Below are 72089 nucleotides of genomic sequence, written 5' to 3' on the forward strand. Positions count from 1 at the left end.
AGCATTTTTAATGATTTTTTTATTACAATTAAATTAGGCCTTAGATTTGCTACAAACTACAGTGTTGTGAAACTTATTAAAATGATAAAATCAAAAGAACGGCAGAATTATCGAATAACCATAGTTATTGATAACTTTTTAGACTAGAATTAGATCTAGAATCTATAAATAAATGTATTTAACAAAGAATAGGCCTACAACCTACAAGCATTGATCTAAATAATTAGGCCCCTATTTCGCATATGCGTCTGTGATGAGAGTGTGCGAGGTGAGTTATCGTGGCATTGTACTGTCAAACAACTGGTCTACAGTCTAGAGCTGGATCTACAGTTGTGTGTAACGCTGGTGTAACTGTAATGCTCAGTGTTTGTTTTGTTGAGTGTGCAACTGTGTCTAATAAAATAACGTAAACCGTCGTGTTTTAATCAACATTGCCGCCGAATCTCGACTTACCTTGATGTAGAACACTATCCGCACCATATTTCCACATGTCAGCATAAAGAAACCGTATCCCGGCCTGTGTAACAACAACCTCGGCGTGCTGCCGTACCCAGCGTCGCGAGGTGACACCGTGTGGCGCCCATCTTTCCCTGCCGTGCCTGTGTGTTGGGGTATCGATAGCATCCAGGACGCACGCGCTGAGTGAATTGAACACCCGATTCAACCTCACTCGCGCTTTTTTTAAAAATCGACACGGCGGAGGGCGAATTATTCCGATTTTCAGAAAAGTAACTTCTATATTCTCGCTCAATATAATTCTTTAAATATTTCTACATTTAGTGCACAATTAAAACGGGTTGTTCATAAATGACAATACGCTCAATCAAGCAGGTTTCACACCCACTCCCCATCGTCATACGTTCTAACAAATCAAAGCAATACTTTAACTTTAAAAGAGTAACAATCTATTATATTTTGGATTTAGGGGTCATACATAAATAGCGTCTGGCATATACTTGTTTTTTTAAGCCAGATTCTCTACCCCCCCCCCCCCCTTAAAAATAAGAAAAGATCACAAAGTTCTACCTAACCCCCAAAAAAGTGCGAAAATCTACATGTTTGCAAACTAGTTTCACAGTGCATGCTACGTCAAGGTTCTTTAATCCACCCAAACAGGGTTTCTTTCGGGCATTTTTCTTCTCAAATGTCCTGTAAGGTAGTGGACGGATACTGGTTATCAAATTAGTGTATATATTTATATTGAAATTATATGTTTCGTTCGGGGTGGCGTGTGTGTGTGGGGGGGGGGGGGGGAGGCACCCGGAAAAGATGCCTGAAAGAATATCAGGACCTCGGGGTGGGGGTGGGGGAATCCCGCCTGGGCCTACAGGACGGTACTGCAGTAATTGTAATATACCTATCTAGTGCTTTTAATTTTAGAAAAAAAAATAATAATTTCACCAATGAACATTTTTTTATTATTATCCGGTCCGCTCGCTTGTACATAGCTTGTCCACCCCCCCCCCCCCCGGAATCTACCCCCTCCCTCACGTAGCACATCGTCACAACAGTCTGAACCTCTCTTACTCCTGGTGTGGGAGGTTTTTTATTGTTGTCCATATTCGACAGACTGACCAGAGGCGTAGCGATAGGGGGGGGGGGGCGGGGGTGCGGACCGAACCGGGTCACACCATTTAGGGGGATGACACCAAGGCAAAAAAATAGCAAAATATATAGAGAAAAATTTAAGGCGGGGGGGGGGGGGTGTGACACCATAAGTGCCGCACCGAGTGACACCCGACCTCGCTACGCCACTGAGACTGACCATGACATATTTACAGAGTTTCTTTCAGGCATATCTCCGGAAAGGGGTGGGGGGGGGGGGTGAAACACATCCCTCGAGCACATCCACCGTCCACCGCAATCCCCCCCCCCCTTCCCGCCCGAGAAAAATGTTTATAAGAAATCCCGCGTGTAACTTCGTCATATGAAATTATGTTTAAGGGGAGGGGTGGGAGGGTCACATAAACCCATGGGCTCACATAAGTGGACCTACGTCTGATTCAGAAGTCAGATACGTGCCTCCCCGAAATCTCTAACCGCTTTTAGAATTTTTTTTGACAGACAATAGAACGTATCCATACAAAAAGCAGTGATATTAGACATACCACGTTATTGGCACGTCTTAACAAGGGGTCGTCGATAAATGACGACACGATTTTTTGACGATTTTTACCTCCCCGCTTCCCCCCCCCCCCCACGTCACACATTGTCACAAAAAGCCAGACCTCCCCCTAACATGACGTCACACCTCAGCCTACACCCCTCCCCTTAAAATTTCAATTGAATTTTTCTTAAAACATCCATATTTTTCCAAAATATTGTCTGAACTATGTCAACATAGAGTATTTTAATCAATTCCGATTTTACAATTTATTAAAACAATTTTCTAAAACGCGAAGTATAACGGCTAAAACTCGTTTTCTAACATTACTTTTTTAAAACGCAAAAGTGTGACGTCACACCATCTGTACCCCCCTCTCCCCCTCTCATCACACACCGTCACAAAATTGCGGACCCCCCTCCCCCTACGAGTGCGACGTCATTTATGGACGACCCCCCCCCCCCCCCCCAAGACAAGGGAACATATAAAATTAATGATGAACTATAAATCTCGATTTAATGCCCTTATTTAACAACCTCCTTCCCAGCTTCCCAAACCCTCTAAAACAAGAACCGACCCTTCCAGAGATTCTTTCAAGCATGCCGCCACTCCCCATATACATGTGTATAGACCCCCCTTCTCCCCCCCCCCCCCCCCCCCCCCCCCCCCCCCATTCTATTTGAGCTAGGAAATAAATTAATATGTACTTTGGCGAATTTAGTAAAAGGCCATTACTCTCTTATTTTAGAGTTTTAATAATTTATATGAATCTTTTGAAAGGAGTCCGAAAAAAAAATTACATCACAAATCGCCATCTGAGTCGATTTTCAACATTTTTGATAAACTTGATATTGTATTAATTAAAAAAGAAATGGAACGCGTGGCTATTAATATTCAAAAGCTGATGTTACGCAGTAGACCTAACTGCGTATTGTTATATTCTACCCGCCCCTTCTGTTTTCTAACTAATGCAAATTATAAACAGTTTCAATTATCGACAAAATCAGACGATCCTCTCTTCAACAAAGTCAAATCAGTCAAATGTCAACAAAGTCGATGGTTTGCAAATAGAAATGATACAGTAATTTTATTTTATTTATTAGTTTTATTTAGGCCTAGATGCATATATTTAAATGAGATTGTTGATATTATTGTTTTTGTGTTCATATTAAATATTAATTAGGCCTTAGGCCCATTATATAACTTGTCGGTAATCTATCGTTTTGGGTACGTAAAATCGCCCGCGGCTTCTAATGTACGAAAAAGTTACCTCATTGTCAAGGCTTTAATTATTTTAATAGATGTAATATTTGATATATTTGTGTCAAATATTATAGATAAATGAATAATAAACCTAAATCAATAGCTAAATATATCAATATAGGCAAGAAATTAACTTTAACCAGCAGTGTTTGCGAGCAGGATTTCCTGTATAAACAGCAGCCATTTGTAAAATAGAGTTGCCTTCCCCTGAATCTTGCGCTATAAGTTAACAAAGAAAGAACTTAAACAAGATGGCTGCTATAGTAAATGAGAATGGTTGCATCTGTTGGAAACATCGCTAGTCTTCATTTAATATTTATTATTGAAAAGTTTTAATTCAATTGTTTGAAAACAGGTACATAAATGAAACAAGGAAACATTTTTGTATTTTTCAAAACATAAATCCTCCTCAAAATGTGAAATAATTATTAAAATTTAAGGAGTCACCTGTCTTTCACATTACTAGTCGCGGGCGATTTTACGTACCCAAAACGATAGATTACCAACTTGTCTTTACTCAATCAATATGCAACAAGATGATGATAACGATAGGGCGCATTCAGCTAACTAGGGATTCAAAATGGTTGATTCTAACTAAATACTAAATAATGTAAATATTATCCCAAAATTGAAATTATAAATTATAAAGAAACTGCTATTTAAAATAGTAAAAAAGTAATAAACATTTCGTGGGGGGGGGGGGGGGGTCTGACTTGTTTTATGATAAGGGAAAGAAGTAAAAAAAAAGTCATTAGGCTAGCAGCCCCAATGAGACTTTGATGAAAATATTAATATAGGCTTTTCTGCAATGAAATAAGTATCAAAATTTGATATCTCTATAACATACAGTCATTTCTCATCATAAACATTTGATATTATACCTTTCTATGATGTAAAAATATATATAAAAATTTGAGAATTAGTAGAAAAAAAACTTAAAAGTCTTTATTATTTTCCTCAGAAACACTTGAGTACTTTTAGCAGACAAAAGCTGTTGCGGTTACAATGGGCAGTGACTTATGCCACAGAGTCTGGTGATTCAAAAAAGAAGGCTGATGGAACAGTTAATATTGTAAGTAGGACCTATGCAGGAAAAAAAAAACACCTTTTAATCGTAAAATATTTGTGACAAACTGTCCAAATCATTGTCTCTAAATATGTGAATGTATTAAAACATTTTGAAGAATCTTTTTCCTCTGAATTTTATAAAAAAGTTTAGTCTTATTTTAAAATCATTGATAATTCTGCACTGTTAAAACAACTGTTGACTATGTTTTATACATATTTTTCCAGCCTTTTTGGGGTAGACTGCTAATTGTTTCCAGCATAGCTGGTGGTATTTACTACATGTTTTATAGTGCTGACAGGTCCCAAGAGTTAGGTATGTTTTGGTTTTCAAATACACGAGAATAGAAATCAATAAAAACAAAATTTAATGTAAAGTCCTTCTTATTAAATCACTAGAAAAATAATGCAAATTTTATGTTTCTGTTGATTCAGAGGACGAAAAGTTTCGGTACGAGGAATTCAAGAAAATTGAAATGGGTGGAGACTGGACACTTACTGATCATTATGGAAACAAAAGGTCAAGCACTGATTTTCGAGGAGAATGGATCATAATTTATATGGGATTTACTCATTGTCCTGATATCTGTCCAGAAGAAATGGAGAAGCTGGGAAAAATTGTCAAAACATTTGGTTAGATTTGTATATGTTAAATATAAATAAAAGCTAATCCTCATTTTGTAAAGATATATATATTTGATAAATGTAACTATAAATTTAATTAAGCATTGTACAAGTACTTTTCCTTAAAAAATCAGTATAAAGTAAAAGTTAAGAATCCTCTTTAGGCCTAGTGATCCATTGGGCAGATGAAGAAGAGTTCATGTTTCTTGACCTTGGCCTATGAAGGGAAGGTGTGGTCAGCACTTTGCCTAGCCGCCTTTTTCATTCCCTAACATGGGTGCCCTTCAGACCTGGGTGGACTCAGGGGCACTCTACTGACTTTAACCCTGATTTGAGTTTCAGGTTAGCAGCCTAGTGGTCTACCTCTTAGGCCAAACCGTTTGATACAAAATGAGAATACACTATTTATTTTTAATTTACTGCATGTTCATAGAACTGTCAAGTCAAGCATTTTCTACTTGCTTTATTTTTTGGTTTTAATTAATGGTTGCTGTAAGTGTTCATCTAGTTGTGTTAATAAAGATGTTGATTTGACTGATAATGTTTTTGTTTTCAGATGAAAATCCAGATTTGCCTGATCTGCAGCCAATGTTCATCACTCTAGATCCAGAGCGAGATTCACCTTCTGTTATCAAAGATTACTTGAAAGGTAATGATTGGAAAAGACAGAGTGTTTTTCTATTGTTTTGATGATTCTGTTAATGGTAATAGGTTTATATAAGTTTTCATTATTACTTTCTCATATATACAAAGTATAGAGAAAGTCTTGTAATCACTGATACGGAAAAACATAATTTTGCAATCTTGTCCGTATGTCTGTGTGTGTGTGTGTCTGTCTGTGTGTAAACACGATAACTTGAGTACCGTTACAGCTAGGTTGATGAAATTTCATATATAAGTATTTTATCAAAATCGTAGATCCGTATCAACTTTTAAGTGATTTCCGATAACCGGAAGTGGTACCTTTTCTACTTTGAATTTTTCAAAAGCCTATAACTTGAGTACTATTTCAGATAGATAAATGAAATTTCACATGTAAGTAAAAGATCTAATTCTCTACCTTCTGTCAAATTTTGAGTAATTTCCGTTGACCGGAAGTACTAATTTATGCTATTTCCGATTTCTCAAAAAACGCATGTAAATTTATAAAGTACTAATAATATTGCTCACTATTATGCACATTTTGTTTTGGCGTTCGCTTGGTGCACAATTCTTTTTTCTATGAGATTCTATTCTATTTTTAAAAGTTTAAGTAATTAAAAATCATGTCTATATTCCAAGTTATATAAGAACATTCGAGAAAGTTTAGGGGAGATCACTCCCAGTTTATTTTTTTTTAGTGATTAGCCTACTCAGCATTTTATGGAATTTCAGGGAAATTTTTTTTTTCAAAAATTAAAAAATTTGATTGAAGGTATAAAGAATTTAGGAAAACAAGTTAATAAAAAGTCTAGTGACAATTTAAGCGCAATTTCCTTAATTAATTTTTTGTGACCGAACGAAAGGATATTTTTGAAAACTTTCTTCTGCAATATTGTTCTAAATTAGGGCAGGAATCGATTGGTAAATGTTTCAAGTCGCTAAGTGGTCTGGTTGCCGAGATATGGGCTAAAAACTGCATTTTTTCGAGGTTTTTTTGGTTTTTCCGGGAAATCCAGGAAGGAATTCCGGGAATTTTTTGGCCCACAATCATCCTTGGAACTTGCTTAACATATTTGCTTTTGGAACTAGTCCTCGATATTGCTTCGTTGAGGAGGAGATACGACTTAAAGCGACACACATCCATCCATCCATCCAGAAATGACGAGTTAATAATCGCAATTCCTGTAAGGAAATTGCGCAATTCCTGTAAGGAAATTGCGCTAAAAAATGAATTAAAAATAAGTATACAATACTTAATATTTTGTGACTTTCTTTTTTAGATTTTGCATCACCTCGAATAATTGGGTTTACTGGAACTGAAGATGAAATTAGGGAGATTGCTAAGAAATTTCGAGCTTACTTTGGCAAGGGACCCAAAGACTCAGACAATGACTATATAGTAAGGAGACACTTCAATTGCATAAATAGTTCTATTTTAGCAGAACTGAAGTTTACCCTTAGTAAACTATTTTTCCAATTTTGATTAAATAGTTCACCAAGTGCCAAGTAGTATTAAAGGTGCTGTTATTATAAGAATACTAAGCCATCAATCAGAAAATTGTATTGGAAATTGTCTTTTTCAGGTGGATCATACAATAATCACTTACCTGATCAACCCTAAAGGAGAGTTCGTCAACTACTTTGATAGAAGTGTGAAGGCTGAGAATATCATTAAAACTGTGACAGAACATATAAAGAAATATAATGAATTAGAGAAGAGAAATCTACTTTAGTGTCAAACCATATTTCAAATGCTATTTATGAATGAATCAACACCTTTAAATACATTCTTAATCTTGGAGGTTTTTTTTAAATGAGCATCTATTGTGAAATGAATGTGTTAAAATGTTAACTGTATGTAAAAAAATTATTCACTGTATAGCAGAGGCTTTTATTAGTTAAATGTAGTATTTGAAGGAGTGTATTTAAATTGTAATTAAAGACAGATTATTACTTTTTACTAATGGTTTGTTTTTGTCTTTTGTAATAAGCTTTTGTACCTGTTCTAGTCGTCCGAAAATTCTTAAATAATACAGTTAACAAAATAGTGTTGTCAGTAACATAAATGTTTTCTGTTGGAATTTATGGGGTGTTTTTGTCAGGTAGAGTGTACAATTGCAAATCAAAAAGTTTAGAATTCACTCTTGATTTTGTGGATGTTATTGGTATTTGATAAGTTGGGAAATTAAAGATTGGGGGGGGGGGGGCATGGTTCTGATCACACATATCCTTATCTGAAGTCATAGGTCAAAAGAAAACTCTTATAAAAATCTATTCAAAAAACAGATAAGGTCCAGTTACTTTAATAGATACAACTAATAATTTTGAAATATTGGACAGCGGTTATCATTATCATGTATTTTTCAAAATAATTTTTTTTGTCGTTGTTAGAAAAATATTTAAAATGCGAATGTTATTATAGATTAAAAAATTAAACAATACATGACTTCCGGTTTAAACTCGATTAAGTAGGCCTAGCATTTTACTGAAACTGATGTTATTTTTTAACAGTGATTTAGTCTGACTCGTCTTCAACATAAAAATTTTAATTTTTAAAATGCTTAAGTTATCTAGATCGCCACTTACTTTGTGTACAAGGTGCTTTGAAGTTCTTTTAAAAAAGCCTTCTACAAATACGATTAGAAATGAAGCTATAAAATTTACCGGCACAAGGTCATCGTCGTCAAAAAACAGCTGCATCACTCAGTTTTCTCCCATCCAACCTCGGGCTAGGATTAATCCTGTAGCGTATACGGTTAGTTAATGGCTTACTCCTAAGTCTAAGTCTAGTATAATTTTAGGTGAGAATGTTTATACCGGTGTCCGATAATGGAATCTTCTTTAAAAAGGGGTGTTAGGTTACTGGTAGAGTAGTTGGTAAAACTCCATTTTAGCGTATTTTATTCCCCGCTTCACGTTCACCTCCAGTTGAGCTTATTTTATTATAAACACAACCGAAACACACAAAAGCGTCAGGAAAACACTAGATCTACTTATTTTTTTAATGAATGTGATTTTTAATTAGAAAAGGTAAAAAAAAACATAAAAAGCATTAGAACTGTTCCAATTAAATATCGAATCTCGTGTAATCATCAGCGGGAGAAAAATCCTTACATGGTCGCTGGTTCACCGTGAGTTCACATTGACATTGAATTATCAGCATACGTCATAGCACGGGCAATTGCTATTTGAAATTGTGTTGGCCTCAGTTTTGGGGTCATTGTAAGTTCATTAATGTTTATTTATATAGTATCATGCCTGGGAGATACTTGTAACAATACAAACTTAACCGCCTTGCAATTGTGAGTTACGTTTACGTACGTCACCCTTTGCCATGAAAATTCTGACACACGAACATTGCACATTCAATATTCTAAGTTTGGATTTTTCTCAAGTTTTAACAAAACTAAATTAACAAAATCTAAAACAAAGTCAGTCTCTTTGTTTTTTTATTCATTTTTATTAATTTGTTAAAACAAAATACAATACAAATAAATGAATCGTGTTTTCCTAATGTTTTGGTGTGTTTCGGTTGTTATAATAAAATACGCTCAAATGGAGGTAAACAAGCAGCGGAGAAATAAAATACGCTAAAATGGAGTTTTACCCTGGTAGTTAACTAGGTAAAATATTAGGCCTATTCTTAGTTTAGCGTCGTAAATTCGGCCAAAACTAGTAATGTGAGTCACTCGTGAGGGAGATTGAATTAATGAATTAAATGAATATGTCTTTAAATTTAAAAAATATGAGTATATTTATTATTTTCGTATATTTTAATATAGTATTATAGATAAGTGAGTAATAGATCACCATTGAATTGATGGTTAAATCAATTTAAATATAATGAAATTAGTTTTTATCAACCCAGTTCGAGATAGTAATTTTGTTATTAAAAACAGCCGCCATCTTAAGAAAAAGTTATTTAGAGTAGCTTCCCTTCCATTTATATTCGTATGAAAACGTATTTAAATATGATTGTCTTGTTTTATAGTCCGTCCTACAAAGCATTTTTTTTTTTTAAATTCCGCCCTTTAAAAACTGAATTTCCTAACAAATAGGCCTAAGTTTATTAATTCTAGAAGTATTGTGAGATGCAACTTGTATTCATGTATAAAATCACGTTTTTTGTACTTATGTTTATTTGATCATTACTATCACTAGGCCTATATAGAGTCTAGTTTGAGTTTTTTCTTATTGTTTGAATGTTCACTATTTTCATTTCAAGTTTTTCTTTTCATAACTTAGTGATTCTATCTTAACTTTTGACCACTTTTTTTTTTTTACTTCTCTTTACCTTAATTAAACCCCAAACATCCATCATATTTTTGTTGTCAATGTCACAAAAAAAGTCAAAATATAAAAAAATTACATTTCGCTCTGCCTTAACTAAAATATCTAGCCATAATTTTGACAACAATAAATATTTGTCATCATTTATATATACAGAGAGACAAAATGTATTATCCACCAGCTTCCCTCGTAAGACATCGTCTAAAACCATCAGCCACTCCACCCCTTAAGTGCGTGTTGTAATTATGATCGATCCCAAGTCTCCACTTGTCAGACACATTTTGGTTATTCTTTGTTGTCCAAATGTCAATATCAAATATGAGTGATATGGGACTGTCCATAAATGATGTCACATATGCTTTGCTACGGGAGTAAGTGAAGATTTGTGACGTCAACTTAGGCGGCTCCGCAATTTATGACAGGAGGTGAACGGAGGAAAATACCTAGGTCATTGACGGAGAACCTCTATAATGCTATGTTCAATCAAAATAACGATAAATAAGCATTAGTATATGTATACCTTGTTCAAAACGAATCATCATAAATGTTTCAAACCTGCTAGTTTGAAACAGCCTCAACACATTATCCCCGTCGAAAAGGCTTGCCACCAAGTTCACTAAAACAGATAAAATCTAGGCCTTTTTATTTAATTTGAACAACACGTTAAAAAGGATAAGACTAAGTGTTCATTATTATGTTGGTTCTGTAATAATGCACGCCGCTGTCATTACATTTACTATCTCAACCCCGTAAGATTCTGGATTCTTTCAGTGACAGATAAATTAATAGGCTAATTAGGACTGCCTGGGTATTGAAGTAAAATAAGTAACACCCACTTGAACTTCTGTTATTAGGAAAAATTAACTTAATACATATCTGAGAAGCAAATATTTAAGACGGAACACTAGTTAGAATACTTGCATGATTTAGAATTCTTATAAAAAGCTATTCTTTACAAAAAAAAATATCAAACAAGCAAGACTCAAAAAAGTTAAATACATTAACATCTTGTTTTGATGTGCATATCCAATGCCTCTCTGAGTCTAGTAGAACATGACTGGCTTATTTTTTTTTTCCAGCTTATCTGCCAACAACAACAATTTTTGTTGAAACACTATTCAAATTCGTCTGATCCCAGCCTACCACCTAAAAAGAAAGATTATTCAGGGGCGACTGTAAGTGCTTTCTATATTATGACAAATTATTCAACCAAACTTATTATTTAGTCTATATTTTGTCAGGTCATAAATTAGAAATTTGAATTTGTATTCTCTTTAATATATTGTCATTAAGAACACACTGTGTTTACAAAGCATTAATGAATGGAATCTTTATTGACATGTTCATTTTACAGCCTGTGTCATGGAAATTACTGTTGACTGTTGGTTGTATTGGTGCTGGTGTCTTGATGTGGATGCAGTACCTGAAAAAGGAAAAACAATTACGTAAGTAACATAATGTTATTTATTTTGTGATTGTCAATGTATGTGGACTGTTTTTTAAGTAACAGAATGTTATTTATTTTGTGATTGTCAATGTATTGTATGTGGACTGTTTTTTAAGTAACATAATGTTATTTATTTTGTGATTTTCAATGTATGTGGACTGTTTTTTAAGTAACAGAATGTTATTTATTTTGTGATTTTCAATGTATGTGGACTGTTTTTTAAGTAACATAATGTTATTTATTTTGTGATTGTTAATGTATGTGGACTGTTTTTTAAGTAACATAATGTTATTTATTTGGTGATTGTCAATGTATGTGGACTGTTTTTTAAGTAACATAATGTTATTTATTTGGTGATTGTCAATGTATGTGGACTGTTTTTTAAGTAACAGAATGTTATTTATTTTGTGATTGTTAATGTATGTGGACTATTTTTATTGTGTGTGGTGTTTTTGTGCTTAAAATAGTAGTCATTTACACTTATATTAAAAATTTTACAAGCGTTAAAAAAAGAATATGATCTATAATGTAATCTAATGGGGTCGTTGTGCTCAGGTCTGTAAAGCTCATGGTTGCTAAACCAAATAGTCACAAGTTTGAACCCCATGGTATCTGGGGACAGCAACCTATCTAGGAGAGACAACTCCAAAATCAAACAACTGCAGATTGTTCTTGGGTGGACAAAGGCTATGGAAGCAAATCCAAAAAGTAAAGCAGGCTGAAATCAGAGCCACCAGCCTATTTAGCACATAACAGGTTGACACATATAATACTTAATTGTGTTGGCAGAAATTCTGTCCAACATCACAGTTGAGAATGAATTAGAAGAAGAAATGTAGTTTAAAACTATGTATTTTAATATCTCTTCCAGGGATAAAAAATGCAAGCCAAAAGTATTATGGGAAAGCAAAACTAGGAGGGGACTGGGAGTTGACAGATCACCATGGTAACAAAAGGTCAAGTAAGGATTTCAGGGGTCAGTGGATTCTAATTTATTTTGGCTTCACTCATTGCCCTGACGTCTGCCCCGAGGAGATGGAAAAGATTGTTAATGTCATTAAAAAAACAGGTTAGTGATGTTTGAGTTGTCGTAAGTTTCATTATCATCAGTTTATATTGATCATCCTGGTCATCGATGTTTAAAATATTGACCTCCTGTTGATTTAATTCAAATGAAAGAAATATATGTTAAACATTTCTATAATAAAAACTTTTTTTTATGAGTAAAACTATCAAATTATACTAAAGCTTTAGTGAATTATTATATACATTTGTAGTTTTCTAAAAAAGAAATTAGTGATGGATATTTGCATGAATCTGACACAGATGCTGATAAAAATCTCCCAAAGATACAGCCCTTGATTATCACAGTAGATCCTGAGAGGGACACCCCTGAAGCATTGAAAGAATACTGTGGTGGTGAGATTTTAGTTGTATAATTCTGTTACATCATTGATATATTAAAGTAGACATGACTTAATTACAAAAATACATTGGAGTAGACATTGTAAACATTAGTGAATATTTATATTTATTTGTCTACTCATTTAAGTGCCACATGTTTATTGTGATAATAAGATTCTTTAAACATTCTAGCTAAGTTGTACTATAAGAATAAAGCTTTGCAAAAAAAAAAAAAAAAAAAAATCTGATAAATAAAATAGTTTAAGGGCATTAAATTACTGCTAAAAGTGCTAAGCATTTTAGAATTACGAAACGTGAACTCTACTAGGATTACTCGGTCTAAAGAGAAATCTTTACTTTTTATTAAATATTAAATAATAAATCTGGCTAAATCATTTATCATAATATAGAAACAAAGTTCACAGAATACTCCTCTTTTTCAAGCTAATTTTTCTAATCAACATTTAAGTGTTAAGAAACATAAAAGATGATTAAAATACGTGTAATCATAGCAGTTTAAAAACAATAAGGCACTTCCTCATTTTTTTTGGGTTTTATCTCCACCAGAGTTTTCTCCCAGGTTGCTAGGCTTTACTGGAACAGTCGATGAAATTCATGCCGCAACTAAAGCTTTTCGGGTGTACTTTAGTGCTGGACCCAAGGATGAGGACCAAGATTATATAGTAAGTTTACGATAACAGTACTGATTATTATGCTTCCATCCCCTCTACACGTTTGTAGCGTGCTCTTTTTTTTATAATCAACACTTGTAAATATATAGGCCCTATCATTTTGAAAAATAATATCACTTGCTTTTGAGCTCAATAAAAGATCATTTAACCTTAAAACTACTTATTATTTCAACTGTATCTAATATCTTCATTTAACTGAATATTTAGCTTGTTTAATATAAAATCAATTTTCAATTTAAAAATAATTAAAATTTAGAGGGAGTATTTTGTTAAATAGATTTAGAAAGAAAAGATTGGACTGTATGTTAAGTATTATAGCTTATCTGATTAGTTTTATGTTTTTCCTATAGTACATCTGGTACTATTTAAAACTGTTTACTATTGGTCACCCTACAGATGTAATAACTGGACTGTAACTAATTACACTATTCCTTGACCACATAATTTGTTGCTTAAACAGAAGACTTTCTTTTTTTTTTTGATAAAAAAAATCTAATTACAAAAACTTCAAAATGTCTAAAATAAAAAATATTATCGTAACTTGTCGTGGACCTAGTGGGAAAACGTTGTTTAATCCATTTGTATGGGTAAAAAATCATGAACCAAATTTTTAAAATTTTTTTTAGCCAGTTATGTGTTTATTTTTATTTTTGTAGGTCGACCACTCCATAATCGCATATCTGATGAATCCTGAAGGAGAATTTGTTGATTTCTTTGGCCAAGACAAGAAGGCTGAACAAATATATGGCCTGATCCAGCAGCATATTCTAAAATACCAGCAAGAGAAGAAAAAATCCAGTGCATAATTAACAAACTTATCTGGTCAAGCTGTTTTGTTGAAGATTTTTGTTTCTGTTGGGAAATTTATATTTCATTGGCATGTTATGGATGAAAAAGAACATCAGTTGTTTCAAGTATAGATTTGGTCATTGTTAAATCCATGTATCATCTTGTATGAACATGGAAGTAAAAAAAATGCTGTAACACTTAGTTTCTACTCTTCAATTTTTGTCATATTGAAAGTATTCTAAAACATTACACATCCTGCAAGTTGATTCCAAATTAATTCATTACAAATTTCTTTTGTCAAAAGAAGGCCTATGTTTTTGTATTTACCTACAAAAAATATTTAGAACGAGCCGACCCGCGGCATATTATACGCTGCTATTTAGTTGTTGTTTTTTCTACTTTTCAGTTATTCATTATTTGTGAATTCGACACTACCAACGCTGCCACTGAAAATATTTCTTTAAAACACTATAAGTAGCTCGTTAAGGATGATAACCACCCCCCCCCCCCTTCCCCCCCCCTCAGTTAAAGTAAACTCCACTTAGTTACCCCCCCCCCCCCTACGTTTAAAATCATTTCAAACTAAATTATCTGCCCCTAATAGTCGTCACTAAACCCGGCTCTGTTTGTAAACATTTAGAGTGAACCACAGCTCACCAGACCTTGTGGGGGTGGTAGGGAGCGCATTTACAGCTTGTTTTCTAGCGTCTCCCAGAAGAGAATTATATTATACGAGCCGACCCGCGGCATATCATACGCCGCTATTTAGTTGTTGTTTTTTCTACTTTTCAGTTATTCATAATTTGTGAATTCGACACAACCAACCCTGCCACTGAAAATATTTCTTTAAAACACTATAAGTAGCTCGTTAAGGACGATAACCCCCCCCCCCCCCTGTTAAAGTAAACTCCACTTAGTTACCCCCCCTACGTTTAAAATCGTTTCAAACTAAATTTAAAATTATCTGCCCCTAATAGTTGTCACTGAACAGCTCACCAGACCATGTAGGGGTGGGGGTGGTAGGGAGCGCGTTTACAGCTTGTTTTCTAGCGTCTCCCAGAAGAGAATTATATTATACGAGCCGACCCGCGGCGTATCATACGCCGCTATTTAGTTGTTTTATTTTCTACTTTTCAGTAATTCATAATTTGTGAATTCAACAGTACCAATGCTGCCACTGAAAATATTTGCTTTAAAACACTAACCCCCCCCTTTCCCCCAACCCCTACCCTACACCCCCCCCCCCGTGAAAGCAGCCTCCTCTTAGTTACCTCCTGTAAGTTTAAAATCGTTTCAAACTAAATTATCTGCACCTAATAGCCGTCACCAAACCCGTCTCTATGATTGTAAATTGTAAACAGCGTGACCACAGCTCACCAGACAATGTGGGGGTGGGGTGGGGGTGGTAGTGATAGTGATAGAGAGAAAGAGAGGGGACTGCAAGGAGGCGCTTGCAGCTTGTTTTCTAACGGCTCCCAGAAGAGAATTATATATATAGATTATTATTATTATATTTAGAATACTTTTTAAAAAAACATATTTAGATAGTTTGGACAGCAAATATAGCTTGTGGTGTCTGGGGTGTAAAAAAATAGTTAAAATTTTAATTAATGAAATTAAAATGTGTATGTAGGCTCTGTGTAGTTTTTGAAAGCTGTTAATAATTATCAGACATTGAGGTGCAATGAGAGTCTCTAGATATTATACCATGTTAGCAGAAGTAACATCAATTCTACTTGCTTATATTGTATTTTTTTTTTTTTACATTTCCTGGCTATAATTGCCATTCTTATTTCATGTTAAGGCTAGAAGAAATAAGCTTTTCTTTCTCTACTTCAAATTTGTAAATTAATTTTATAAGCACATTGTTTCCCTTCTTGTTTCTTTTATTGTAAATTTTTTGATTTTCACACAAATATTTTAATTAGTTACCACTTTTAATTATTTGCATCAATCATTCATATATTGATTTTATATCCCACTTAATATGCAAATGATATTTTTTACTGTGAAAACTATTTTTGCTATTTGCATTAAATTAAGTTGTGTCAACTAATGGTTATGAAAATAATTTGATTCTACATTGTGTAACTGTGTGTATGATATTGGATAGGGCTTTAGTCTCATGCTACCAAAACTATTTTAATAATGCAAGAACTAAGGATTTATTGGGAGAGCACAAGTCTAACTAATAATGCATGATCATGATCACTTTTTTTTTTGACATACAAAAGTCAAATTAAAATAATTAAAAATGATTGTTCATTAGACATACAAAGATGAGTTATCTTTCTTTGTCCATTGAATATGAATAAGTTTTTTGACTTTCCTTTAAGAAGTCAGAGAGGTTATAGAGATCTAAATTAGGAGCTAACAATCCCCACAATCTATTTTAAGCTGATCACAGTCTCTTTTTTCTGGATTCAACCATAAAAAAATACTTAAAACTTAATTTTACTCATGAATATATATTTATTCACGGTTTCAACTGCACAATATTCAATATAACGATTTCTCAACAATACAATATTTAAGATCTTCAGTGGCACTATACATTAAAATAAATACAATGTACACAGAAAATTTGATTTAAAACATAGCACCATAAAGAAAAGAAACAAAGTGATATAACCAATCTGAAAAGAAACTTTCACAGCATAAAATTATATCAAATTACACAGGGAGCACTGGGTTACAAATGTGTCTCAAATATCACAGAAAAATACACTGATAATATGAATAGCATTTTCCATAAATATACAGTCATCACAAAGGCGATGTTAACTAAATAGTTTCTATAACATCAAATTGCAATCAATATCTGATAAATAACTTTGTGTAAAATGTTTTTAAAAAAAAATTATAAATTCAAGTTCACAACATAATCCCTTGAAGAGATGGGGCTCTTAAAATACTTATAGATAGCATCAATGGTTGGGTTGTGACATATGCTTTTAAAAGCTAATTTCTATTTTGGAATTTCTACATTTATTGAAGAAAATATAATCAAAGATCGATACACTAAAAAGGAAATTAATTTACAGGCATTGTACACATTGAAAGTGGCATACATTTTTAAAAGGTAGAGACTAGCTTAGAGTGATTAGCATATGTAATTTTTACTACTTCGTGTCTAAAATCATTTCAGAATTTAACTAGTTCATTCAAGTGTTTTATAAAATACATCTTATCAATGTAATTTAAAAAAATACAAGAAAAGCAACACTTTTTTCTTAAAGTAATTTTTACTGAATTATCGTAAGGTAAAATACCCTTCTGATGAGCCACAGGACAGATGCAGTAGAGTTCAGCTGTCTTAATTACAACTTATTAAATCATTTGCTGAATTTGTTAAAATATAAATTGAGCAAATATTTACCTTGATTTAATTACATGAAGCCCAAATACTGTTTTACTAGATGTCACTGCTTTATGTACCTAAAAAATCAACAATACTGACCTAGGTGATATGTTATAAGTAAGATTGACTTTATCTCATAAAAAATCAATAATCTAAGAATAAAATAGAAGACAGCATGAAATTGGGTAGCATTTTTCAGTTTGTTTTAAATGATGCTACATTTTAAAACATTTACTTGTTCACATAAACAAAAAATAAACATTGGAAGTACATTTTACAATGGGAGCTGCAATACAAATGATTTTATTATAAAATTTAAATAGAGGTTTTTTTATCCAGATATGCACTACTTGTACTGGAAATATCTTCAAAACAAATCTACAATGTAAGTCGTAAATAATGTATTGAGTTACAGAAGTAATTTTTTTTTTTTTTTGGCCTGACAAATTAAATCAACACAACTTCAAAGGTTGCTAACACTTGATTTGTTAAAAACAAAAATCTAACATAACCTAGTGCATGCATTGCTGTAGAGTACACTAAGAATTTCTGACAAAACAAAGTGTGTTTACTTGAGAAACAAATAAACTATACACAATAGGGGTCTTCCATGAATTACATCGCACTCATAGGGGGGAGGGGAGGTCCGTAATTTTGTGATGATGTGTGATAAAGAGGGAGGGGGTTCACACTTTTGCATTTTTTAAAGTAATGTTAGAAACTGAATTTTAGCTGTTGTTTAGAAAATTGTTTTAATAATTTGTAATAGAAATTGATTAGAATACTTTATGTTGACCAAGCACAGTCAATATTCAAGAAAAAAAATAGATATTTAAAAAAAAATTCAACTACAGTTTTGAGGCTGAGGTGTGATGTCATTTTAGAGGGTGGAGGTCAGGCTTTTTGTAATGATGTGTGACGGAGTAAGGGTGGTACGTAAATATTGTTTAAAAAAATTTGATGTAATTTATGAATGACCCCATAGCAAAAATATATTTTAATTCTCATCATAAAAGCATCAAACTACTACAGTACTTTCAACATCTCAGTCAAAAAAATGTTCCAGACAAAAATGCAGCAATTATGACTCTATGAACTTAAAAATTGTAAATCATTGTAAATTTAATTTAAAAAAATTAAAACAATTCATGTAGATCTACATTATATCAAGAAATGCTACACATGTTAAGTTGTGAAGTGACATTAACACAGGGAGATGAACACACATTTTTTAATAACTTACTATATTTGAAATAAACATTTCTTAAGTTGGTATGTTTGTCAGATGCAAATAAGGTTTCATATTGTTTTCCCTTATTAGTTTTTAGGTATTATGCACATTATATAATATAAAGCACAAAAAATTACACTGTCTTAGCAAAATTTTGGGATCAAAATGTTGATAAACTGACTTTCTAATGATGTAATAAGCATTTTTCTCCGTTTTTTTGTAGAAAAGAATTGTTTGACAACGGGAAAAGAGGGGGTGGTTTCCTAGAAATGTTTTGTGCTGTGGTGGTCTAAGGAAATGTTACAAGCCTATTATGTTGATGGAACTGGGTCATAGATGACATAATTTTTTATAAAATATTCTATACAATATCCCTTACCCCATAATATTTATGAGTAGTAGAATTATTCCCAAAATTATTCTACCTACTTATTTGCCTTTCAGGTATTCCCCTCATTATCTGTTCTTAAGTTATTTTTTTCTAAAGGAATTCACTGGATTTATTTTAAAATCATACAATACAACTTTACCATTTTGACTTATTGGTAATCAGAATGTTAAAAAATACAACCACATTCCAACTCAAAACTTTTAAACAGAATGGACATATTGCTAATTTTAAAGCATAGTTATATTGAAGCTATAACAGACCAATGAACATCTACAGCGTATGATTGATTTTTCCCTAAGCGGTCAATGATTTAAAATGTCAGAAGTATTAAAGAATACTGCATTAGCACAACAATAGTTTCATTAACAAAGAAAATATGTCTTTTTATTTAAGTATGTAGATGCACTGTTGCAGAATATGCTGAATATTTCTAAAAAAAAAGTATGAAATTAACTGAAATACGTCTTACACAAATCATTATCGAACTTTAGCCTTAATTTTTTATTAGATATAAAATCCTTCTCTAAAAAAATTTCTCTTGGAAATAAAACTGTAGCATTTAATTACTCTACTGCCATCAATAGAAGTTCATAATGTGAACTTTAATTATCAGTTTTTGAAAGTTTTTTAATGTAAGAATCAAGTTTTTCCTATTTCTAGAAATAAAATACAGGCTGGCTGAATCATTTTTTAATATTAATACCTGATTTAGGACTAGTTTCAAATACAACTCAAACCAAACGCTACTTTTTTTTTCATCAGCTGCTACTGGTATAATCCCTCATCTTTACGCTGGGGCTGTAATTCCTTCACTTCCTCTGTCATGCCAGATATTGTATTTTCTGGTATAGTTGCATCTCCTGTGTATTCCACCATTGGTCCATACCCTTGAGTTTTCTTATTTTCTCGGCTATAATGAATGCCATATACAAAATACACCAGTAATCCTGAAAAAAAATTAAACAATTTTCAAGCACTTTTCTATAAATTTTTCTATATTTTATTTATATGAAAGGTCCATTCTTATTAACATTGTAGAATCCTTGCCCAGTTGAAAATATTATACTTTTTGTATTTTGTATTTGTTAAATAAAATTTCAAATTTATTAGTTTACGCAGATTTCAATTATTATTATTTACTAATTATTGCCTGGTTTGTTAAAGGAGTAAATGCTACTGTGGGTTAGTCCATTACTTGCCCTCAAAAACAGTGCAAAGCATAACCAAGCTTTTAAAATTGATAAATACAATTATGCCAAAGACTGACCAGAATCAAGCTATTTTTACAAACATACCAACAGTAATCCAAATGACCAATCGTAACCAAGTTAACTTTGTGAGTGACAGCATTAGGGCAATGTTGATCAGCATGCTCAAGGCTGGCAGTAGTGGTACAAAGGGAATCTGAAATTTAGTGCAGCCAATGGAAGAAAGTTTAATATGTGTAAGAAATCATAAAAGAAAATATTCAGCTTTAAAAAACAGTCTGTATTTATAAAAGCTACAAAGTTAGTTCCATAAAACATGTAATGGATAAAGTGTGTGATAATTTATAGCCTTTAAGGGTTTAAAACCAGTGTGTGTGGGGGGGGGGGGAGGGGAGGGGGGAAGGCGACAGATTTTCAGTCTGAATGTGTTTTACGAGGGTGGGGGGGGGGGGGGGGGGGTTTAATCCATCAAAAACATAATGTCATTAACATGGTTAGTAAACATGGCCATTTTTATCCGCTCACTCAATAGTTCTGATTATAACAGAACAACACTAGATAGGTAAGTTTAACCAGCAAGATATGAATAATAGGAGTTTGGACCATGATTATAAGGGGGTTATCAGGACTCACCTGGAAGGTAAGGAATGCATCATTTTTCTCATGGGCGACTATGACGAGATAAAAGATAACGATGAGGAAACTAAAGATGACAACCAAAGATACAGACCACCATGCTGCTTCCTGAAAATAAATTTAATGATGACATTTTTTCGAATTCAGTATAAAGCCTACAAGTTCAGTGTAGAAAAATTGTAAAAAAAAAGTGAAAATAATAAAGTAGACCTAAATAAAAATGTGACTTGGGTTAGTGGGCTAATGAAAGACTTTTCATTTTTGATGTATTGATACATTTTCAAGGTTTTTTTAGTTTTTTCATTTCTCCCTTCCCATTTAATTAAGTTATTTACTTCTATGTCATCATCATCATCATTTCCAGTTCGTACCAAAGACACATGGGGCAGATGAAGTAGAGTTCATCTACTTCAAAGACCTCGGCATGTGAAGGGATAGCGTGGTCAGCACTGTGCCCAGCCGCCTTTGTTTTCCTAACCCGAGTTAGTTACCCATCAGAGCTGGGTGGACTCAGAGACGTTCTACTGACTTGAACCCGGATTTGAGACTCGGATTAGCAGTCTAGCTCTCTACCACTTTACTACTATGTAGAAAACATTGTGAATAGAGTGGTACACAAACAACAGCTCTATACACTATGTTGCACCTTCTAATAAAATTATGAACAATGAACCCCTATGAAGTACACTATTTCACACTTACTTTTAAGTAGCTAGCGCCTTCTATAACAACCAAGCATAGCCCAATCATAAAGACACCCATTAGAACTACAGCACTTTGCACTTACTTTTAAGTAGCTAGCGCCTTCTATAACAACCAAGCATAACCCAATCATGAAGACACCCATTAGAACTACAGCACTTTGCACTTACTTTTAAGTAACTAGCGCCTTCTATAACAACCAAGCACAGCCCAATCATGAAGACACCCATTAGAACTACAGCACTCTTGACACCATCTCCTGGTTCAAACCGCCTCAAAATGGGAACTTGTCGGAGATTCTGGCGCAGCCGGCCAAAGTCATCATGACTTTTAGACTTGGGTAGCATGCTGCGTTTGTCAGATTGCTGAAAATACAGGTTAGAATCTTAGTTTTGTCACATGTGGAATTTACACCACTAAGGTGATAAAAAGTAAAATTACTCACCTACAGAAATATATTTAATTTCTTGCTGGTGTGAAAGTGTTGATTTAAAGGCTTACAATGGTTTTACGGTTTTAAGTTTATTTTTGGCAAAAATTAAAACAAGAAATGTGATATCCAAAAAATTATTTCGAAACCTCCACCCCCTCCCCCTCTAGATTTGGAGCTGGATAAGGATAGTGCAAGTATAATTTATATTCCCCAAAAGAGAGGGGAAGTAATTGATTAGCAAGGTAATTACAGAAGACAACTAATTAGGGGTTTAATGTGTTTTACCAGTGGTTCTTAACCCTTTGTGAAGATATTGAATCCATCTTAATAGGAAAATTATAATATGATTATTGATTTAGGTGTATGTCTTGAGCACCACCGAATCCCTGATACTGACTCACAGAACAACTGGGGTTCGATCGAACCCAGGTTAAGAACCCCTGTCCTTGACCCATACTGCTGAATGGTAATTATTTAATTAATGAGACTTACTTTAACTGGGGTAGTTGGGTCAGATTTAGACAGGGGCGTGGTTTCATTAACTGTGGTCATTGATGGTTCAGAAACAGACGTAGTTGTTGTTCCTGCTGGCTGCTCTTCAGGCTTGAGCTGTTAAAAGTTTAACTTTAGCTGTTAAAAGTTTAACTTTAGCTGTTAAAAGTTTAATTTTAGCTGTTAAAAGTTTAACTTTAGCTGTTAAAAGTTTAACTTTAGCTGTTAAAAGTTTAACTTAAGCTGTTAAAAGTTTAACTTTAGGCATGACTTTGTTACACTAGTCAATTTTATATTCTGCTTGAAGTAAAAATGACATTTTTATTCAAGAAAATTCTAGAAATTTAACTTTAAGATCGATATCATTAAAACCAATTTTTCACTTGACAGTTTTTGTTTTACCTTGAACTGACATTTGCTGACTGGCTGGTATCGGAGAATTATGATGCTGGCAGCCACGATAGTGTAGCCAAACAAAGTTCCGATGCTCATGAACTCGACCAACGTGGAGATTTCAAACAACAGGGCCATCAGTGCTGAGATCAGACCAAAGACAATCACGGCAAATATTGGAGTCTGGTGGAGACAAAAGAGAAGTTTTTAACGTTGTGGGAATAATAAACAGACAGTTGCCTTGGCAATATAAACATTAATATGTTTTTAAAAATTAATGTTTTATTAAAAGCTAATACCTGTGGGAATAAAATTTTTGTAACTTAGAAAAATCAATATGAAATATGACTTTTTTAAAAATTGTATTTTGTATTTAGAACCTACAGCCATTGATTCAATTTGTTAATTAGCAATAATATGAATTTTTAATACATGTCTATGTACCACACTAACAATTTTTGAATTTTTGCTAAGCAACTATTATTGCTTTTATAACTTAGGTAGTGTGCTAAACTACATCACACAATCATGTGGCCAAAAATTTACTTCAACTACCCAATCAAAATGTTAAAGATGGCTACTTTTCTTTCACCTAGCCCACTTCTCAGCTTTCATTATTTAAATAAGCCCTACATTATTTAGTCCAAAAAGAAATCTAATTTTTTTTTCAAAATGTGGACTTGGCATAGTTGGCCTCTATAGTACTCCTCTTTTGCTTTCAGCAAACCTGCTCTCATTCTCACATCCCTATTCTTTCTACTATGCTTTAAAGCTGGATCTGCCCACTAAAATCAGTTACCTGTGTCTTAGGATGGATGTAGGCCAGGAAATGGAACAACAGCCCATCCTCTGCCATAGCGTACACAGATCTGGGTAAGGAGAAAGCCCCGCCCAGGAGGGAGGTACTGATGCCAAGCAGAGTACCACCAGCAACAATATATTTGGCCCAGTGAGCACCAACCTCATCGAAAGCAAATGGGAATGCAGCTAAAAATGTAGAAAATATTAGTAATGTTACTATTAATTTTTAATAGTAATAAAATCATTTTTAGAACCAATTATATTTTGCTCACTAAAAATTTATTACACATACTAAAATGTAGATGATGTGCAGACTTTAAAATTCAATTTTGCACAAGGGCTTTGCTATTTTTAAGTGTTAACAAGTGTTGTTTTTAACTTAAAACAAAATTATTTTAATTAGGAAGATTGTAGCAATGGTCTCAATTTATGGTATATTCTTAATTGCTCAGACCACTAATTTCTTAATTATTTTCTAAAACTTAATGATGGCCAGAATTAATTCAACTTTGGAAAGCGATTTTATTAAAATAATGTGAATGACGTCGATTACCAGGAATATAGGAAGAACAAACTTAATAATATGCTACATTATAACAGGATCATGTAAACCTATGTGAGAGAGCTTTTTCTTCAATAAAACTATTAACTGTATAACCTACTCTATTCAGATTTTATAGTTATTAGAGTGCGGATATTATTACCTACACAGGCGATTGTAATCAAATTTTAGAAAAAGCAATTTTCTAAAGGCATCTAATGATGTTGACGAACCTGAAGTATTGGTGTCATAAAATGGAATCATGAGGGTCAAACTGGCGGTGGCCAAGAGATAAAGGCAGGTAACTGTGAGCAGGGATAAGACTGTGGCCCTTGGAATGCTCTTCTCTGGATCTCTGGCCTCCTCACTGGCAATGGCGATGCCCTCAAAGCCGATGTAAGCAAAAAAACAAGTGGCGGCGCCGGAGATTGTTCCTTCAAAGCCAAACGGCATGAAGCCGTAACTGGATAAAAAAATAAATTGGAGCAATTCGATATATTAAATTACAAGTAATTATTCAAATTACAATTTAAATTTTTGAAAAAAAAATAGTTTTAGAATCTGTTTTTTATGTAAATGAAAATTTGTGTAGTACATTTATCAAAATAAAACATTATATAAATTAGAGGAGTGTATTGACAGAGGTCAGTGGGCATAGATTTTTTTTCTTTTGTTCCATTTAACATACACACAATAAAGAGAAATAGGGCAGGTGGAGTACTGAAAGGACAGTTATATTATAGACTATCTGCATACACATGCCTTGCCAAGGTTAATCTATTTTAAATCTACCAACATGGGAACAGAACAAAACCAAACAAAAACACAAAAGAAAACACAAACCCAAACACAACACAATCGCGACACACAAACATAAACACAAACATAAAGCAAAATGCAAACACATACACAACGCTGTATCCATGACCCTGTCATTTGAAGGGATAGTGTTCTCAGTTCTATGCCCAGCTGTATTAACTTTTTTTAAGTTACACAGAGTACCATCAAGGTGATCTGAACTCGAGATATTCATCTTCGTTTCCTTTATTTTTTCCAATTTTTCCCCCTAGCTATTCATTAATATCAGCATTTTCTCCACTAAACCTCCCAGTTAAATGTCATACTAAATTGTAGCAAATGGGATGCTAGTGGTAAATGTCATGAAGGTCAAGAAAAGACAACTACAAGTCAAGAAAAGATAACTAAATGTTGACCTTTCTAATAAAGTTTAATACCAACATTGAATAAGGCAATATTGATAAGCTCTAAAATGACTGGTAACTAATGAAATAAGGGGTCATCCATAAATGACGTCACGCTTTTTTGGACGATTTTTACCTCCCCCCTCCCCTCCGTCACACGTCGTCACAAAAAGCCAGACCCCCCCCCCCTAAAATGACGTCACACCGCCACCTACAACCCCCCCTCAAAATTGCAGTTGAATTTTTTTAAACATCGATATTTTTCTAAAATCTTGTCTAAATTATTACAATTTATTAAAACAATTATCTAAAATGCGAAATAACGTCTAAAATTCGTTTTCTAACATTGCTTTTTTATAAAGCAAAAATGTGACGTCGCAACATCTGAACCCCCCCCCCTCCCCCTCATCACACATCGTCACAAAATTACGGACCCCCCCTCCCCCCTACGAGTGTGACGTCATTTATGGATGACCCCTAATGGGAAATAGCTTTCATATAGAAAAATGTGATTTCCATTTGGAAGTCAATTGATTTTTTTAAAATATCTGATAAGCACCCTAACATTTTACATTTATGATCTCTTTAATATTTAAAAAACATCAATGTTCTACGTATAATATAATATTTGAAAAATATAAAGGGAAGTTTTGTAATAGAAAATGCTCACTGTTAGAAATAGCCATTTTAAGAAATATAAACTGAAAAAATATTTCAATAATAAGAAATTAAAGAAAATTAAAACATTTTATTTTAGCCTAATTGACACTAATTGTTAAAAAAAACTATCTTCAATATTAATAAATAACTCAATAATAAAAAAAAAATTAAGTTAGTCACCCTCAGACAAACTAATTAAAAATAAGCATTAATTATATTCAAAATGTTAGGCCTACATCAAATTAATTTAACTATAAGCTTGATATTGTGTGCAGAAGAAAGCAAACCTATATTTCTAACACAGCTGGGGGGAGATAACTGTTAAACGTTTTTTTAAAGAAGCCTTGATAAGATAACAAGAAAAGAAAAAAGTATTAGAGTTGTTTACCCTGAACTGGAAGACCACAGGCTGGTATCAGCAAAAGAAAATCCAGCAATGATGATAAACAAAAGGACGAGGGTGTTGAGAATGGTGAACACGCTGTTGAAATTGATGGAGATCTTAGCACCAAAGCCAATGATGGTGAAAGCAACGATGGTGATGCCGGTGGCAACTAGGTCGGGGTACTCGGAAACCCATTCGTTCTCGTGTGACAGACGACCTGAATGTGATCAAACAAACGTCAGTTTGGCGTCAAGGGAGATAATTGTTACATGACAAATTTTGTAGTTACATCCCATTAGCACCTGTTGTTGGAGGTGAAACTAAACTTTATCTCCCTTTAAACCAGGTTGCACTACATACAATTTTTAAAATGAGAATGACACACGCATGTAGGTAGGCTTATTACAATATTTAAAAAAAATATTAATCTAATAATTCTATGTAACACTGTAATTGTTCGTTTGATATTTGATGAGTCAGAATAATTGTATTAGAATAATTAATTATGCAGTCATCAATATTTACATAGACTTATATTTTTAATCAAAAATATATAAATTAAATTAAGTCTTATTGCCTTTGCTTATTATATATACATATATATATATATATATACATATATATATATATATATATATATATATATATATATATATATATATATATATATATATATATATATAGCCTATATATATAATAAGCAAAGGCAATAAGACTTAATTTTATTTATATATTTTTGATTAAAAATGTATGTATATATATATATATATATATATATATATATATATATGTATATATATATATATATATATATATATATATATATATATATATATATATATGTATGTACATCTATATATATATATATATGTATGTACATCTATATATATATATATATATATATATATATATATATATATATATATATATATATATATATATATATATATATATATATATATATATATATATATATCTTAAATATTTATAATTTTCATAGACACTGTAAATGCATAAGTATTCAAGAGTGTATTTTAATAGATCTATATACCTTACATTGAAAGTTGAATAGTACATTAATTTTACATTAATTTTACCAATAGATTCAATGGTTCCGTTCCGGATGGCTTGGTTGAAGATGGCGTCCATGGCCCCACTCCACGCCCTGGCCACGGATGCTGCCCCTATCATGTGCTCCAGGATGATGTTCCAGCCGATGATGAACCCCCAGAGTTCCCCAATCGTGACGTAGGTGTACGAGTACGCCGAGCCAGCTGAACAGACGAGCGTAGAGAACGTTAGTGGCAAGCTGTGGCGTCACAAGGCGGGGGTGCTTACATCCTACCTAATGACGCCACTGATAACAAGGAGTAGCGTCACAAGGCGGGCGCGGGGGTGCTTATATTACTGGGTGACACCCGATCTGGTGACGCCATTGATAACAAGCAGTGGCGTCACAAAGTTTGGGCGGGGGTGCTTATATCACTGGGTAACACCCGACTTAGCGATGCCACTGATTACACGCAGCGGCGTCACAATTCGGGGGTACGGACCCCTCCGTGTGACACCCGACCTAGTGACGCCATTGATAACAAGCAGTAGCGTCACAAGGCGGGGGTACGGACCGCACATTGTGACACCCGACCTAGTGACGCCATTGATAACAAGCAGTGGCGTCACAAGGCGGGGGTACGGACCGCACCTTGTGACACCCGACCTAGTGACGCCACAAGCACATAAGGTTCAGTCTTGAGTCTCTAGGTTCGGATCCCAGGTTAGAGTCAGTGAGACATCCCTGAGTCCACTCAGCCCTTATGAGTATCTAGCTCGGGTGTAGTTTTATAAAAGCTGCTCGGGACTTAACTGAAAACTTTTTTTTAAATGTCGTCGTCACGGAAACAGATGAACTCTACTTCATCTACCATATTGACAGTCAGGTTCGAAAGGGTGAAAATCACTCACAATTATGATACTCACATAGCCGGTGATAGGAACAATCGAGGTACGGGGTCGACCATTCGGATTAAAAATAAACCAGTATGTCGATTGGTTGATAATGTACACACATCTACATACAGCTAGGCTTAATCAGTTTCGTTAACCAGCAGGTACATTTAGTGTTCGAAATGAGTAATAGACTTTTTTCGTTCGTTGATAAACAATAGTATTATTTTGCTTTCTTTAAAAAAGAATTTGGCTTTATAAACTGTTATAATTCAATTTCGGTTATTCCGAGAAGACACGGATTAAACAACACAAAAAAAGTTTAATTAAATGTTTTCACTGGATGTAATTTTTGTCAACACTTTTTTTTCAAGAAGAGGTGGGACGCCTTCATAAATGGGTGGCGGGGGGGGGGGGGGGGGGATAGCAAACAGGGCGCCATGTGGTCCCGTCAGTTGACATACTTTAATTAAACCAGGGAAAGTTTTGCCATCTTCACCCCCCCCCCCCCCCCATCAAGGAGAACCTTTTTGTATCCTTCCTAGACTCAGGCGTCTAATCGATTCTATAGTAAACAACATCATCTTAATGGTGTTATTGTTTTTTTTTTCTAGACAGCACCCACCGATAATGTAGACTGTGTCGATTGCTTTGACGGCTTTAATAAGGCTGACCAAACAAAAGATAAGTAGTTCTTTTGTTTTCATGTTGTCTACAGATTTATGTGACGCAGTCAGCTCTTTCTGATGTCATCGCTTGTGTTATCTATCCCACATTTCTCATGTCATCATCGACTTTGGCATTCTTGTTCAACCCCCTTCATGTACTACGTTTTCCATCATAGCCCATACATCATCCAATGCCATTACAACCCCAACCCCACTTTCGCCATGAAAGCCTCCACCCCTTCACTACTCCGCCCCTCATAACCCATACATCACCCAAGTTCATTGCACCCAAAACCTCGCAATACAATGCACCCCCCTCCACTACCCTGCCCTTCATCTTTCATAGCGCGCAACATCCTTCAAGTTCATTATACCCTCAGTCTCACCTCCGCAATGCGACCCCCCCCACACACACACTACCCCGCAATTCATATGCCATACTTCATCCAAGTTCACACCCCCCCCCAGCCACATCTCCGCCATACAATGCACCACCCCCCCCCCCCTACAACCATGCCCTTCATTTTTTCATAGCTCACTACATCATCCAAGTTGAATACGCCGCACCCCTTTATGCCTACTTCCCCTACCATTGTCCATTACACATGCGTCCACAACCACCCTACATCATCCTCCTGAGCCCCCCCCCCCCCCCCCCCCCCCCACGTCAAACTACCAATCAGCACCATACAGCCCCCCCCACGTCAAACCACCAATCAGCACCATACAGCCCCCCCCCCCACGTCAAACCACCAATCAGCACCATACAGCCCCCCCCCCACGTCAAACCACCAATCAGCACCCTACAGCCCATCACCTCCAACCACCAATCAACACCCTACAGCCCCCCCTCCAACCATCAATCAACACCCTACAGCCCCCCCTACCCCCAACCATCAATCAACACCCTACAGCTCCCCCACCTCCAACCACCAATCAGCACCCTACAGCCCCCCCCTCCAACATCAATCAACACCCTACACCCCTACAGCCCCCTACCCCCAACTATCAATCAACACCCTACAGCCCCCCCCCCTACCCCCAACCATCAATCAACACCCTACATCCCCCCTACCCCCAACTATCAATCAACACCCTACAGTCCCCCCTACCCCCAACCATCAATCAGCACCCTACCAAATCATGCAAAAAAAACAGACTCACCTTTGGGTATCCTGGCACCAAACTCCGCATAACACAGAGCACTGAGCAGCGCGGCGAATCCGGCAAACAAGAAACTCAACACGGCAGAAGGTCCGGCTTTCTCCCGCACCACAGTACCTGTCGATCGATTCAACAGTGAATGGTCATTTGAGGGGTAGAACTTTTGCCATAGGGGAGGTCATTTACATAGTTGAGGGGTAGAACTTCAACATTGAATGGTCATTTATTTACTTGAAGGGTAGAAACTTTGGCATAGGGGAGGTAATTTACATAGTTGTGGGGTAGAACTTCAACATTGAATGGTCATGTACATAGTTGTGGGGTAGAACTTCAACATTGAATGGTCATGTACATAGTTGTGGGGTAGAAACTTTGGCATAGGGGAGGTAATTTACATAGTTGTGGGGTAGAACTTCAACATTGAATGGTCATGTACATAGTTGTGGGGTAGAACTTCAACATTGAAGGGTCATGTACATAGTTGTGGGGTAGAACTTCAACATTGAATGGTCATTTACATAGTTGTGGGGTAGAACTTCAACATTGAATGGTCATTTACATAGTTGAGGGGTAGAACTTCAACATTGAATGGTCATGTACATAGTTGTGGGGTAGAACTTCAACACTGAATGGTCATTTACATAGTTGAGGGGTAGAACTTCAACATTGAATGGTCATTTACATAGTTGAGGGGTAAAACTCCAACATTGAATGGTCATTTACATAGTTGAGGGGTAAAACTCCAACATTGAATGGTCATGTACATAGTTGTGGGGTAGAGACTTTGGCATAGGGGAGATCATTTATTTACATACTTGAGGAGCAAGAACTTTAGTATAGAGGTAATTTATTTGCATACTCAAGGGGTAAGAACTAGCATAGGGGAGGGCAGTCCGGGCTTGACATACAATAGAAAGGTAGTTATTAAAACGACGGAGGGGGTGTTGTCGGTGCAGTTGACAGCAGATTAAGAAGGAGGCTGAACTGGCAGCCTAAACTGTTATTACAGCATTAAGAGCAGAATAGGGATCGGCATGGTAGAGACGGCAAAGCTCATTGTTACTCTACCTAAAAGTGTTTTTTTTTAGACTTTTTTCTCCGGGGTATGGGGGGGGGGGGGCTTGACATTTTCGGGGGGGACGACGGGGGGGGGACACTATTAAATTAAATTAAAAGTATATATTTTATACATAAATTCCATTTCGTTCGGGTAGGGGGGGGGGGAGATGAACCTCCCGAAGAGATGCATGGAACAAACTCTTGGGCAACATCTGGCTCTTCTTAACTTACTGCCCAAACCTTACGCCTTAACTGCCAACTGGCAGTTACCCAACCATTCATCAGAGTATGGAATCAATTAGAAGCCGTGTAGTAATTAGGAAGTGTAATACAAGACGTGTGCCTGCAAAACACCTGTTACACTGTTAACTCAATGATGCAGCTATCACATGCATATCAAAGGTGTTAGAATCTACTTACATTGAAATATTAGCCGCCATAGCGCATTGTTCTAAAGCCGGTTGAACACAAAGGACACGATGTATGGAATTTATTAGATCTTGCAATATAGATAAGTTTTATGAAGTGCTTCACCACTTGTGAGGTTGTCGTAATTAAATTCTAGTACGACCTCCGCGGATTTGATTACAAAGCTTCATTATTATTGGTTATCAGGCACGTTCTCAGTAGCGTAGCGGGGGGGGGGGGGGGGGAAGAGAAGGCGGGGTGGGGGGGACATATGTCCCCGGCGCCGACCTTAGGGGGGCGCCAGAATGGGTTGGAAAAATGAATTGAAAGGTTGAGGGGGGTGCAAATTGAAAGTTTGAGGGGGGTGGGGTGCAAATCGAAATCTTGAGGGGGGGGGTGCTAATCGAAATCTTGAGGGGGGGGGGTTGCAAATCGAAAAGTTTGTCCCCGGGCGCCGGGAAGGGTCGCTACGCCTCTGCACGTTCTTATATTAAGAAGGGTGTAGTATTCTCCACAACACTCAGTGAAAATCTACATTTGTTATACAATGAAATTTTTGCAGTGTCCCCATACGAAAAATATTGCGTAGCTATCGAGTGCCAAGCTCTTGTTCAGTATGAGGGTGTTGGTCTGTTGGACGTTCTTGTCCACTCAGTTTTTTATAAGCTGATCTTTCTTAAGTCGACACGCACGCCCACATCTTATATTTGCTGTAAATTGGTATGGGATGGCGTGGTCGGGTGGTAGAGCGTACAGCCAGTGTTTCTTTTAGACTTTTTTCTCCGTGGGGAGGTGGGGGGGGGGGGGGGGGGCGGAGGAGGGCACTTGATATTTTCGGCTGCCCTATGGACCCTTTTCTTTGGAATGGATTCTTCGATCATATTTTTTTTAATTACATTTTTTTTATAAACGGATTTTCAGGACTTTAAAAATACAAGTGTCATGCCCTACATGATTGATGTGATATTGTAAGATGTCATTGATTGTGTCCTACATGACTGATTCGGCATGAGTGTTTTTGATTGGGTCCAATGATAATGAAATATTACCTAAAAATATTGTAGTTTTTAATTAAAGATTCACACGACTTCCAAGAGCGGAAAGAATGTGGTTGTCCATTCTCTGAAATAATATTATGTAGTTGTGATTACAATTTGCAGATTAACTACTAAATACTAGAAACTTTAAGAGGAGAAGGGGCGGACACTGGTTTAAGTATATATTTTCTGTATAGTTTAATTTTTCAATTTCCTCCGGGGAAAGAGAGACGCCTAAAATAAACACTGTCCGTGACAGACCATCTTCTTTAACCCTACCCCCACCCCCACACACTTGCTACATTGTACTCATGTAAGATCAATAAACGAATTCTGTCCTTCAGATTTTTACTATCACTTCAGGCTGTTTATAAAGCCGCTGTTAAAACTGGACGTTTTGCACGTGTGAATATTTCCAGTTGGGCTCGATGCCTCAAGGGCATACGGCTTACATGTTGATGTCTTGTTAGCTAATGCGACCAGACAAGCGCTTGCTGCATCGTCCGCAATCCGATCAATATTTTCCCCACAGCCGCCGCCATCACGCATTCACCAACTCTACTCCAGCGTGTGTAAGTAAAATTGCTAAATAATATATTCAAAACAGTTAGTTATAAAGACATGTTTATTTTTTAAAACTATCTTTTTAAAAAATTCAACGAAAATTTTAAAACATGACGACAATGCCCACGCGCGTCGATGACCTAATTAAACTCCACAAGCCAAACTTGGCTGTCTCGCTCAGCCTCGTTCGGCGCGACATGAGAAACTACCGGAAGTTGTTGCTATAGTGCCGCAATCATGGGCCTCCCGCGGGGTGTTTAAGTATTCCCACAACGTTTCAAGCCGTTGCCATTAATTAGTTTCAGGGACGTTGTTGGGCAAGCCGCGTCAGAAAAAAAAATCTATACGTTTGTTTGTTTGTTTAAAACATTGTGATTATTATCCGAATGGACTATATTTAGACGTGAAACTCACTTTAAGCCTCGTAAACAGGAAATAATGATTAACCAATTGTTAGTTACTACCCCATCCAACATTTGTGCTGTAGATTCTAATATATAACCCTGGAGGGACATGACTGTGGAGTTCCATATCGGGCGTAGGGAGTTAGAGGGACATCCGGTTTGTTGATCTGGATTTAATGTATTCGTCTGGTCCCTCGTCAACTTCCTTCCCCGATACTTGAATTTGCCCCTTGTGTGACTTCTCCTTTTACCAGTATTCAGCGGTCCTGCCCCAACCCCCCCTCCCCGCCCCCACCAGAAACACATCTACTCACCGAACGAAATAGAATTAATTTATAAAATATAAACTTGAACCATTGTCCTACCTCATTCCCCGGAAATCTAATTCGCCCCCCCCCCCCCCCCGAAAGTTTCAAGTGCCCCTGGAGAAAAAAAAAGCGGGGGGGGGGGGGTCGGATACAATAAGCGGAAAGTAAGTGGTGTGCAGTGGCGTAGGCAAGGGGGGGGGGATATGGAAAAATATTTGAACCCCTCCCATGACCAATCCCTGGCTACGCCACTGGTGGTGTGTGTTCTTGAATGATTTTTTTAGGATTTACTGAATTTCAAAATGAAACTATGCTAAACTTTTCGTACGGTGCAAGCCGAATTATTATATAGCTGCAAAAATACACGATAAATCTTAACATGATTATTATTATTCTGGGTGAATAAAAATTGTTAGAAGTCCATTCAGTTGGCCTATCTTGATTGCATTATATAAACCACAAGAACAGTCAGAATAACAAACAGTGACAACTAACAATGGCCGTCACTTGTAAAAATAAAATGCAAAACACAGGTGAAAGCAAAGAAATATAACACGCGAGGTCCGTGATGGTACAAGCAAAATCTCCAGCATTCACATAAAAAAAAAACCTATGCCAACCCAGCTTTAATGGATATCTGGCATTAACCAGTGGTGGGGGAGTGGGTGGGTGAATGGTAGGTAGAATAGCCAGCACAGCCGTCCCATATAAAGCAATCTCTCAGATACGTTTATTTAAGATACTGGGATCATAGCTCACAATGATCATACAAATAGCTCATATTTGCTGCTCTATCGAGCGGCGCCTTTCAAATGTTTTTTTTTAACTTTACATTAGTTTAATGGAAAGTAAGGTGCCCAACCTCCTTTGTGTGTGTGTGTACGTGAGTGCGTGTGTGTTCGTGTGAGTGTGTGTGCGTGGGGGGGGGGGGGTTGAATCAAATACGTAAATGCAGAAATATGTCAAACTAAAAGCGAAAGAGAAAAAAAATGACAACGCCTACCCTACTGATATTCTGAAGAAATAAAATCTTTCACAGCTTTTTTTTAAACATTCCTGTCAGATTTAATGCCACGCTAGAGTTATCTACAATGGGGTGGAGGTTTTTTTTTTTATCCGTGTGATACGATAGCACACTCATTTTACTTGTTTGCATGCTAGTTGTTTTGTTTTTTTTAAAGTCGTCGAGTAAAATATTTGGAACATGTGTTTTCTCTCAGCGTTATATTATGCCATAGGCTTTTTGTATTTTACTTGTGTGCATGCAATTTTTAAAAAATCGCCCAGTAAAATATAAGGAACAGAGGCGTTATTTTGGTAGTGGTTTCATCACCAGCAACATACTAACGCAATCATTGGACGCTTATTTGTTTTTTTAATTATTTGAAAAACAGTTTTCTCAGTTTTATTGGGTTTTTTTTTTCAGAGGGGATGGTGTAGGCGGATGGTAGAGCTCACGACTGCTAACCAGAAGGTTTTAGCGTTTGGATCCCCAGCTCGAGTTCATAGGGCGACCTCTAAGTGCGCCCAGCTCTGATGGGTGCCTGGCTCACAATAGGGAAACACACGGCCGGCGCTACCTATAAGGCGAACTTGGCGGTCGCCTAGGGCGCCATCCCTAGGGGGGCGCCGAAAGGTTTAATCGCTATTATCAAAAAGTACCTAATAATTAATAACTTTGACTATCTTTGATAAACGATAGATGGTAATATACAAAGGAGAAGCGATCTATTTCGGCGCCCAGGACGAACTATCAATTTTGCGCCAACACCCCCAAATTAGGTCTATGTAGGCCTATATTTATTCGCGATGTTGAAAATGCAACCCCCATCTCCCTGATTTAGTAAGGTTTTTTTTTTTTATTTTGGTGTCACATAATTGATGTAGAAAACGATTAAATAAGTCCGTAATTTACATTTCGAACATTTCAAACAATTATCTAATTTTAATGTTGACTTAGTGATCGCTCCAGCGCATGACGGGGACGCTCCAAAACACGCGCAATTTTGGTTTTTCATAGGGCTTTATTTGAACACACTACAAAGAAAGGTAGACGTACTCTAGCTGAAAATCTTTAGTTTTTTTACTTTCTCGTATATACGTAGTATAGAGAAAGTATTGTAATCGTGCAAAAAAAAAAAATCGAGATTTTTACAAATCTCGACGTTTTACACCTCACTGATACGGAAAAACATAATTTTGCAATCTTGTCCGTATGTCTGTGTGTGTGTGTGTCTGTCCGTGTGTGTGTCTGTCCGTGTGTAAACACGATAACTTGAGTACCGTTACAGCTAGGTTGATGAAATTTCATATATAAGTATTTTATCAAAATCGTAGATCCGTATCAACTTTTGAGCGATTTCCGATAACCGGAAGTGGTACTTTTCCTACTTTGAATTTTTTAAAAGCCTATAACTTGAGTACTATTTCAGATAGATAAATGAAATTTCACATGTAAGTAAAAGATCTAATTCTCTACCTTCTGTTAAATTTTGAGTAATTTCCGTTGACTGGAAGTAGTAATTTACGCTACTTCCGATTTCTCAAAAAACTAATGTAAATTTTTAAAGTACTAATAATATTGCGCACTATTATACGCGTTTTTTATTCGGCGTTTGCTTGGTGCGCAATGTTTTTTTTATGAGATTCTATTCTATTTTTAAAGTTTAAGTATTTAAAATGGATTAAAAATCATAACTATATCCCCAGTTACCATCCCCTGTTGTTTTATATAAGAATATTCGAGAAAGTTTAGGGGAGATCACTACCGGTTTATTTTTTTTAGGAATCTAAATTATCACTCTTAAAGTATTAATATATAATATTATATAGGCTAGAACTTCGTAAGCTTTGCTTTTTCAAATAATAATTTTTTAATATTTATTCGATAATAATCTTAAACAGTTAACGGTATTTGAATTTCTTGAAAGGCCTCACTTTTTTTTCATTTTGGCATAAAATACAAACAAAGCATTTTGTATACATTATCATGTCTTATAACGAGTGTTATTAATATTACTTATATACATCAGCATGTCTTATTACCAGTATTACTTTTATCATTTACTAAAACAGCTTTGGCAGTTGGTAAGAGTGGGTTTTTGAATACATTGGTTGATATGAACTCCTAGTGTGTGACTAAAAGAAAACATCTAAACTAAACTGGAGTAACAATTAATTAACGTTTATTTTCTGTCGTAGTTGTATGCAGGGGCGTAGCGAGGGGGGGGGGGGCGGGGGGTGCGGACCGCACCGGGTGACACCATTTAGGGGGGGTGACACCAAGGCAAAAAATAGCAAAATATATAGAGAAAAACTTGAGGGGGGGGGGGTGCAAATCGAAAGTTTGAGGGGGGGGGGTGCAAATCGAAAACATGAAAGTTTGTCCCCGGGAAGGGTCGCAACGCCTCTGGGAGGGTGACACCATTAAGTGCCGCACCGGGTTACACCCGACCTCGCTACGCCACTGGTTGTATGTTTAAGGGTCTTCGGATGGTGGTTTATTACGTGCATCTGGATGCCTTCTTCTATTGGGAGGTTTACGTTGCAAATGCGGCATTCGTAAGTAGTTACGTCTTGGTGTTCTTGCTTGCAGTGCATATCTATGTCGGTGTGATTTTTTTTTATCGACACAGACGCTGCATTGTTTGAGATTTTTGTGTGCTTTGTTTTCACGAGCTTCCGCTTTCGAAGACGTTTTGTACTTCTTGGTGCAGAATTTGCATTTCGTGATGTCGTGAACAACTTTTTTGGTTTTTGGAACCTTTGTTGTTTTCCCTAATTCTGTGGGGCTGAGTTCCGTTTTCGTTTTCGTTTTTGTTAATTTTTTGGTGTCCATTTCTATTTCTGGGTTGAGGCTTGTTGTTGCAATGTTTTGATATGTTGTTGTTGTTGATTCTCCGACTGGTGGCACCGCTGTACTCATAGTTGAAGTTGTTTGTTTGTCTATCGGATTTGGGAACTCTGTTGGTTGCTGCGGTGCGGATAGAACTGGTTCCTGTATTGTTGAGGAGTATTCTTTTAGAGTTATCTCTGAGTTTGCTTCCTGGCAATGATTTGTCCAATGTCTAGTTGATCCACATGTTTGGCAAGCTTGGCGTCTGCTTGGTAGTGCTATTAGCATGTTTATTGTTGTGTCTTTGTATGTGATTTTAATGTAGTGTGGGGTGTGTTGTGAGTTGTTGTATATGACGTATCCCTTTAATTCCGGGGATCCAAAATTTTATTTTAATACACCAAAAGATTGCACGATTAACTGTATGTCATCAAAATTTATTAGAAGTATGTTACAATAAAGCTAGCGTATTTAGACTTTCAAACAAAACCTACAATTAAATAGACAATAAGTAAAATATATTCTTTTGACACGCTTACATAACTAAAATTTAATAAAAATTTTACGTAATGAAATTTAGATAGTTTTATTGTTTTTCAAGAATCTCTTAGTTACACTAGGTTAATTTAGCTACTCTTGTAAAAGTTATTTCCCTCGAACAAAATTTTGGTATCTGAATTTCCAAATGGGAGATAACTCGTTGCTTAACTTTACATAACATTCATTTCAAATTCCTGCACCTTATTTTGATCGCTTACTTATAAATACGACTTTAAATTATTATTTGCTATTGTAAAAATTATATAGAGGAAAAGTTCTAAACTAAATAGTTTGGTAGGTTTTTTTAGCATTATCTAGTTGAAAAACAAACACATCTGTAGCCGCTGTAGAAAGGGAAATTTTCTAAGGGGAGGGGGGGGGGGGGAATTGTTGTAAAGTACAAAGTAGTCTAGTACAGGGGTCGGCAACCTTTTGAAGCGGAAGAGCCAAAAGTTACAATTGTCAAAATTTCACTGGTTTTAAAGAGCCACTAACATATTTTTTATTTCAAATATTTTATTTTTTTATTAAAATTATTAGTATTTGTTCAAGGAGCTGGAGAGCCGCATCTTGATATCAAAAGAGCCGCATGCGGCTCGCGAGCCGCAGGTTGCCGACCCCTGGTCTAGTAGACTTAGCAACAATTTCAATAGAATGTGATTACGCTTGCAAACTGGAATTGAAGGAATTAGTACAAACTTTTGCGACGAAAGAGGCAAGTAAAATTTGATTTTCATGTCTACTAATAACGTGTGTGCAATTGATAATAAATTAATGTCGCTTTCAATTAATTGTTTTCTTATACATATGGTTTAGCAATTAATTTGTGTGAAAGGGGGCGTTTTAATAAGTTTTGCCTAGGGCGTTAAATAACCTGGCGCCGGCCAGTGGCGGAACTAGAAAAAAAGGGCCACCCCGCAAACATTTTTTTTTGTTTTCGTTAATATTCCTAGAGAAAGTGGATACATTTTTATAACATAATAGCTGTAGGTTAGAAAAAATCTAATTAAACTGTTTAGTAATTTTGCCAAGGGAGGTATTTTAAAAATAAATTGAACTCACGCTAAAAATGTGAATGCAAAATCTGCAAGACGGAATAATTGTTGGAATAATATAATTAGCAAAATGTGAATGCAAATTATGCAGACGTGTAAAAGTACATTATTGTTGGAATATTATAATTAGCATTGATTGATAAAAGGCTATTTTTTTATTTATTTTATTCACTGAATGTAATGTTTACTACTTATAATTTTTAATCAACTATTAAGCACTATTATAGACGCGTCATCACGTTCATTTGGTGCGAAATGGTTTTAGTTATGAAACTCTATTGTACATTTTTAAAATTTAAAGTACTGGGAAAAAAATGCGTGAATTGATAAAGTGATATAGAAAGGTAGGTAAAACACGGATATTTTAAATACTGCTGGGGGTTTTATAGGAGAGGCGTAGAGAGGGGGGGGGGACATATGTCCCCGGTTGCCGACCTAAGGGGGCGCCAAAGTGGGTTGAAAAAAATGTGCGGGGGGTGGGGGGGGGGTGGAAATCGGAAGTTTGAGGGCGGTGGGAGGGTGCAAATCGAAAGTTTGAGGGGGGGGGGGGGGGGGAATTTTCAAATCAAAAGTGGTGCAAATCGAAAGTCTGAACGAAAGTCTGAAATCGAAAGTTTAAGGGGGTGGGGTGGAAATTGAAATTTTGAGGAGAGGGGGTGCAAATCGTAAGTTTGAGGGGGGGGGGGGTCAAATTGAAAGTTTTTCCCCGGGCGCCGGAAAGGGTCTGTTTTATAGTCATTCACTGTGTCAGACGCGTCCGGCGGCGCTCGGGAAGGGCGCGATTTGGCGCTACGGGCTAGACTGTGAGCAATATGCCTTTATGATTGCATTTAAATTGTGTTTATGTTATGAGTGTTGTGTTTGTTTTTTCTTTTGTGTTTTTTTTTCGTTCGTTTGTGTTGTGTTTAGTTTTGTTCTGTTCCCCAGTTGGTACATTTAAAAAAGATTTACCGTGGCGGAGCACGGGATGCAGCTAGTATATATATAAAGGCCTATAAATATAATAATAATAATTATATATATATATATATATATATATATATATATATATATAAATATATAAACACAAAATACGAACATAAGATATTCATTGCTGACCTGTTCGGGTTTTGAAAAAAAAATGTGTTTTCAATTAAAACAAATTACACATTACAAAATCATGTGATGTGTGTAAGTGAATTAGTGTGTTTTGTGAAAATCAGTTTTATTGAATCTCTGCTATGATAAGTACTCTTAACCTATAGACGGTCAAAAGAATATAAAACATGAAAGCTTTGTATAAGGAATGTTGTCTCGTGTTATGTTTATTTTTATGTTTTTTTTTGTATTTATATTAGTAATTTTAAATACATGTCCTTTTTATACATTGTCATTCTTTAGCACGTACTTTATAGAAAAATAATAATTAGGAGAAGTAATTGCTTTTTAATTTGTTTAGTTCAAATCTATTAAAATGAGCTTATGGGCACCCGTATTTAACTATTTAAATAAGTTAATAAAAAGTCTAGTGACAATTTAAGCGCAATTTCCTTAATTAATTTTTTAGAATTCACAGACCTACGTAAAAATCCTTTTGAACCTCCGCTCATTCGCTATGGTAAAATCCTTTCGAACCTCAGCTCTTTGCGCTAAAAACCTACACGATGCTCAGTTTAAAAATTCTTAATTAATTTTTTGTGACCGAACGAAAGGATATTTTTGAAAACTATCTCGGCAATATTGTTCTAAATTATGGCAGGAATCGATTGGTAAATGTTTCAAGTCGCTAAGTGGTCTGGTTGTCGAGATATGGGCCAAAAACTGCATTTTTTTTCGAGGTTTTTTGGCTTTTCCGGGAAATCCAGGAAGGAATTCCGGGAATTTTTTGGGCCCACAATCATCCTCGCAACTTGCTTAACATATTTGCTTTTGGAACTAGTCCTCGATATTGCTTCGTTGAGGAGGAGATACGACGTAAAGCTGCGGACACGCTGCGGACACACATCCATCCATCCATCCAGAAATGACGAGTTAATAATCGCAATCCCCCAGTATGGAAATTGCGCTAAAAAGGGAAATAAGTCATGGATGTGGTTTGAACGTTTGCTTATCTTTGATAAGTTTGATTATAGCAGAAAGATGACTCGGCTTTTACAGAGGTTTAAAAACAAAGGGAAAAATAATATAGAAGCGCGTGGGGTGGTGTCTATAGAATAAAGAAAATCCAACCGCAGCTACAGTATTCTTTAAAAAAAAAACATCATGTCAAAAATGCAAGAAAATTATTTTTTTTAAACAAAAGAAAATTTATTATGGTCGGCTGTGGGCCTCTAAATGGCGTGCCCCCCCCCCCCCCCCCGCATTGCGGTGTCTGGCGGCACTGGGAAAGTATAGGCGGCTGGGCTAAGTACTGACCACACTATCCACGTGTGTACAGAGTGCAGTGGCGTAGCGAGGGGGGTGCGGGGGTGCGGACCGCACCGGGTGACACCATTTAGGGGGGTGACACCAAGGCAAAAAATAGCAAAATATATAGAGAAAAGTGATAATTCCACGTAAGTGATTAATTCGAGTGTTAAAAAGTCTTTTAAGAGCAAATTTGATAATTCCCGACAAGGGTGAAAGGGGGGGGGGTGCAAATCGAAAAAAGGGAGAAGACGATGATGATTGATTACATAGTTTATTTCAGGCATCTCTTCGGGCGAGGGTCCCCCGAAAAAACGTCTACCGACCCCCCCCCCCCCCCCCAACGCAAAGTAATTTATATAGAAAATATATACTTCTACCAGTGTCCCCTCCCCAACCCCGTCGGAGAAAAAAGTCTGAAAGAAACACTTATTGATTCTTTCTCAAGAGGTGCGGCTACCATTACCTGCGCCCTGGGTGGACTCTGATCTTGCAACCAATGTTCCCTCTCTGATGCGCGGTTGCGCGGCCGCGCAGTAGTTTTTAGCATTGATTTTGTAAAATAAATATATCCATGTATACGGATTTTAGAACAGCGCGCACAGAAAATACATTTTGCACACTAGCTTTCCCCCTTAGAGTGAACGTTGCTTGCTACCCCTGTGTAAAGGGGCGGGCTAGAGTTACGTCTCCCGCACCGCCTACGTGTATAGAGAATAAACATACCTCAAGTATTCAAATTACCCCAACCGATATACGACATTGGCTGATCTATCATTAAAATTAATACTCAAGTCGGCCTATGAAATGTTATAGATCTAGCATCTGTAATATGATCATTGAAGATGGAATTCCATAAACGTTCGTTAGCCATCCATCCAAGCCCGTGTCTCAATAGATAAAGTGAATATTCCACACTGAACGCCATACACATTGAACGCCATATGGGCAAGTGGTTCTTAAATGTATTTAAATGTTGCGCTTCTTTGATGTGTCTATGTCGTTATGATCTGGTGTATGGTAGGATGTGACGTCATGCCATTGTTTCCTTGGTTAAAAAAACCTGTTACATCAATTTCACTTCATTGTGTCCTGTGTGTGTCGTGGTGTATGGTAGGACGTGACGTCATGCCATTGTTTCTTTGGTAAAAAAACTGTTACCTCAACGTTACTTAATTAAGTCCTGTGTGATGACGTCACGTCACTGTGTCCTGGTGCATGGTGGGTCAAGCCTGTGACGTCACTGTTACAACCGGGAATTTCATCGTTAGGACAGTGACCTGTTATCAGTAGCGTAGCGAGGGGGGGGGGGGGCGGGGGGACACATAAGGGGGGGGGGGGGGACACATATGTCCCCGGGCGCCGACCTTAGGGGGCGCCAAAATGGCTTGGAAAAATAAATTGAAAGGTTGAGGGGGGTGCAAATCGAAAGTTTGAAGGGGGGGGGGTGCAAATCGAAATCACGAGGGGCGGGGGATGCAAATCGAAAATTTAAGGGGGGGGGGGGGGGGGTTGCAAATCGAAATCTCGAGGGGGGGGGGGTGCAAATCGAAAAGTTTGTCCCCGGGTAGGGTCGCTACGCCTTTGCCTGTTATAGACTGTGTGTTGCTATTTTTAAACTGTATCGGTGTCCATTGTTTCATTCTTATAACGTTATAGTAGGCTGTACACGTTGAGTTGATTTTCTATACACGTGTGTACATACGATCTATCACCTACATGTGTGAGATATTTCGTCGTAGATCCTTTGTCCATAATATCATTCGTCCTGATATATTTTGTCCTGGTATCTTTTGACCTAGAGATCATTTGTCCTGAGATCATTTGTACAGAGATCATTTGTCCTATGATCATTTGTCCTAAGATATTTGTATGGAGATCATTTTTCCTGAGATCATTTGTCCTGAGATTATTTGTCCTGAGATCTTTGTCCTGAGATTATTTGTCCTGAGATAATTTGTCCTGAGATCATTTGTCCAAAGATCATTTGTCCTGAGATCATTTGTCCTGAGATTATTTGTCCTGAGAACATCACGTGACTGGGACCATCTAGCTAGCACCTGTAAACATCACGTGATTACCATCTAGCTAGCACTTACCTGTGAGCACATAAATCCCGGCACCGATCATGTGACCAATCCCGAGCAAGGTGATGTCGAAGGTGTTCAAGCACCTGCTCAAGGCCGTCTCGTGCATGTCCTCTGGGATCGTCTTGACCCTTGTGATCTTGCTCAGCCCTCGCTTGATCAGGTCCATCTGAGGGGTCAGCAAAAAAAAATAATAACTAGGGCAAGGTTGGCAGATAGTAAAGCAAAAATAATGTGTATAAAAATATATGGATGTAAAATATACATTAGATTACACTCGGTCGCTGTTCAACAGTGTTTCTTCCAGACTTTTTTCTCCGGGGGGGGGGGGGGGGGGCACCTGATATTTTCGGGGGGGGGGGGGCGGTCAACATTTTCCGAGGGGGGGGGGGCGGACATTAGTAAAAGTATGTTTGCTAAATAAGTTCTATCTCGTTCGGGGGTTGGGGGCGGTAGACATTCTTACATTCTTCGGGGGGGGGGGGGGGGGGGCTGACCCCGAAGAGATGCCTGGAAGAAACTCTGCTGCTCAAGTTGACGACTTATACAATATCTGTGTAATATAAATGACATTACACTCTGTCGCTGTTCAAGTTGACATTGTATAGAATATCAGTTTTGTTTCTACGCGCGATATGTTCTCGAGAGAAGATAATTACCAAGGGAGGTGATGAGTAACAGGTTATTGTTGGTGGAGTAATTGACGAGGGGGGGGGGTGGATTCCTAATATCAGAGTTGGGTGGACTAAGAGACGTTCTACTGACTGGAATCCGGATTCAATCTCGAGACTTCTCGGTTAGCCGTCTAGCGTTCTACCGCTACGCCACGCCCTCCCACGGCCATGTAGCAGTGACATTAAATTAGAATGGGTGATCACTTACAGAGAAAAGATATTAGATAGGTGATCAGAGTTCGTGGACACCGTTCATATATTGTAGGGCAAGGGATCTGTTTTGAGGCTCTCGTTTTTTGTGACGTCAATGAGTTCACCCAGCTCTAAAGGGTACCTGACTCTAGCTAAGGAAAACTTAACGTGGCTGCGAATACGGTTGACAACATAACGACTTCATACGCCGAGTTTACAAAAACAGATAAACTATACTTCACCTTCTATATCCATCACATTGTAACTTACTTAGATAATGTTAAAGAAAACTGACGCCCCTCCCCCCCCCCCCCCCCTCATCATAAATCAAAGCTTTATATTTCGTCACAAGAAGTAATATTCGTATATCTTGTTTCTCTTCTCGCCATGTGGATCTATTATCTTATTGACATACTGAAAGCTATTCGTCGGCCTACACAAATACACTGCTATGATACTACAGCTAGCCAATACATTTCTGAATAGCGTTTACCGCATGTTTCCATCTAGTCCCACATACATTATCATACTACAGCCAGCTAGCAAATAAATTTCCGAGTAGCATTCGTCGTATGAGCTCACTCTCCCCCACCCCCACCCAATCATTCAGCACAACATAAAAACGATCAATATCCCAGCCAAAACGGCCAGTCAACCATTGCAGATGTATTTCAAGCTGGCTTGATTTATTCTGCAGCATAACGCCAGATTCTGCTTTTAAAAAAATGTAGCACTCAACATATGTTACAACACTTTAGAAACGGCCTCGTTAATTAGCACTAAACATCTGCCTCATCACTTAATTAAACATCGGCCTAATAGTTAATTAAACTTCGGCATAATTACTTAATTTAACATCAACCTCATTATTTCATTAAACATCGGCCTCAATACTTCATTAAACATCGGCTTCGTTACTTCATTAAATATCGGCTTCATTACTTCAGCACTGGACATCGTAATGAGGCCGATGTTTAATGAAGTAAACTTCATTAAGCATCGGCCTCATCACGTCGGTAAACATTGGTGTCATAACTAAACATTTTTTCACTCTATTATAAAATCAGCTTTTAAATATATGTTGTGCTACTATAGAGACAGATTAAAGACCTAACCACTTAACTTATGGCCTCAATAATAAACATACGTTGTATCATACTAGCAACAGTGGCATGACCTTAAAACTGCATATAATATGTTGTATCACTATGCACAACCTGATAACTTGCGCACTAAACCTCATATAACGTGTGCATACTAAACATATATTGCATCTATAACTAAAGACTCATAACTTTATCACAACATATAACTTGTGCACTTAATTTAACCTCGTATAACATAATTATAACTTGTGCACACTAAACATATATTGTATCTCTATAACTAAAGACTCGTAAACTTTAGCACAACATATAACTTGTGCTCTAAGCATTTATTATATTGTATTACTTTATAGCCATATGAATGTATCACTAAACATCGTATCACAATATTTGAACACTAAATATATATGGTGTATAATTCTCTATACTATACAGACTCATGACCTTACGTCAGAGGCGTAGCGGGGTAGGGGTACATGTCCCCGGGCGCCGACCCTAGGGGGCGCCAAAATAGGTTGAAAAAAAATTAAAAGCTCATTTTAGCTGCAGTTTTGCATTATTAATATAAAATAAACGGGGGGGGGGGGGGGGGGTCGCGTCAAATTGAACGTTTGTCCGGGGGGGGGGGGGGGCAAATTGAAAGTTTGTCCCCGGGCGCCGGGAAGGGTCGCTACGCCTCTGCCTTACCTCTAAACACCGTATCACAAGACCTCACACATAAAAAAAAATATAATTACCTCAACACTTAAACACCTGTCGCACGTGACACCAAACCTTGAGTTGTAAAATGCTAATTAGATCACTGTTTGATTAATTGGATTACTGCACGCATGAGTGATTGTGGGGGCCCGTGGGCCGCATGCAGAATTTAATTATGCGGGAACCAGGTCAAGCGTGCCGGCGATCAAAGATTTTTTAATTCTCAGATATCAATACTTTTCAGAATAATAGGGAGGGGGAGGGGCATGTATGTGTATGTTAAGATATGTATCTGAGGTTGGATTTGGATACAAATAAACATGAATGGGGGGTGGGGGTTAATATGATACGCTTGTCTAAGCAGGCTTTAGTTCTTAAAAAAAGAATAATAATAAAGAAATAACTTTAGAAATAAAATGACCGAAATATTTATTTTTATCTTATGCTAGTAGCATTATAAGATAGAGGGGGGGGGGGGGAGGGGCGGTCCGCACCGGGTGACCCCTTGTAAAGGCTGACACCAAATCGTAAACATTACAATCAAAACAATGTTTTATTTTATTTTTCATTTTTAAATTTCAAAGTTGGGTAGAGGGGTGAAACCGAACAGAAAATGAACAATTATTAGAGGTGATGGTGTAACACCATCAGTTACCGCATAGGATGACACGCAACCCTGTGACTTTACCGCACTAGACGACATAAATACATCTACATTTTCACCGTAATGACGATCATCATCATTAGTTCCCTTTACTCTATCTCTCTAGAGTTATCTGTCCCGTTTAATCATCCAGGCCAAAGTTTTTTTTTGTTGTTTCTGTCAATGACATTTTGATTTCACTGTGTGGGTGGCTAGACCCACGCCAACTCCCACACTTGGCTGGGGGCAGCAGACCAGCGACCCCCCCCCCCCCTAACCCCCTCCCCCTAGTGGCGCTCTTGATTTTCTCAATGTCTGTGGGTCTGTGGTTAAATGTTGTAGCTAAATTTTGACCTATGTCTATCAATCCGATGTCGTTAAAACTTTCAATATAAATTAATTTCCGGTGACAATACGAGAATATATAATTCCAAATCTAATACCAATCTTATTATAGACAAATACTAAATTAGTCATTAAAAATTAATTTTAAGATTTCTATATTCAATGGCTCGTTAGATGGGAACAGCAACTCACCTAGGAAAGAAAATTTCGAAACCAAACAATTGATGAATGCAGCTTGTTATTCTGTGGACAAAGGCTGTGGAATCAAATCCAGAAATTAAGGCAAGCTGAAGTCTGAGCCAACTTAAAATATGACGCATAACAAGTTGACAAGTAATACTTAATTATATTCGAGGAAATTCCTTCCAATATTGTAATAAAGATCAAAGAATAAGACTTATTTTCAATAATAAAAGAAGATTTAACCGAATTAAGTTCTAACGATCGTTAAATTAGTCACGTGACTGAGGTGAGCTGATGCTCACGGATGTTTTCACGTCAGAGAGCCGACTACGGATGTTAATAATGGGCAGATAACTGTCATTTAGAATTTAGATAGCACGTTACCTTTACATAACGCGCTTTTAAGAATACTAAAACTTAGAAAATAAAACTAAATTTCTATATGAATTGAAAGACTCTGAAGTAAGAAGGACATTTTGAGGAGTGGGACAATAACGTTACAGGAGTGAAGTTTTGTGAGTTGTGTGAGTTGGGTTGAGTTGCAGAATATAGTTTGGTATTCTTGGTTCATCATCATCGTTTTTCCCCGGTCGTGCCCAAGACACACGGGGCAGATGAAGTAGAGTTATTCTGTTTCAGAGACCTCGGCATATAAAGGGATAGTATGGTAACCATTATTCCCAGCCGCCTTTGCTTTCCCTAACGTGAGGTGGGTACCCATCAGGGCTGAGTAGACTCAGTGACCTTCCACTGACTTAGGCCAGGATTCGAACTCGAGACTTAGTAGCAGTCTAGTTCTCTAGCGCTAGGCGACGTCGTCCATGTATGTTGTGTTAGGTTACAGAATGCACAGACCACAACACTAAAAAAAAATACTACATTCATCCTGGCTAGACTTAAAAATCAGGATTTTACTTCTCCCAAAGAAAATAGCGAAGGATTTCTAACAATAGTGCGGGCCATTTTATCGTTGTATTGATTCAAGTCACGTGTTGGGCAAGACACCACAGATTGGAAGTGGGTGGTTTATGGGGGGAGGGGTGGGGGTGGGGGTGAGGGGGGGCGTCTGCTTCCTGCCGTCGGGAGATATAATTTAGATCAGGAGGCGAACGAAATGTACAGCGACCCACACTAAATGTGACAAGACACAGTTCATCAGGACAAATACCAAGACACACAAGCTAAATGTGTCAAGACTCAGTTCATCAGGACAAATACCAAGACACACAAGCTAAATGTGTCAAGATACAGTTCATCAGGACAAATACCAAGACACACAAGCTAAGACACAGTTCATCAGGACAAATACCAAGACACACAAGCTAAGACACAGTTCATCAGGACAAATACCAAGACACACAAGCTAAGACACAGTTCATCAGGACAAATACCAAGACACACAAGCTAAACGTGTCAAGACACAGCTTATCAGGACAAATACCAAGACACACAAGCTAAGACACAGTTCATCAGGACAAATACCAAGACACACAAGCTAAACGTGTCAAGACACAGTTTATCAGGACAAATACCAAGACACACAAGCTAAACGTGTCAAGACACAGTTTATCAGGACAAATACCAAGACACACAAGCTAAACGTGTCAAGACACAGTTCATCAGGACAAATACCAAGACACACAAGCTAAACGTGTCAAGACACAGTTTATCAGGACAAATACCAAGACACACAAGCTAAGACACAGTTCATCAGGACAAATACCAAGACACACAAGCTAAACGTGTCAAGACACAGTTTATCAGGACAAATACCAAGACACACAAGCTAAGACACAGTTCATCAGGACAAATACCAAGACACACAAGCTAAACGTGTCAAGACACAGTTTATCAGGACAAATACCAAGACACACAAGCTAAACGTGTCAAGACACAGTTTATCAGGACAAATACCAAGACACACAAGCTAAACGTGTCAAGACACAGTTCATCAGGACAAATACCAAGACACACAAGCTAAGACACAGTTCATCAGGACAAATACAAAATGAACTAAGACACACAAAAATGTGCGTAAACAAGATCACATCTTAACGTAAACAAAAAAAATGATTTTTTTAATAAGATTAAAAATAAAATTAAAATATGTAGGTTATATAGAATACCTGTTCCCACTCCCCCACCCATTCGCTTTAAATATAATACTGAAACATCTTGGAGTGAATTCTCTCTAATTTGACTATTAAGAAGATGAAGACGATTAAGAAGATACATAAGAAATGACGGTCTGTTTAAACTACTTGTTGACAAACAAAATGCACTGTCAAACAGATTTAACATTTACAATGGGGCCCAACCAGTCGAAGCTTTTTATTAAAGTCACTATAGTCTATAGACTGGTTGGTTTGGATGTTCCTTCGACCTGAAAAGGTTACAATAAGATGGCATGGCGGATCCAACTTAAGAAACATTAAAGGCTGATGTTTGGTGATCGTGGGTGGGTTGTCACCCTTTCCATATACATGCAATTGGAACGGTGTGGTCTAGAGGTAGAGCGCTAGACTGCTAACCCGAAAGTCTCAAGTTCGAATTCTTGTTCAAGTCAATTGAACGTCTTGGAATTCACCCAGATCTGATGGGTACCTGACTCACGTTAGAGTTAGTAAAGGCAGCTGGGCATAGTGCAGGTCACATTATCCATTCCTATACCGAAGTCAAGAAACATATGAACTCCACTTCATCTGCCCAATGGATTGCAAGGTCTAAATAGGAATCTTTACTACTTTTGCTATTTACATACATATATATACATTAAAATATACATATTCATCTACAAATATAAACACATACGTACATATTTTCATGCGTATGTGGTGTGTGCGTGTATTTTTAAAAAAATAAAAATGATGGTAAAGAAGTAGGCTATAAAAACGTTGTTGTGATTTATATTTATGGTTAGCCGGTAGCGCCACCACCTCCTGCCTCCCTCCCCCCCCCTCTCCTCTCCCCGCCCCACGCCTTCCGCCATCTAGATCGATACTATGTTGATGGTACACTGAAATAAAATAGTCTCTCTCCGGCGAGTCGCAGTGAATCAATCAGTCGGCAGTATAAACAATGTAGGACAGGAAAATAACATCTTGGGTCAGGTAGATGAAACAACAAAAACAAAACTCGTCAGACTTTTGACTTAGTATGGAAACAAATATTGGGAAAAAATATTCCTAAAGAAATGAAAATGCTTTTTGCAAGAAAAGAAAAGAACTAGATCTAGCTTGTGAACGAGTTTAAAATATAATTTTAAAACAAGTCTTGCCACAGAGAAAGTGATATAAAATGTGGTATGGTGACACTAGGGGAAGGCAATACGGTAAAGTATCAGTTAGTATCACTATAAAAGACCATTTTGCAGGTTTTTTCTACTAAAAAAAACAAACATTCGTCTTGCTCGTTCTTATTAGTAAATGTACTATTGTCGGTCACAATTCTTTTAAGTCGACATTTTTGTTCTTTGAATCGCTGCTTTATAAACAACTTACACTAAAACATGGTTTAAAACTGAAAAGTTAGTTTTTCCCCTTTTAATTGTTGTACAACTATATTAAAACAACTAATGTACCTATAATCTTTAACCGACGGTGTCCAGAACGCCGTCTCCCCTTCCTCATAGAGTTTTCATTTCTTCCTGTCTTTGGCAACATTCTTGACAATTCTCTGAAAGGCGATCCGTTTATTTCTAGCTGTTTCTAGACTAAGTCTCCACCATCTCCCTAGACCTTCTACCCTTTCCTTTGTGGCGTCCAACTTTGTTGGAATCTCTTCTGGCTTCATCAAAGGATTTTTTTCAATCACTTATTTAATGGCTTCCATTACCATTTTAAGTAACTTTTAGTTTAAGGTTGTGTTAAAACAATGGACGTCTTTTATCCTTTCAGGCACCAAGAGTGGTTAATAATCCAGCGTTCAAACTACTGCGGTAGTTGCTTCCCATTATTCACCACCAAACATACATACATGTACACCATTTTTTGTTTTGCATTTTATCATTGTAAGGAGATTCCGAGCATGGTACCAGCGTTAAATTTGATAGGTACTTTATTACGTCATTGTTTCTTTCAGACTTTTTTTCCGGGGAGGGCGGAGGGATGGGGGTGGGGGGCTGCTATTGTTAAAATTATACATCTTCTCTATAAATTCTATTAAGTTGGGGGGGGGGGGGGGTACACGTTATTCGTGGGGGAGGAGTCCCCCGAAGAGATGCCTGAAAGAAACTCTGGATTTACACAGACGTACATTACACCCATGTATAGTCATATGTACGTGTATGGGTAGGCATATATGCGTGTATGAGTAGGCATATATGTGTGTATGTGTAGGCATATATGTGTGTATGGGTAGGCATATATGCGTGTATGGGTAGGCATATATGCGTGTATGGGTAGGCATATATGCGTGTATGGGTAGGCATATATGCGTGTATGGGTAAGCATATATGCGTGTGTGTAGGCATATATGCGTGTATGTGTAGGCATATATGCGTGTGTGTAGGCATATATGCGTGTATGTGTAGGCGTATATGTGTAGGCATATATGCGTATATGTGTAGGCATATATGCGTGTAAGTGTAGGCTTATATTCGTGTGTGTACGCATATATGCGTGTATGAGTAGGCATATATGCGTGTATGTGTGTAAGCAAAAACGAAGTAACGTAAAAAGACAGGAACTCCGGCATCATGAAGACGCACACCATCAGTTCACACAACGACATGTCTATGTTATAGTCCAGCAACTAATGTTGTCCGTGTTTTAATAGAAACACGACTAGGCACTCTATTAGCCTACGGGATGTGTTGAAAATAGAATTTAATACACCGTTTCTCTCCCTTCAAACAAATTAGGAAGAGAAAAAACAATATTTTTCTATTTAAAAAATGTTTTAATTTAAGGCAGTTGACATTTAAATATGCAAATCTAAACAATCCGAGTTGTAGACTGTCCTGAGTATTTTTTTCCCCTGGATTTTACTGGCATTGATTCCTTGCCTTGGATCTAATTATATCGGTTTATTTATAGCGATGGCGTCATCTATTTTTAAACCAAGATGGCGTTTACAAAATAACTCATTCTAATTTTTTTTTCCCATTCTCATTCATTTTATATGTTTAAAAAAAATGTCAAATAATCGACCGAAAATATTCTAGAACTGTTACCCATAATATTTAATTCCCCAGTGTTTGTATGTGTTTAGCCTGCGCGGGGAGCATACCGTAGTATTACATTTGTTTTGGTTTTGTTTCAATCGATATTAAAAAATTGATTTCTGACTTTATTTTTTTTTCGGTTGGGAAATGGACTGGACATTTCTTAATTAAAACAGCGGCTCCACAGAAAATCAATCTATTTTTTTTCCAATACCAGTACCCTTTTCTGTTGTAATTAATCCGCCCCCCCCCACCCCTCTATTTAACAAGTTTGGTTTTGCAACAATTCGTTCGGTTATAATTAATTCAAAGTCTTTAATATGGAAGTAACAGTATTGCCTTACAGATGTATTCAAACAAAACAATCTCTACGTAAATGATAAACAATATCAGTTGAGAAAAGTATACAAGATCAACCGTTTATACATTATACCTAAGTAGAAGCGTAACTAAGGGGTGAGACAGTCAGCATCATACAAAATACGAATATCATCAAATATAGTATACGTTCCTTATTTACTACAGTCTGTGTGTGTGGTGGTGGGGAGGGGGGGATAAAATAATGATGCCACACAAGGAAACAGAAACCATAGCTACGCTACTGCAGAGGCGTAGCGACCCTTCCCGGCGCTTGCACCCCCCCTCAAGATTTCGATTTGCACCCCCCCCTCAAACTTTCAATCTGCACCCCCCCCCCTCAAACTTTCGATTTGCACACCCCCCTCAAGCTTTCAATTTGCACCCCCCTCAACCTATCAATTTATTTTTCCAACCCATTTTGGCGCCCCCTTAGGTCGGCGCCCGGGGACATATGTCCCCCCCCCCCCTCGCTACGCTACTGCGCCACTGTGCCTATGTAATATGAAAATAAAAACCAATAATTTGTAATAGTTGCGCAATAAGCCTTTATTATCCCAACACGATTATGAACATTCAACACCTGTTGGCGTCTGCTCATGCACTGGCCGTTACTAAATTTTTCCTTTCCGACCTGGGACGGATGTTGAAATCATGTTTTTGTAAGCTCGATCTAATTAGGTTAATGCTCGTAATTTTTAAACTCCACTAATTTCAAGTAAAATTATGCCACAAAAAACAGGATTTTTTTCCCTACACATTGATACCAATTGTGTGTCTCTAGCTTCATTAGGGGCTAAGATATAGCCTTTTAAAAATGTGTGGGCGTGGCTGAAACAGCTTAGACTCTAATCTATGAAGGGATAGTGTGGTCAGTGGTCAGCATTATGCACAGCCGCCTTTACATTCCATAAAGTGAGTCAGGTGCTTTTCAGAGCTGGGTGGACTTTAAACGTCAAAAAAGACTCAAACCCGGGATCCGAACTTGAGACTTAAGGGTTAGCAGTCGCGCGTTCTATCATCCGGCAACGCCCTTCCATATTTTCTGTTCGATATGTCTTGTCACTGATCACCATTATTAAAAACTAATTTAGTTAATTCGTCGACAGCAACAAATGAATGTTTTTCCAATTGTTTTAAGAGGATATTTATTTTTAACTTTTCTAAACTGTAGAAACTACATGACACCACATGATAAGAACAGACCAGTGGGGGTGGAACGAGTAGGCTAATCGGGCATCAGGTCTAGGCCCCCAAATATATAGCAACCCTTCTAAATGCTCATTTTTTTTTAACGTTAGTGAATTTGTTAATTTTTATACCAAATACTTTGCAAATAAATGTCCTTAATACATTTATCTCTCATTTAGAAAATAAACCGGTAGTGATCTCCCCTAAACTTTCTCGAATATTCTTATATAAAACAACAGGGGATGGTAACTGGGGATATAGTTATGATTTTTAATCCATTTTAAATACTGAAACTTTTAAAAATAGAATAGAATCTCAGTAAAAAACAATTGCGCACCAAGCGAACGTCTAATAAAGGTGTGTATAATAGTGCGCAATAGTATTAGTACTTATAAATTTACATTAGTTTTTTGAGAAATCGGAAGTAGCGTAAATTACTACTTCCGGTCAACGGAAATTACTCAAAATTTAACAGAAGGTAGAGAATTAGATCTTTTACTTACATGTGAAATTTCATTTATCTATCTGAAATATTACTCAAGTTATAGGCTTTTGAAAAATTCAAAGTAGAAAAAGTACCACTTCCGGTTGTCGGAAATCGCTCAAAAGTTGATACGGATCTACGATTTTGATATAATACTTATATATGAAATTTCATCAACCTAGCTGTAACGGTACTCAAGTTATCGTGTTTACACACGGACACACACACAGACACACACACACACAGACATACGGACAAGATTGCAAAATTATGTTTTTTCCGTATCAGTGAGGTGTAAAACGTCGAGATTTGTAAAAATCTCGATTTTTTTTTGCACGATTACAATACTTTCTCTATACTACGTATATACGAGAAAGTAAAAACAATGTAAAATAGATACTTTCTAAAATATTTTAAAAGTCGTTGATGTAATCGTGTATGTAGTACTCAATTATGTGACTGCCATTATCAAGAATTTCTAGACAAACACCTGACATAAACCCCATTTGAAAAAAAAAACCATACGCGACAAGAAAAAAATAAACCCTGAAATAAACCCTTTTAACAAAAAACCCTCAATTTTTTAACTAAACATATATGGCCTAACAGTTTAGATGCATTTTGTTCGTATTTGTTTACAACACGTGACCAAAGACGGAATATGGAGTGAAAAAAAGACAACTTTTGTGTTACACAATATATCCACTATTCAAAATATTAAATCATCTGATTCCAATTTTTTAAAATATGTTGCTTGACCGTTTTGCTTATTGTTTTAATTAGTTGTTTTTTTTTAAATGTAAAACGAATAATTATGGCTGAGATAACTGTTTGAAAGGGTAGCACTTAGCAGTCTTCGCAAAAATTTCTAAGGATAGATATTTTACATAAAATGTAAAAAAGTCGAACTGGCTATATCGGTTCACCTCAAATGAGAGCAGAGGATTGTCCAGGCAAAATAAGCTTCGATAAAAGAAATTCCGATAGTATAGCTACCGACAATATGGCTCTCGTCAATATTGGCGGCTCCTAGTAAAGTTCCTTTCCGAACATGGCGTCCCTCGGTGCAGATGAAGCAGAGTTCACTGTTTCTTGGCCAGTGTTTCTTCCAGACTTTTTCCTCCGGGGGGGGGGGGGGCACTTGAAATTTTCGGGGGGGGGGTCAATATTTTCCGGGGGGGGGGGGGGGCGGACACAAGTGAAAGTATATGTTTACTATATAAATTCCATCTCGTTCGGGGGGGGGGGGGCGGTAGATGCCTGGAAGAAACTCTGTCTGTGACCTCGGTATATGAAATGATAGTGTGGTCAGCACTATGCCCAGCCGCCTTTACTTTCCTTAACCAGCAGCCCATCAGAATTGTGCGGTCTCAGGGACGTGCTCGAGACTTTACATTTGAATGCACGCTAGCTAGTAGTAGATCTGCTGTTATGTATCATTACTGGTAGCCATATCAGCTGTAGAATTTTTAAATACTAGATACAGATTCATATTAGATCCAGATTCTACATCTATTTTAGAAGTACATAAATAATTTAAATACTAAATACAGATTCAGATAAGATCTAGATTTTACACCTATTACTATTATTCGTATTCGTATTTAGACTCTACTCTATGTTTGATAAACTCATGGTTCTGATATCAACCTGATATCCATCTATAACAGTTTATTACCATCTTCCTAAACCCTCGCTCCACCCATTTATTACACTAACAGCTGTTTCCTGCATGAAATATGTGCTATATTTTCCCCTTGATCTGAGATCGATATTAACCGGCAAGACGTTTTCAAAGCCGGTTCACGTTATCACAATATATATTGATCCGCTGTCAATTCGAGTGTTCGCGCGCGCACAAAAAGTAGTACCAGAAATAGAAACTCACCGTGTGTTGGTGGTGTGTTCACACAGCTCGCCCGACTACTTCCTGTCTAGTGAACACTTGATGCTAGTGTGTTAGAAAATTTGTAAACAAACTCAGCACACGTGTGTACACTCCAGCAAAAATGTTTATTTTTAGCTCTCCATCGTATCCGCCTGCCCGGCCGTTGCGTCCGTCCAGTTCTTCTACCCGGGATAAATTATGTTTAAACGAAATCGGCGCGGGAGGTTGAAACTGGAAACTCCGGCGTCTGCTGATAAATCTAACCAACGGCGCGAGGGAGCGGGCGAGTCGTGCTCGTGGGTGGCGGGGCGGTGGTGTGTCACGCGATGACTGCGAGGGGTCCCTGAGTCCAACATTACGTGGGATGTCAGCATTAATAGGTCGCGGGTGGGAGAGGGGTGGGGGGGGGGGGGGGGGGGGGGGGGGGAGGGGGAGAAGATATTTTAATTTATTGTCTCGTCTAGACATGGGCGTCGCCAGATATCATTTCACCCCCCCCCCTCCCCCGATGTGCTTGTGTGCAGTGTTTCATGTATGTATCTCTCTAGGAGGTGGGAAGTTCTACTCAGAACAAATAGAAACAATATATAATTAGTATATACAGAATATATACTTCAACCCATGTTCAACACTCTTATCCGTCGCTTCAATATCCTCCCGGTAGCTTCTTCTCCACCCCCTCCCTCCCATCCTCCTCAGAAGTTTTAAGTTTTAAGTGCCTCCCGGAAGTCACATACCCCCCCCCTCCCCGCTTTCAGAAAAAAACGTCTAGTAAAACGTGCGTTATTTAAACATCCCCAATAAATGATTTTAAAAATTAAGAAATAGATCTATGTAAAATTGTAGGATCCTTTTTAGAGTTGTCCTCTTATTCCTTCTTAATTCTAGTCTTGGAAGAGATTCTGTCCAATACAGTTTTAAGTACTTTTTATTTTGGATTTGCTTCCATAGCCTTTGTCCAACCAAGAACAAACTACAAGGCAGCAGTTGTTTGACTTTGGAGTTGTCCCTACTAGAAGAGTGGCTGTCCCCAGCTAACGAGCCTCATCTGCTCGAGGATGGAGATAGATGGAGAAAGATAATGTGTATGGGCCGTATGTTTTGCTTATATTTCAGAGGCGCAGCGACGCTTCCCGGCGCCCGGGGACAAACTTTCAATTTGCACCCCCCCCCCCCCCACTCAAACTTTCAATTTTCACCCCCCTCAAACTTTCGATTTGCACCCCCCATATATATATATATATATATATATATATATATATATATATATATATATATATATATATATATATATATATATATCTATATATATAAAGCAAAGTGGTCAAGTGCCCGATAGGGCACTTCCCGGCGCCGCAGGCGCGTCAAATTTGGCACGATGGTGCCTTCGGGCGATAGAACACGAGGGCCGGTGACGGTTGGCCGAAAAATATACGGAGAGGGGGTCAAAACTGACCTCGACTGACCGGCGCCTTATATGGGCTATATTACGAAAAAAAATTTCCTCCGACGACCCCCCTTGATATTTTGTGAGGTGGTAGGAGAATGCCTTGGGGTGTCACAAAAAACTCGGCATATCTGGGAAAACTTCGTAAAGGGGTCAAAACTGACCAGTCGTATTTCCCTATATAATCTTTGTATTTTATGGGGAAAACAGAGGGTCATTTCAAAACGGATTTTAGGGCACTTACCTTCTTTACATCTGGCTAAGTTTTGGCATGCTTATAGGTAAATGGCTTGGCCGTAGGTCAGACATGTCGGTTTTACTCATAGCCCTCGACGAGGGCTAAAAAGTGACCGCGAGTGAAATTCTCTTTATATGAGCTCTATTACGAAAAAAAATTTCCTCCGACGACCCCCCTTGAAATTTTGTGAGGTGGTAGGAGAACGCCTAGGGGTGTCACAAAAAACTCGGCATATCTCGGAAAAATCAGGAAGTGGGTCAAAACTGACCAGTCGTATTTCCCTATATAATCTTTGTATTTTATGGGAAAAACAGAGGGTCATTTCAACGCAGGCTTTAGGGTACTTAAACTCAGTATATCTGGCTATTTTTTTGCATACTCTTAGGTCAATGGCTTGACCTTTAGGGAAAACTGTCGGTTTAACTCAAAGCCCTCAACGAGGGCTAAAATGTGACCGCGAGTGAAATTCTCTTTATATGAGCTCTATTACGAAAAAAAATTTCCTCCGACGACCCCCCTTGAAATTTTGTGAGGTGGTAGGAGAACGCCTTGGGGTGTCACAAAAAACTCGGCATATCTGGGAAAACTTCGTAAAGGGGTCAAAACTGACCAGTCGTATTTCCCTATATAATCTTTGTATTTTATGGGGAAAACAGAGGGTCATTTCAAAACGGATTTTAGGGCACTTACCTTCTTTACATCTGGCTAAGTTTTGGCATGCTTATAGGTAAATGGCTTGGCCGTAGGTCAGACATGTCGGTTTTACTCATAGCCCTCGACGAGGGCTAAAAAGTGACCGCGAGTGAAATTCTCTTTATATGAGCTCTATTACGAAAAAAAATTTCCTCCGACGACCCCCCTTGAAATTTTGTGAGGTGGTAGGAGAACGCCTAGGGGTGTCACAAAAAACTCGGCATATCTCGGAAAAATCAGGAAGTGGGTCAAAACTGACCAGTCGTATTTCCCTATATAATCTTTGTATTTTATGGGAAAAACAGAGGGTCATTTCAACGCAGGCTTTAGGGTACTTAAACTCAGTATATCTGGCTATTTTTTTGCATACTCTTAGGTCAATGGCTTGACCTTTAGGGAAAACTGTCGGTTTAACTCAAAGCCCTCAACGAGGGCTAAAATGTGACCGCGAGTGAAATTCTCTTTATATGAGCTCTATTACGAAAAAAAATTTCCTCCGACGACCCCCCTTGAAATTTTGTGAGGTGGTAGGAGAACGCCTTGGGGTGTCACAAAAAACTCGGCATATCTGGGAAAACTTCGTAAAGGGGTCAAAACTGACCAGTCGTATTTCCCTATATAATCTTTGTATTTTATGGAAAAAAACAGGGTAATTTCAACACAATTTTTACGTTACTTAACCTCTGTACATCATGCTAATGTTTTGCATACACTTCTATAGATGACTAGGCCGTATGGAAAAACTGTTGGTCAGACTCAAAGCCCTCGACCAGTGCTAAAAGATGACCGCGAGTGAAATTCTCCTTATATGAGATATATATAAATAATTTGACGATCGATCCCGTTAATATTATTTGAGGTCGTAGACCGACCCTGGAGGGTAACAAAAAAACTTTAATCCCGTCGGAAAAAGCTATTGTAGTCGTTAAATATGTTTATATATCGTATTTTCTTATATAAGCATAGTAACTGTTTGTTTAAAAAAAAAGTAAACACAGAGATACGTCATTCGGTTAATTTCCAAGGGAGGTAACCTTTTTAAATAATTATTTTTCAAATAATTGTATACTATTTTAAACAGAAACAGAAAACGACAAAGTATAGCATTTGTTTTAGATAAAAATAAGTTATTAATTAAGCTACGTATCATAATTAAATAAAAAATTAATTTTAAAAGTCAATGTAATATAAATTATGAGATATACTGTTCATGGAACCTCTGTAGTTCTATTTCCATCTTAGTTATAAATTGCGTACTTTCGAACACTTTCTCTGAAAGCTGATGTTAAAGAGCATAGGCCTACAACATCTTCTCTAAAATTAGCATTACTGTTTACATTTAAGCACTCCACGCCTCATCCATCACCTAATAATTACTATTCAAATTATCAAATATTTTTGAAAACCTAAGCGAAGCTAGGCAGTATGCCTAGTATATATATATATATATATATATATATATATATATATATATATATATATATATATATATATATATATATATATATATATATATATATATATATATATATATATAATGCAAAACTGCAGCTAAAATGCGATTTAAATTTGTTTTTACATCCCATTTTGACGCCCCCTAAGGTCGGCGCCCGGGGACATATGTACCCCCCCCCCCCCGCCCCCCCCACTCGCTACGCCTCTGTTGTACTTTGCATTGCTGTGACGTCGAAGGCGTCAGTGGGCCCTGTCATAGTTAAATAGAGGAATTTGTTGGTTACTGATTATTATATGGCCTCGCAGGTTTGGTTGTCCTCTTGATGAGATGAATACGTGCATTGAAGGCGAGGCTGATGCAGTCGAAAGAGGTCTGAGCATTCTCCTTCATGTAGATCTAGAGTTACTGTTGTTGAATCTGAAAAGGTGAAGGCCATTTGTTTCATTTAACGACTTGAACCGTGGCTCATGTACATCTAGAGTTACTGTTGTTGAATCTGAAAAGGTGTGGGCCATTTGTTTCATTTAACGACTTGAGCCGTGGCTCATGTAGATCTAGAGTTACTGTTGTTAAATCTAAAAAGATTGGGGCCATTTGTTTCATTAAACTACTTGAGCCGTGGCTCATGTAGATCTAGAGTTACTGTTGTTAAATCTAAAAAGATTGGGGCCATTTGTTTCATTAAACTACTTGAACCGTGGCTCAGGTAGCTCCCGGCATCAGAGTTTCTTCCAGCCCCCCCCCCCCCCCCCCCCCCCCGAACGAAATGAAATTTATATAATTTATATAGAAAATATATACTTTTAACAGTGTCCGCCCCCCCCCCCCGAAGAAAGTCTACCGCCCCCCCCCCGAAAATTTCAAGTGCCCTCCCCCCCCCCCCCCCCCGGCGAAAAAAGTCTGGAAGAAACACTGCCCGTCACCGGCTCTCGCCTTAGAGGGAATAGTGGAAGTGGAAGCAACCCCCACTTCTGGTGTTGGTAATAGTTCCTTGTTCCATGCTTAACTGAATAGCTCTGGATGTATCTTATTTGAGAGATGTGTTAAGACATTCGCTCACCATTCCAGCAAGACCAACTTTAGAAATGGTCCATAAAAGTATGATTTTGTTCAACGTCCCGGATAAACAAATAATTTATTTTATTTAAATTTTTGAACTGTGTATGAGAGCGTAGTAGCACTTCATTAATTTTCGCGGGTAGCTTTTATATACAGCTTGATTCAAATAAAGTTAAGGGGTGAAGAGTTCAGTGTAATGTAAATTTTAATTTTAATTTTCAAAAATTCCTAAATATGATGCAATATTAAAAAATAATTTAGTTCATGTACTATTTGTGTTATTGTGACACCAAAGTTGGTAGGTGATTTTTTTTCAAAGACACACAATTTGTAGGTTTTGCTAATTCAAGTATGAGTTGCTTCCCTTGACTCATCCACGGGAGATAAGTACAGTATTTTGGAATTTTGGTAAATCTATATTTTCTTAAACACCTTTGGCATTTTAGTCTGGAGTAAGGCTATGATCTTGTTGGGGTAGGGGGAGCGAGCACTTATCAAAATGTGTAGGTTTAAATTATCACGTTTAAAATAATTCTTTATAAAATATTACTTAAATTACACTTTAAGACATGATTTAGTCAAGTCCCCCTTGAAGATCCACAGGACAGATGAAGTAGAGCTAAACTATTTCTGTTGCACTCCAGTATCAGACCACGCCATTCCATCACAGTTTAAAATATTCTAGAAATTTAAGAATCTTTTAATGTGAACTAGTTCGTATTCTATAAAAATCAAGAAACTATTTAGTATGCTATAACATCAAGAGTCTTAAAATCAGAACTAGTTCGTATTCTAAAACATCAAGAATATTTTAATCACAATTAGTTAGTATTCTATAACATTATAAAATCAAGAATCTTAAAATCAGAACTAAGTTAGTATTCTATAACATAAAGAATATTAAATCAGAACTAGTTAGTATTCTATTTACGTCATGCCTCTGAAAATCGGAACAAGCTCGCACTCTGAAACATCAAGAATTTTATAATCAGATGTAATTCTTTTCTGGGCTAGTTTCTCGCACTATTCCAAGGGTAATAATCAATCATACTTGTGTCACTCTCCAATTCGAGGCTACAGGAAAGGCGTGACCTTAGCTAAGGTCAAGGATGTGACCATAGGAACATCGGATGTGATAGCACAAAAAAAAAAAAGCCAACAATCACTGGATTACTCTTTGTGGTTAGCCAGGTTTTAATCACATCCGACTGTAGCCAAATTGATTTTTTTTCCACCTCTGCCGGTTTGGCCTCGGCTGGGAAAGACTTCCATGCTATTGATTTCAGCACTACAATGGCTTAGGTCGCCGGGTCGCTACCGTCACACACATCGCTTTTATCCGTTGGACTTTTGTGGTAATTGATTTCACAGTAGAAAGGAACAGTCGACATTTAGATAGCGGCATCAGCTAAAGAATGAAATATTACCGTATTTCCGGGCGTATAAGACGTGTTTTTTTTTTAAAATAGCTTTTACACATTTTTTTGTCATTTATCCGCATTGAGAAATCACCATTGAACAACGTTAACGCGCTTCACTTCAATATGATTTATTAATTGTGAAAGGGGGATTATGAATAGTTGAGTTTAGTTCAGGCATCTCTTCGCTGGGATTTGCCACCACCCCCATCAAGGAGTATATTTACCCCCCCCCCCCCTTTTCCGGACGAAATAGAAACATATAATTTATATAGAATATAGGCTAATGTACGTTAACCAGTTTGCAACCACTCCCCCCTATAAAAAAATTATGTGCATCCCCCCCCCCTGAAGTTACAATTGACCCCACTCCCTGGGACAAATATCCGAAAGAAACCCTGATAATTCACGTTTTAAAGACACGCAATATTTGACAGTGTACATTGCCGGCGCCAGGTTATTTAGCGCCCTAGGCAAAACTTTTTAAAACGCCCCCTTTCACACAAATTAATACACATGTATAAGAAAACAATCAATTAAAAGTGAAATATTAATTTATTATCAATTGCATACACGTTATAAGTAGACTTCAAAATCAAACTTTACTTGCCTCCTTCGTCTCAAAAGTTTGTAGGCCTACTAACTCCTTCAATTCCAGTTTTGCAAGCGTAATCACATTTTATTCAAATTGTTGCTCAGTCCACGAGTCTACTTTGTATTTTATGACATACCCCCCCCCCCCCCCCCCTCCCTAGAAAATTTTAAGTGCTTCCCATCCCTCCCGGGAGAAAAAAAGTCTGGAAAAAAAACCACTGAAAAAAATGGTCTTGTAGTGTTAGGTTCAGTGCAGACCTCCTATGCTGAGTTACTAAAGGGAACTTACTTGTTTTAATATTGCCTGTCTTTAGTTATAATTGTAAAAAGTCTATATTGAGTGATTTTTTAACGATTTTTTGTTGTTTTTGAAACATAAAAAGTTATAAATGTTATAGATTCCCGCCTTAAATTGTTATATTATATGAATCCTTTAGGAGAGGGTGAAAAATATCAAAAGACAATTAATTAGATGTTTAATTTACGACAAAGACTGTATGTCTGCTAACATTAAGTATTGCAATCTACAACGGCTACTAATGTATTTGCTTTTCAATTTGATAATGCTAAAAAAACAACCAAACTATTTTGTTTAGAACTTAAGCTCTATATAATTTTTACAAAAGTAAATAATAAATTTAAGGTGTATTTATATGTAAGTGGTCAACCTAAGGTGCACGAATTTGAAATGAATATAAAGTTAAGCAACAAATTATCTCCCATTTGAAAATCCAAATACCAAAATTTTATTTTAGGGGAAATAACTTTCACAAAAATAGCAATATTAACCAAGTGTAACTAAGACACGTTTTAAAAACACAATAAAACGCTATAAATTTCATTACGTAATAATTATAACAAATCTTTTATATTAACTATGTAATCTTGTAAAAACAATATATTTTACCTATTGAATACTTAACTGTAAGTTTTATTTGAAAGTCTAAAAATGGTAGCTTTATAATAACATACTTTTATTCAATTTTGATGACATACCATTACCTACATCTACAGACACGTACATGTTTAAAATTTTGGATCCCTAAATAAAGGGACGTCTTTAAAAATCAAACACGGGTAGCTGTTTTAGACATTGCTAGTATTATTGATTAAATATAAAAAAATTTTTATTTGAAAATAAAAACTTTACGGTAGGTTACAAATTCCATCCTCTATCCTCTCACTATATAAAAAGCAATGTATGTGCGTGTCTGTTATTTATGCATTACTACACCTCTCATCAGTTCATCACATCGCCATGAAACTTTAGGAAATTGTTGAGAGTATTCCTGGGGAGGTTTCTGCGGAAGAAAAAAAAATTAAATTCGCATGGGTGGGGCGCGATTTGTTTTTTCTTTATATACGGTACATAAAAATGAAAGTCGATTTTGGTTTGACTCCATTCATCCGATTGCCATCAAACTTTGATGAGTTCATTAGAACACTCTGGGGAAGGCATCTGTAAAAAAAATCATTTTTTATTTCGCAAGGGCGGCGCCACGGGAGGGTGCGATTTTTCTCTATGTACGGTATATAAAAATAAAAGACGATTGCGGTTCGACAGAGTTTTTCCTGGTGCCAAAAACTTTAGCGAGTTGATGAATACTCCCGAGAAGGTTTCTGGGATGGGGGGGGGGGTGCGTTGGCGGCCCACCGGCAGGATGCGATTTGGCACCCTGGTCTTTACCCTCTGAGCGCTATGGCGACTACGTTCGGTCTAAACAGTGTGATAGACAATGAATAGGATGGGACGTTACAAACGCTCACTAAATTGAATCAGACGTATCGGCCGGCTCCCTGGTAGGGTGTGATTTGGCTGCAAATAGAATTTCTGTTTCGGCCCCCAAAGGCTCACATGGGCCGCTGAGGGCCATGTAATACGTTTTATTTTAATAATCAGAAAAATTAACCAAGGTTAGATTATTAACTGGGATGTTTCTTTTTGTCCGTAAAAAAAAATCGAAACAGTTTCGTCTATGATTCAAGCGCAGGCATTGTTTACATTTAAATAACTCACTTTTAGAAAACAAGGTCACGAGTCTAAGAATGTAGGATTGGTAACGCATGGATGTAACCCTTCTTATATATTTCGTCGGACTTTCTTCTATTCCCGCGGCAACGCGCGGGGAAGGGTACGCTAGTATTTAATATTATATATTAATACTTTAAGAGTGTAAATATAGATTCCGAAAAGGTAAAAAAATTTCAACAGAGATCGCCTACCTTTCTTTGAAGTGTGTTCCCTACTGAATTGAAATCATCTAACTTACAATAAACTCGACTACTCGATATAGCCTACTCTACTTCATTCACAAACATATCAAACTTCGATACCTAAACATAACTAGACTCCATGCTCCAGAACTACGACACCAACTCATTTAACTTCACCAAGCTCTACATGCGGTACTCCCAATCAACAACGATTTCACTGGACCTACTACTATACTTTCAATATAATTTGATACCTTAATACCACAAGAATCAAAGCTCCCGAACTCCAGAACTACTATACTTCATCACCTGCATTATCATTTCTCTATTTTCAATCAAATTCCATTAGGCCTTCAACTACAAAACAGCCGAATAAAAATTATGACACTTTAACACTTCGATAATTTATACCTACGAAACCATATCAGCAACATCATTCCGCCGTTATTCCCAAATCTAAACGATTCTTCAAAACTTACCAAACAAGTACAATACTTTGAACACCCCGGTCATTACAAAACTCTTTACACCAGGACAGATTTCTAATTCAAAGTCAAAGAAAACGAGACTTACAAGCCCTAATTAGGGCTGATAAGTAGGTCACCAACCAGTTCTACGGCTCAATAAAACCTGCATGAGCCATAGAACTGGTTGGTGACCTACTTACCAGTCCTATTTTGGGGTGGGGGTGCAAAATTGATAGTTCGTCCTGGGTGCCGAAGATCACTACTCCTTTATAAAAGTTATTAATTATTAGGTACTTTTTGAAAATAGCGGTTAAACCTTTTGCGCCCCCACTAGGGATGGCGCCCTAGGCGACCGCCTAGTTCGCCTTATAGGTTGCGCCGGCCCTGACGGTGTATGGTACGTTGTGGTCGCAGGCTGGGAAGTACATATACCATATCACATATAGTATATGAGATTAGTATATATTATTCTTCGAGTATACTCAGTCAGTGGCGTCCTTAGGGTGGGTGTTAGCAGGTGTTGTTGTAAATCCCTCCATATATTGATGTTATATATATGTTATATGGATGATATATATGTTATATTGATGCTATATGGATGTTAAATGGATGTTATGTGGATGTTGCATGGATTTTATATTGATGCAGAACAGAGTTTCTTCCAGGCGGAACCCCCCTTCCCCCCCCCCCCCCCCAAGAAAATCTACCCCCGAGATGGGATTTACATAGAAAACATAAACTTTTTAATGATTTTCATTTATGAAATTTTAGAGGAGGGCAGGGGCTTAGCATAAGAGCAAATCAAAAGGCGAGTTAACACTTTTTATTTTACCGCTAATTAAATGTAAATATTGTGATACCATTTATTAAATGCATCTAAATAACTTGCAATAATCCAAATTTAATCAAGTTTATTTAAATTATCATCACATTTTTTATAACTATCTTTTAAAATGTTGATTTATTTGATACAATTTCAGACAGAAATATAAAACTTTGTGTTGATTCACCAGATCAAAGGGAGATAACTCAGCGTAGACATCACGGCTAAATACTTACATCCCCTTGTTTTTAATACGGTGATCTGAAAATAGGAATTTTTTTTTTTTTTTAAGAAATTATTAACTTATTAATATGGAGATCTGAAAATAGGAATTTATTTTTTTAAAAGAAATTATTAACTTTACCGAATCGTTAAAAAGAAACATGAATAATATACATGTAATAATATTTCCAATAATACATCAGGTTTGTTGTGATGGGTACAGCAAAGTCTGGTTGGAAAACCTCCATTTCGGAACCACCCCCCCCCCCCACCCAAGATAGACACGGCTCGTTAGCTGGATAACAACAATAAATGATAGGATCAGTGGCGTAGCGAGGTCGGGTGTCACCCGGTGCGGCAGTTAATGGTGTCACCCCCCAGAGGCGTAGTGACCCTTCCGGGGACAAACTTTCAAATTTTCGATTTGCACCCACCCCCTCAAAATTTCGATTTGCACCCCCCCCCCCTCAAATTTTCGATTTGCACCCCCTCAAGTTTTCCTCTATATATTTTGCTATTTTTTTGCCTTGGTGTCACCCAGTGTGGTCCGCACCCCCGCCCCCCTCGCTACGCCTCTGGATGGGTTTACCAACTCTGGTTTCTTTTCGGCAGTATCCATCTGCAACCGAAGTTCGTACCATACATATTGTCCACTATTCCTTTAGACTTTACCAGCAAGGATGAGAGAGGTATCACATGCAACCCAACAATCTCTTCATCTAATGGCCAGGTACGCGACTCGGAGAGAATTTCAATTCTCCAGGAACACCGATGGTTTAACGAAGAACAAAAATAGCCACATTTTTTAGCGCAATTTCCATTCTGGAGAATTGCGTTTATTAACTCGTCATTTCTGGGAATGGATGGATGGATGGATGAATGAATGTATGGATGAATGTGTGTCCGGGCTTTAAGTCGTATCTCCTCCTCAACGAAGCAATATCGATGACTAGTTCCAAAAGCAATTATGTTAAGCAAGTTACGAGAATGAGCATAGGCCATAAAAATTCCGGGTTTCTTTCATGTATTTCCCGGAAAAGCCAAAAAACCTAAAAAAAAAATTCAGTTTTTGGCCCATATCTCGGCAACCAGACCACTTAGCGACTTGAAACATGTACCAATCGATTCCTGTCATAATTTAGAACAATATTGCCGAAGAAAGTTTTCAAAAATATCCTCTCGTTCGGTCACAAATTTTAAAATTACATAAACACCTACAAACCGATCGTTCTTCTAGCTTGAACGCACCCCAACATTATACGTCAGAGCTATTTTTAGATAACATAAGGAAATTGCGCACAAATGTCACTAGACTTTTTAAATTAACTTGTTTCGTGTCAAATTTACTGTTAGTTTGTTGCGAAATAAAAAAAATTTCTCCAAAAATCTAACTACAATAGTATTATTAATATTAGGCCAATTCAAGCCGGAAAACAATACGCATGCGCAATGGAGAGAAACTACCGCCTTCCGTCGCGGTGATGTTTTCGATGGTACTGCGCATGCGTGTGTTTACAAACAAACCGCAGAACCCTAAGCATAGCCCTAACCCTAGCTCGGCTATTAAGGTGACTGCAGAACTATTGAGTTTCGTACCTTTTGCCGAAAAATCTTTTTCCGAGTACACTTCGTAAATATTAACACCAACTAAACTCTATAACTCTTCCAGTATAACCAGAGGCGTAGCGACCCTTCCCGGTGCCCGGGGACAAACTTTTAATTTGGCGCCCCCCACGGAAGCAAATTTTCGATTTGCACCCCCTCTGAAACTATTTATAATGCAAAAATGCAGCTAAAATGACATTTTAATTTGTTTTTACAACCCATTTTGGCGCCCCCTAAGGTCGGCGCCCGGGTACATATGTACCCCCCTGCACCCCCATCGCTACGCCTCTGAGTATAACTGATTCCCCCCATCAACCTACAGTGTGACAATCCTGCAGTTTGGTACCGTCTCCGTTGTCGGCGTGGGCGTGGTGGCAGTGGTCGTCCCCTGGGAGGTCCGCGTGGTACCCGCGGCTGTCGTCGCACCCCACTGGCCGGTGTTGAGGGTGACGCCGTAGACGACCGAGACGAACGAGTTGAAGAGCTGCAAGAGCGAGGATTGTTTGGTGGTCTTCGTGATGGTGCTGGTGGTCTGTCCGCTTACACCCGTTTGGGGCGTCGAGGGCGCCACTGAAATGAATAAACACTTTGATTAGTTGTTGTAAAGTATGGTGCGTGCCTTATTTAAAGACAATACTACAAATTCGATGCAACTTTAGCTACTTATTTTTAGACATACTGTTGCAGCATTAGTTACTAATCTCTATACAATAAATATTCTTGCAATTTTAGTTACTAATATCTAATTTATCTATACATACTGTTGCAACATAAGTTACTAATTTCTATTCATATTCTTGCAATTTTAGTTACTAATTTCTAGACATACTCTTGCAATTTTAGTTACTAATCTCTAATTTATCTCTTCGTACTCTGGCAACTTTTGTTACTATTTTTTTAGAAATATGAGTGCAATTTTACTTACTAATTTCTTGAAATATTGGTGCAATTTTAGTAATTAAGTTATTTACATATTTTCGCAACTTTTGATGCCCCTAACTGTAAATGCCTCGGCCCACGAATGTTTCAACTATCGATAGAACTACTGTTAAAAAGCCTAGGTGGATTGGGTTATAAATAACACTGTCAATACACGCGAGAGAGGAAGGATAAAAATGCTATGCTATTTATAATCACCGATTTACACTTTAAATTAAGAACATAGTAGCATTATCCAATGTTGATAAGGATGTTACCACAAAAGTGAACAATCTGTTCTTTTATAAAATGACATAGGTAAATGCATAGCTACGCGAGGCGGTACAGCATGTTTTAATTCTAATTTCAAAATTCGTTTTTCGGGAGTAGTAGAAAAGGTCCCATTTACGAACGTCCCATGCTACGATATCCCAGAGTATGAACGTCCCAGAATATGAATGGCTACAAAAATTGATCTGAAGCTACTGGTGCAGCCCTAGGTGATGATGCACTGATAATTCAACGCTTTGATCGGCTTCTACATCCCCATGAAATAGCGTCAACTTTATAACAGTTACACTGTACGTTTTTTATTACAACTTTTTATTTTATTTAGCTTGCTTCCTCGTTCCTTTGTCTGTCTGTTTATCTGTCGTGCTTTTGTCATGCATCATCGTGAATCGGAACTGCTGAGCGAAATTTCGACCACTTTAAACGGACCGATTCGTTTCAAACTTGGCACGTGAGTCAAGACCCGATGACAATGCAGTCTGAGATTACATTTGACTTAATTGGATGTTTGAATTAATTTGTAAACAATTAATTAAAATCTCTTATATCTCTTAAATCCTCGCTGTTACACGTACATTTTTCGTGTTAGTACGCAATTGCTTTTAGTCATGCAACCAGTAGCGTACGCAGGGGGGGAGCAGGGGGAGCGGCCGCTCCCCCTCTGGCCATTTTCAGCAAAGTGGCGCCTTTTTGGACACATTTTAAACTCAAAGTTTTAAACAATGATATTTGTTAAAAAAATATTTTTGGTCGGCACATCTATGTAAATCACAAGATTTCTTTTCAAGCAGCAATTAAGCATTATTGTACTAGTCTAGTAGTGTCTACGTTTACAACACGTATTAACAGCTGCATCATTTTGCCATTCTAAAAATAACCATTACGATGCATTGGAATGTTTAAAAAACCTCTACGGGGTAGTACCACTTGGCAAGAGGGGTGTTAAGTTTAAGGCAACTGTAAATGTATTTGCTTACGAATAATTGAATTCGAAAATGTTATACATAAAACTTCACACATAATTACTTTATATATACAGTTTGAATCGTGTGATTAATTTAAAAAAAAAATTACAATACAGAAACAAATACAACTGATGTGGCACCTCTATTTAAATTTACTTATGAACAAACTGCGTAGTGGTGGGGAAATTTGACAAGGTGAACAACGTCATCACGACGAAGTAGTAGTATTCTTACAGTTTGGGCGATAGTGATTACTATTACAAATTATATGAAACAGTTACAACCCCCCTCCCCCATGGACCCCACTGTAAAAAAATATTGTCATAATACCACTGCTACTTATTTAAATATATGTGTGTAATATATATATTTGTGTAATATATATTTGTGTAATATGTAATATATATATATATATGTATGTTTAGAACAGTCATCTAAAAACTGACGCTATGTTTACTCTGAGTTGGTTATCTCTCCCCCCCCCCCCCCCCCCACATCTCACCACCACAATTGTGTAGAGCGACATTAATGTCACACTG

At 37.1% G+C, this 72089-nt stretch overlaps 3 protein-coding genes across 3 annotated transcripts; 2 read left to right on the top strand and 1 right to left on the bottom strand.

Moving 5' to 3' along the window:
* The first annotated feature begins 2884 nt into the window (after positions 1–2884).
* Positions 2885–7653, top strand: LOC131929213 (protein SCO2 homolog, mitochondrial). The gene is made up of 7 exons (XM_059285333.1): positions 2885–3185; positions 4329–4439; positions 4661–4748; positions 4868–5065; positions 5613–5705; positions 6979–7097; positions 7282–7653. Exons 1-7 carry the CDS (start codon positions 2976–2978, stop codon positions 7429–7431), a joined length of 969 nt encoding a protein of 322 aa, XP_059141316.1. The 5' UTR covers positions 2885–2975; the 3' UTR covers positions 7432–7653.
* A 491-nt stretch (positions 7654–8144) lies between these two features.
* LOC131929221 (protein SCO1 homolog, mitochondrial) lies at positions 8145–14776 on the top strand. The gene is made up of 7 exons (XM_059285340.1): positions 8145–8453; positions 11068–11163; positions 11343–11433; positions 12307–12504; positions 12762–12854; positions 13407–13522; positions 14188–14776. Exons 1-7 carry the CDS (start codon positions 8256–8258, stop codon positions 14335–14337), a joined length of 942 nt encoding a protein of 313 aa, XP_059141323.1. The 5' UTR covers positions 8145–8255; the 3' UTR covers positions 14338–14776.
* Positions 14777–16763: 1987 nt separating this feature from the next.
* LOC131929218 (cationic amino acid transporter 4) lies at positions 16764–57378 on the bottom strand. The gene is made up of 13 exons (XM_059285338.1): positions 57141–57378; positions 44227–44383; positions 30533–30649; positions 27854–28030; positions 26760–26973; positions 24743–24972; positions 23967–24154; positions 23177–23350; positions 22775–22891; positions 22020–22214; positions 21145–21255; positions 20599–20707; positions 16764–20250 (listed from the first exon to the last, which is right to left on the bottom strand). Exons 2-13 carry the CDS (start codon positions 44381–44383, stop codon positions 20069–20071), a joined length of 1971 nt encoding a protein of 656 aa, XP_059141321.1. The 5' UTR covers positions 57141–57378; the 3' UTR covers positions 16764–20068.
* Between the last annotated feature and the right edge of the window lie 14711 nt (positions 57379–72089).

This window comes from Physella acuta, unplaced genomic scaffold, assembly GCF_028476545.2.
Source record: "Physella acuta isolate Inbredline_101_S28 unplaced genomic scaffold, ASM2847654v3 ptg001600l, whole genome shotgun sequence".
NCBI lineage: Eukaryota > Metazoa > Mollusca > Gastropoda > Physidae > Physella > Physella acuta.

What these genes read in the sequence shown, in the direction of transcription:
- LOC131929213 (XM_059285333.1), top strand. Translation starts at nt 2,976, where the DNA reads ATGGAACGCGTGGCTATTAATATTCAAAAGCTGATGTTACGCAGTAGA. An exon ending in TTGCAAATAGAAATGATACA is followed by an intron (nt 3,186 to 4,328) that starts GTAATTTTATTT and finishes TATTTTCCTCAG; the next exon opens with AAACACTTGAGTACTTTTAG. An exon ending in ACTCAGACAATGACTATATA is followed by an intron (nt 7,098 to 7,281) that starts GTAAGGAGACAC and finishes TGTCTTTTTCAG; the next exon opens with GTGGATCATACAATAATCAC.
- LOC131929221 (XM_059285340.1), top strand. Translation starts at nt 8,256, where the DNA reads ATGCTTAAGTTATCTAGATCGCCACTTACTTTGTGTACAAGGTGCTTT. An exon ending in TAATGTCATTAAAAAAACAG is followed by an intron (nt 12,505 to 12,761) that starts GTTAGTGATGTT and finishes AATCTGACACAG; the next exon opens with ATGCTGATAAAAATCTCCCA. An exon ending in ATGAGGACCAAGATTATATA is followed by an intron (nt 13,523 to 14,187) that starts GTAAGTTTACGA and finishes TTATTTTTGTAG; the next exon opens with GTCGACCACTCCATAATCGC.
- LOC131929218 (XM_059285338.1), bottom strand. Translation starts at nt 44,383, where the DNA reads ATGGACCTGATCAAGCGAGGGCTGAGCAAGATCACAAGGGTCAAGACG. An exon ending in TCAGCAAATGTCAGTTCAAG is followed by an intron (nt 22,892 to 23,176) that starts GTAAAACAAAAA and finishes AACTTTTAACAG; the next exon opens with CTCAAGCCTGAAGAGCAGCC. An exon ending in GGTCATTTGGATTACTGTTG is followed by an intron (nt 20,251 to 20,598) that starts GTATGTTTGTAA and finishes ATTTTTTTTCAG; the next exon opens with GATTACTGGTGTATTTTGTA.